The sequence below is a fragment of the Falco peregrinus genome, chromosome 8 (genome assembly GCF_023634155.1).
Source record: "Falco peregrinus isolate bFalPer1 chromosome 8, bFalPer1.pri, whole genome shotgun sequence".
NCBI classification, from domain to species: Eukaryota; Metazoa; Chordata; class Aves; order Falconiformes; family Falconidae; genus Falco; species Falco peregrinus.
The window spans coordinates 61,941,619-62,012,978 of NC_073728.1; the positions used below are offsets into that span (position 1 = coordinate 61,941,619).

General features: G+C 48.1%; 2 protein-coding genes across 2 annotated transcripts; both read left to right on the forward strand.

The window, feature by feature from the left end:
* Positions 1 to 27,143: 27,143 nt before the first annotated feature.
* Positions 27,144 to 36,546, forward strand: CXCL14 (C-X-C motif chemokine ligand 14). The gene is made up of 4 exons (XM_005242749.3): positions 27,144 to 27,433; positions 28,312 to 28,417; positions 33,126 to 33,236; positions 35,416 to 36,546. The coding sequence occupies exons 1-4, from the start codon at positions 27,370 to 27,372 to the stop codon at positions 35,429 to 35,431; spliced, it is 297 nt and encodes a 98-aa protein (XP_005242806.1). The 5' UTR covers positions 27,144 to 27,369; the 3' UTR covers positions 35,432 to 36,546.
* A 17,521-nt stretch (positions 36,547 to 54,067) lies between these two features.
* NEUROG1 (neurogenin 1) lies at positions 54,068 to 54,607 on the forward strand. The gene has a single exon (XM_055813211.1). It carries the CDS (start codon positions 54,068 to 54,070, stop codon positions 54,605 to 54,607), a length of 540 nt encoding a protein of 179 aa, XP_055669186.1.
* The last annotated feature ends 16,753 nt before the right edge of the window (positions 54,608 to 71,360 follow it).

Genomic DNA, 71,360 nt, shown 5'->3' on the forward strand with positions numbered 1-71,360 from the left:
CCATTTTTATTCTCAGCTTTCCTTCTGCTAATGTGTTATTTCACCCTCAATACCTCTGACAATACCAGCTGCTTTGATCCCAAAGGCTTATTTGCTCCCTAAGTCAGCAAGTTTGCAATAGCTTAAATAAACTCCAAAAAGTTCAAAGCCCAACAGAGAGAGATAAAATACACTTTAAAAAGACTTGAAGTCAGGAAGGCATGTGTTCCTTAATGACTTTCCTGGAGGCTAGATCTCATCCCCCCCACACTCCTCCTCCTCATCTACCTCCCTTCTGTTTCCTGGCTTAAATTAGACTGTAAGATCTTCTGGATAGTGAACGCATCCTTCCTGTGCAATGGGCCATGATCTTCACTGGAGCCCCTGGTCAATACTGGGATTAATTTTCCATCTGTTGTCAAGGGTACCTCTTTGGTCCATTAACAAATAGCAAAACAAACAAAGCAAAAAAGGCCAGTTCACACATGATGTATTAACTCTCATCACCACACTGCTCGTTTCTCATCTCCAGAGACTCTTTGCAAAATGCAGCGGGTATTTTGTGTGTGTGCCAATGTAGTGGAGGCTGTGGACAATCATAACAAGCCCAAACAAGTTATGGAAACTGTGAGGACTGCTGTTACACAGTGTAATTTATTACCTGTTGCATTCTGCTAGTGGCAAGATTACGTCTGTCACAGCCTAAGAGGAGGAATAAGGAGGTGCCACACGAGTAGGATAGAGCACACGTTACTGAGTGTCCTAAAGCTGCAGCTGTAAAAAGCAACTTGTCCTGAGTGTAGGTGCAGGGAAGGAGGAACAAATGCAGTGGAATTTATTTTCTTTGAACGCAGTGAGGGTTTTTGTCCATGACAGAGTGAGATCAAGGCCATGTTTTACCCGGAGTTATAGCCCCTTCTCACCCTCCTTTTGGACAGCGATACCATCACTGCCTCTTCCATACGCTGCAGACTTCTGCCCTTCCCAGGACTTTCTCAGAAGTTGAACACTGACATAACCAGATAGCTTTGCCAGGCTCCCTGGCTTCAAATGCCTCAGGTGAAGCCACAGTTTTAAAACATGCCTTCTTCAACATTGCCATCCTTCAAAATGCCCAGGAAGGGTTAATGCTGCGATAAAGCCAGGACTGTGACTTTCCCACCAAAAGGGCTAAAAACAGAAGATTTGAACGTTACGTTTGCTGCCAGTGCTCCAGCCTGGCTTAAGCTGCTGGTCCCACTGTATCTCGTCCCTGGCAGTCAGTCCAGAGGGACTGGCCAGGCTGGGCTGGTGGCACGGCAGTCCTCACACAGTGGTACCCAACAAGCAGCAAGATGCTGACGTGCCATCACCTGTCGGAGCCCCCCCGGCATCCTGTCTGCCACAGAGTCCGCTCTCCCGTCCCCAGAATGTGGGGAATCTGGGTCAGATTAAAATAAATTCCAGAAATTTTCTCACTAACAAATCCAGGAGAACCCTCTGTTTTGCTTACTGGCAGAACATGGATTGTCAGATTATGATTGTGTGCATTTCAAATACATTGGTTTTATGGGGAGAGGTTGCTCATATTCCTGAAGGAAGACAGCATCTTCCCTTCTCCTTCTCCTCGTGGCTCAAGGGGAATGATCTGGGGATTTGCTAAATCACTTAATCTGGCGTTCAGCATTTTGCCATGTAGCTCTGCCCACACACATTGCTGGTTACTGTGACTTTGATTCACTTCACATATAACTTCTGGTCATTCATTCTGCATAAAAGAAAACATGACGCCTGCGGGGCGGGAGGGGAGACAAGTGGGGTCCTGTGTTCACAGCAAGGCTTACAAATGTACAGGAGAAATCAGCAGCCCCAGCTAACACCAACACACACCTGGGAGCAGCTGCACCCACCAGGATCACGCACCGGAGAGCTATAATTGGGAAGCAGGTGGCGATTTACCTGTCCTGCCTGGGTATCTGCTTTAGGAAGACTGGAATAGCACACAGAAGTGTCTGCTTCTGTTCCCCAATTACAAAGCAAGCTTGAAACACCAAGAACAAATGGGAGTGCTGGTTTTTAACCGACTGCCACCCCAGGTCCCAGTTTAGCTGAGAACTGGGCACATAACTGTTCTTTACATCTTTACCTTTCCTTTGGCCTCTGCATACCCTGGTCTGCGCAGGTCAAGGCACAGAGCATCCAGGTCACAGCGACAAAACCCAACCCATTTCTGCACAAACCTTTTCAAAATCTACAGAAAATTCAGTGTGCTTATAGATATATCTATCTATCTATCTCTGTTTACTAAGGGAACAGTCAGAGGTGGATCTGAATGCAGTACAGTCATGCCCCTGTGTGCAGCCTGCCTATTTCCAAGCATCTTTAGCAAAACAGCCGCTGATCAACAACCGCATAAAACCTTCTGTGTGTCTGACTGCCTAATTCTCTTCTTCTAGAAGCAATTCCTGTAGCTGATCTTAATCCAAGGCCTTCCAGCAGTAGAAAGTTACTATGTATTAAAAACACATGTAAATCTTTGGTAGCTTATGTCAAAAAGTACTGAGAACAACAAACATTCACGTTTGACCAGTAGCCACCAACTTTAACTGTAAATATTTATACAGGAAAACGGGCAGAAAATCTCTGTTTACTGCACATCAAAGCACTCACAATTAAGGAATTTTTAAGCGTATATGCAGCATTCATTAGCTGAAAATCTGCACTTGAAGTGACAAATCCTGGGTTTAGTTAGTCAGATGGTTTGATTCTCCTGAATCAAGTTCAAGGACTCTATGTCTTTGCTAGCAGCAAAGAAGAGCTCTCGTGGACCGTTCCCACCAGTGGCCATGTAAATGCACTAAAGGATCACAGCTGTACATATATTAAATCAAAATGTGACTGTACAGCTCCAGCTTTACCCAGCCTCATTCCTTGGGTTTACATTACGTTCACATAACAGATCTTCACAGCAGACCAAAAGTTCTTCATTGGCAGGACCGTACCCTTCTGATATTTTCGTAAGGTACTTACGCATTAAATTAAATGTGGACAAAAGTAATGGTCTGGAATATAAAGGGAGCCAGAGCCGGCATATGCTTCCCGATTTGCTCATTTTCTATGTGCCTTGCATGGCCTGGCTGCTGGAATGAGCTTCTGGGGTGAACAGGGCTCCTCAGGAACCTGTTCCTGTGGTCTTTGCCATGAGCTCTCCCTCAGGCCAGGGCCCCTGCACTTGCCCAAGGTGTTTTCAGAGAAGGTACCAGCCCTGCTTGCCTCTCCCTTACTTCAGAACAGGAGGAAAAAGCCTGAGGACCCAGTTCCTGATTCCAGCTTTGCAAAGGAGTTGGAGATCGGTTGGTGGGATGGCAGGAGATGAGCACCTCCCCAGTGACACAGAATCAAGCATAAATCCATACCGATATCTGAGGGCTTTGTTGGTTTCTCTCCCTTTTTCTTAGTCTGCTGGTAAAACAGAGAACTTTGTGAATTTGTATTGTTCCTCTTCCCAGGATCCTCAAGGAGCAAGAGACTGGGGGGCAGATATAATCTGCTTGCAAGCCATCAACCAAGTAAACACCTAGGGAGTACGAGGATTAGAGATCAACCCACAGATGGGCAATTTTTCCTTGAACCATCAACTTTTTTCTTTTCATTTCTAGGATCTTTCCTACAGCAAGATGCTTTGGCAGATCCCAGCTTTACTTCTCCAAGCAATGGGTATGGGTCCATGCTAAAGCACAGAACACGTCTCTTGGGGATGGGGATGTGCCTACAGTCACAGCTGGGGTGACCTGGGCAATGCCCTGAAGAACCAGCTGAATCAAGAAGTTAGACTTTCATGCATATGAAATTAATGGAGAAGGGAATATTTTTTAACCCTTCATTTATAATTACAGAGTGCCTTTAAATGAACAGGTCTCCCCTGAATACTGTTCCCAGGAAACAGCCAAGTGAACTCAGCCCCTCAGAAAGACAGGGGAGAACACTGATGAACATCCGATCTCACATAGTGACAGGCTAAAACAATTAAATCTTTCTCCAATGGAGCAAACAATGAACTGTAAAGAGCATAAAATAAGCTGCAGATGATCAAACCTGGAATATTTCACATTATATGTAAGGAGACAAGGTTTGTTAAAGGATTTAACCTTTCCTCGGTACCCTGTCCTACCTACTTACTTTCTCTATTTCCTTTGGCTTTCATAATCTAGATAATTTCCTATTTGGGATGCAAAGAAACAAGTAATAGTCACTGAGGGAAAAATGTATCAAACATAGGAGAGGATTTTTTTTCACTTCTGCTGCTTAATAACTTTAGGAATGTGGGTCAAACTATTTCTTTCTCTTCTTCTATTACATTAGTGACACATGTAGATTGCAGAGAGCTCCAGTCCCCAGCATCTTTTTAAATTGCATGAACTTAGGGCAAGCTTTTTTGGGACATCCCCAAACCAGCGTTGTATACTGCCTGGCATGGGATTAGGTCATGCTTGAAAAAGCTCTCTGAAACCCTCAGGCTAGAAGAATCCCACGAATCTGAAGCATTACCAGCCAGTCATTGTTCCTAACCTTGTGGCCAGTGTGGGGTTTGGCCTACTGTAACTGTTCAGACAAAATCCTCGAGCATCCAAACAGCAGCATGCACGAGGGAAAGGGAGAGCAGGAACTCACAGAAAAGCAGCAAAAGAGAAAAAAATTCTGCTGCCTCTTAAAGACAGCAGAAGAGCTCATCTTCAGGGAGGGTGCAGAGGGTATCCCAGAGATGCTAATGCTGGCACACCAGGCACCCAAGGGTGCTGAGCGGGATGGCAGCAAGCCACAGGGGAGGCAGGGCAGAGCTGGATGGAAAGCGAGTCCCTCAAAAGCATGCTTAAAGATTAAGCGCGTGGGATTAAATCCCACCCTTGCAAGAAACAGCCACCTCTCCCTCCTTGTATCGTTCTGTGGGGAGCATTTTCTGTCAGAAATACCTACTAATCCTCAGCACGTGCTAGCCAAAAGGACGATGTTAGGGTAAAGGAAGAGCTCGAATTAAACCCAGCTCCCAGCCTAAGCCGAGCCCTGGTGCAGAGGAGCTATATCCCCCGTATGCTTCTGCTCAGCCTAACCCCTGGGACCCCTCAGAGCAAACCCTGCCACCTGGCACAGGCAGCTCCATCCCCATCCCGCCCCAGATGCTCCTGGAGATGAGAAGGGAACCGCTCTCATGTTCCTCCTCCCCACAAATCTCGATGAGCAGCGGCAGGGTGGGAGCCGCGGGGAGCTGTTCGCTGGCTGCCTTCAAAGCAAAATTTAACAGTTATTGAGTAATTCAGTAACTCATGGTCTGAGCCCTGCGAAATGAGATCTGGCCAAGTCCTTCCATGGTGGCAACAAGATGTTAATGAAAGAATTGTATCAACAGCTCTCGGGTTGTCTCTTGTATTTATACTAGAAGCTGGCGATAGACACAATTACAGCAGATTAACTTTGGCATAGCTTCAGCATGAAAACAATATACCAGGGCCAAATTTTATTCCAAGCATAATATATCTCTTGCCCTGCCTGCTCTTCTATTTATTTTGTTTGGACTGACAAACTTTAATTCAAAGAATGTAATTACAACATAACTTGCCACTAGGTTTTTTCAAGACTGTATTATTCATTTGAAGGGAAAGTAAGTTTATTTCTCATTGAGTTTAAATACAAAGGTTAATTTTCTTTGAGCTAAAGGAGTTTGGTTTTGACTTGATTTCTATGCATTTGGGGCAACCAGCACAGCTGTGAAAACATAATTGCTCTTAGAAATTTAGGGCTGCTCGTCCTCATTTTCAACATTGCTCGCTCTTTTGTGTGCTTTCCTAATTTCAGTGCTCTGAAGCAGCCGCTGATTAGCTGCCACAGGTGCAATCCTTCTGGACTGTTTGCTACCTCCAGCTCCAGCATTTCCAACCACATTCTGCATCGCAGAAAATAGCCTAATTAGAGGCAAAAAGCTGATCCGTTAAAATAGCAGAAAGGCCAGCAAGAGAAGCAGGGAGAGTTATTTGTCCAATCAAAGTCAAGGGGAAATTCGCCCTTAGCATCAGTGGGGAGGGGGCAGGCCCAGGGAGCTGCAGGGGACATGCAGCTCTATGCACCCATGGTGCTAGATGGCAGGAGTGAATGAAGGGCAGAAAGCTCTTATTTATCACCCATGAATATAACTAATAAATGTATAGCAGTGGGGTCCCCAGGACCTCACCTCTCTGCAGCTTCTGGACAGGACAGAGGATTTTCTCTACGAAGGCGCAGAGGTGAAGCAGGGTGCCGAGGCTGTGGGGACACACCAGCAAAGCACAGGGCAGTGTCCGGAGCTGTGGCTGTAACGAGCACATAAATCATCCCTAACGACCCCCTCCACCGGCCAACATGTGTGCAGGGACAGCGAGCCTGGCCCACGCCTGGCGGTGGCTGCGCGAGAAACGCTTCGGGTTGCAGTGAGCACAAATGGCTCTTTCACACGTCTCAGCAGATGTTACTCATTTTCTCCTCATCTGACTTTAAGATTTGGCTCCATTCTTTCCCTGCTCCCGAAGCCCAGCAGTTGTCCTAGAAACCTCTTCTGACTTGTCCGTGGGCAATAGGCTACCCCGGCTATTCAGCAGGAGCCGGTGCGCATCTGCAGGCATCCCACCCCTCCAATTTCTCATCCGGATTGCTTCTGTCCTCCCCACTGCAACTCGCCTCATCTACTGGCCATTTCCGCTGCTCCACTGCACGTGATGCTATTCATCAAGGTGCTTGTCCTCCTGCACAGTGACAAGCACTCCAAAATACTTAAGGACAACTTGCAAAATTTGGATGGGGGATAGTAACAGCAAACAGGACCAGATGTTTGGTGGGAAAGACTAATGATGCACCTCTGTAACACAACAACCAAGGTTCAGCCCTGGACCACAGGAGGCTGAGCAGCCAGCAGCTGGGACAGTGCAGCTCACCCTGGGGTGGAGACGCACGGGGGCAGAAATGACTTCCAAAAATGTAAAAATAATTCACTTGATTTGGGGGGGTTTGCCTGTGTGTGGATGCACAAGCAGGGTTTAGGTTTGCAGAAGGTACCGGCATGTTTTCACCAGAGCACCCGCTAGAGCAGATGACTTCAGGGTGTTTAATCCCATTGGAAAACCTAGTTTTATGAACAAAAACCTACTGTGTTTTGCTTCCAGTTCTATCTACCACTTAGTTCCCTAGCTCTGCATGAAAATCAAAGCATCTTCTGCACAGCCCTGGCAGCGTGTGGGCCATACTGCTTTGGCTGAACAGTCATCTGTGTGAGTGGAAGTCTGTAATTCACATGACACCTTCCTAGAGACTATATTTTAATTTATTCTAAGGATCCCAGAAGAAATGAAGAAACCTTAATAGGTGCTTCAAATTTTTGCCACGTCAATTGTTTCAGCTGTATTGCAATTTGTAAAGGAAAAAGATAATACAACCGAATTCTTAGAAATGGGTCACAGGCAATACGTGTGTATGGGGGTTTGCTCAAATCAATATACCTGTTGTGCATCACAAGACATAGAAGTCACTAACAAATCTATAACTCAAGATAAATAACATTCCCTATGGATTCTGTTTGTTTTATTAAGCACACAGATCACCCAAAGTCACTTGTCAGCACCAGCAGGAATTGACATGAAATAAATCATCAGGGGGAGCTGCAGTGCTGAGACTGGGAGCCCAGGGTGGGTGGGGAAGGGTCCGATTCCCCTGCGGTTTGGGGGACATGCATGTGCCCAGCTTGGTCCTTGGACCCCTCACACTCCTCACCAGCAAAGTGGAGGGAACCTTCCCGGCCCAACAACATCCCCAGCACATTCTCACCAATTCACGCTTTCACCAGAAATCCCAAGATTAAAATAAACTCCACGGTACTGCATGTTCATGGGCAATGCAATTAAAGCATTAACACAGAAAGAAGAAACCCTCCACGCAAAGTACATGGTCTACCTTGGCTCTAAGTTCATCAAAGGCAAGTTTAGAAAAGCCTTGCGCAGTAAAGTAGTAAAATAACAGCGATCACAACCAACAGTTACTCACTACGTAACTCAGGTTTGCAGTACCGTTTTCATAGGGATGAAGCAGCTTACCAAGTCGCTCAGCATTATTTGCTACACACTTGTATAAATAAGAAAAATATAAATCAAGAATAGCTTCAGGTAATCAAACCTCAGCCATTAAGACTGAAAGCTACATCCAACCAGCGATTTGTTTTCCTCTGGGAAGAGATTTGTGGTGATCCTTGACACGAGAAATGTGCCCATCAATTACAGGATTTATGAGCGTGCCTCCACGCCATCAGAAACCCCGCAGCCACCAGCTGAGGGACAGCACGTACAGCTTTCATCCCTGCCATATTTCAACAAGGAAAACACCGAGCAATGCCTTGTGGCCATCATTTAAAGAAAATTTGTGAATATTTTGCAAGCAGTGTAGTAGACGTTAGCCACGCTAACGCTAACGTTGTGATGGGATGGGCTCCCATCACAAGCCCAGCAATTAGGGATGCAGGGAAGGTGAAAGGAGCCGTACACAAGAAAGTTCAAAATATTGCCATGTGTAAATACAACTGCTCTGCTCCAAGAGCACCCGTTTTTGATGACAGCCCCCAGCCTAGCTGTTGCCTATAGAAACTCATCACACCCCACCGCATTATAGCACCAAGGTGCGTTTTGTGGCGAAGGCACTCGCCGCCATCTCACAGGTGCGGTGCAGGCAGCTGCAGCCCCAGCACAGGGAAACACCAGCGGCAGAGCTGGGCTCCGAACAAAATGAATTACAAGGGAATGATTTCCCCAAACAGAGGCTGGGGGGAATCATCAGAAACAAATTAAAATCAAAACAACTTTTCAGCAGGAAACAATGGAACAGATGTAATGATATTTATTACTGGAAACTGCTAAACATGCCAATTAATTTGGAAAGGACTTAAATTAAGCCCTTTTTTACTGGAAAATACGAAAAAGGCATGAATCACAGCAATACCTTCAGCAATGTAAATGTGTTTTCCCGGAAGCCTGATCAGAAATCAAAGAAAATAAAAGAGCTGAGAAGTACCAAACTGGACAATAAACTTTCTGTGGCATTAATTGTGTCAATGCCCCCATTACTACGCCTAGAAATATTAGGGGGAAGCAAAAATCAAACCATTACTTCCATACGTCAAGTCGATCATTTTGGTCTGAAGCAGAAAAGCTCTTGACTGGGGCCAAAGTTAGCCGTGTAAGTATTTTGCAATGCTCTTGGCACAGAAATAGTTTTAAGTTCATGTGGATGCTGAAAGTGGTACAGATGATTAAATGCTTAGCTAGGCTGGGGTGTAACCCACCCCTCCTACTGTGTAGAGGTAGAACATTTAAAAGTATTAAATAAGTAGGCATCTTTATTTGTTCATTTTGACACAAGAACATGGAACTTCTATCCCACAAAAATGTATAAGATTTAAAAAACGTTCATCCTGCATTAGGATATAAAGTAAAACATGAACAAAAAAGCTATAATAAACCAATTCAATTTCAGGAGCACTGAAGGTAAATTTTTTACTATTTTTTACATGCTCACTTTGAAGACCTCTATCCACATTGCTTCCTGCCAGTGTGCAGAAAGAGAATTGAGAAGTGCTTTTCCTGTAGGATTAGGAAATCAATTTAGTTTTTTCCAAAAGGAAATTAAAGGTACTTCACAGCACTGAAATTTGCCCATTGCAAATGTTGATTTTGCAAAGGGACATTTTCCTGCAGAAAACTATCTGGAAACATTCTGCTCAGCTCCACTTATCATCATTGCCTTCCCTTCCTTTCACATTTTATATAGCACTCCATGTTTTCTTATGCAAAATTGTCATGTTCCTCCCAAAATAGTACTACGTTTAGAGAGATTATAAGGAGGTACTAATAAAATTGTGGTTATTTAAAGAGTACAAGATAAATATGACACACACACTCTCACAAACAGAAAGCAGCTGGAAGAATACTAACAATGTCAGGGTTACAAGTAAACACACTTTTCCTATCAAAAACTATGGAAACAGAAAACGAACTGAGAAAAATTCACTGTTTGCTTAAGCTGAGACTTACGGCTGCTGATTCTGGATATGGCTCCTACAAGACACAAATTGCTTCATGTTTCCAGGCTTTGCTATTCTGACCTCAGCAAGAAAGTTTTGCTCTGATTTCCTCCCGAATAGCTTAAATGTATTTTCTTTGGCAGATTCATTGCAATTGTGAAAATATTTTGTCCCTAAATGTGAGCAGATTTTCTTTTCCACAAAGTGACCTAAACCCCTGAGATTTTGACCCATTCATATGTACTGAATAGTTGTGCAGTGGGAGCTTTGGCTTTGCAAGGAGCCTAAGATGAGACTTTTGCACCAAGGGCATGGTGGTATTTGAGCCATCCCTGAAGAGTCCTTCAACAGGCAACAGGGAAACAGAGACACCTCCAAAAAACAATTCACCCTAAAACAGTTATTTGGGAGGAAAGGAGGGAAATGGGCCATAAATTCAGTCCGATCTTGCTCATCCCCATGTAAAGTCAGCCCTAAATGCCAAACATTGCCATCATGCAATGGCCATGGGAGCCATCCTTGTGCAAAGGGTTAAAAAAAAAACCAACAAACCTCCAGTAATGAGAAGCGAGCTGCCTCAGGGCATTTCAGCTGTTGAAGTGCAGGTGTCACTTATGGAAACCTCACAAAATACAATCTTTTTCCTACCACCAATACTAAAGCCCACAAGGAATTACTCTCACACTTACAACCAGATGCTGCAATCAGCCGCGCGCGGAGAGCAGGGGGAAGGACCCACTGCATCTCATCTCGCAGGCTGGCTGTCCTCAGGCGAGAACGCGGAGCCAGATTGCACTCCCTGTGACACTGGCGCAGCCGGCCGTGCTCCAGCGGTACTGAGGATGCCGGAGCAGGAGCCTATAACAGGTGATGGAAGTGGTTTAAATACTGCTCAACATGCGGTATTGCTGGATGTAAAGCCACTGAGTCATCAATCCAGTCAGCACTGTCCCATTGGAAATTCAGCCTCCATGGCCAAAGTCAACCCCTTCAGGTTGCTTTTTTTTCCCCCCGTGGCTTGCATGAAACACACCCACGGGGGAGGCTGGATGCTGCTGGCCTGGCAAGGGAGATGAGCGGGAGATAGAAAACTGCTTAACAGCATCCAGCCATCACTCACTGGCACCTTCTGGAGCTTTAATCTGGACCAACATCGGTGATACCCAGTAATCCCATTCACAGGTCTGTCCATCCCCATTTACAACCCATTCATACCCCTGTGGCCATGACTACTCTCAGTTGTTTGTGCAACAGGTACAAAGTTAAAACAAATCTTTCCATTTAAAGCAAGCTTGTCTGTGTGTTCCTTGTATTACCTTGTATTACCAGCAAGGGGAATAAAGGACTCCTCTCTCTCCCCTCCTCTGCTGCTCCCGGCTCAGCCCTCTCTTCTCCCAGGTGATTTAGGAAGCCTGTGGCATCGCAAGCCGAGAAACCTGACCATGAAACCTTTGAACCTGCTCACCGATTTCTCCCCAGTTCAGAAGAACAGGCATGTATGTGCTGTTCAAAGAAACACCCCAGAAAACCAGCTTTTTTTTCCCATACCAGCATCTCCTCGCTGGATAAAAGTGTAAACCAGCAGACTGTAGAAGAACTAAGGAATTACTCCGGTTAAAAAGGGTAATATTATTTCATCACCATAAGCTAATATTCAAATTGACATTGTGGTAGAGGCAATAAGGCATGAGTTGTTTCCAGCTCACATTTCTTAAACTCAATATGCAGCAAGGTGCGTGGTGAAGAGGCTGAAGGCACCCATCGCCCATGTGGTGCCCACACCTTTCTGCTCACATCATTCCCAGTTTAAAGCAGGGCTGTAAAGAAGAAACCTGTGTGTACATGGGAGAAAAGCAAAGCAATGTGATACTCACTCAGCTCAGTCCCTGGAGAGGTCATGTTTTACTAAATTAATAATCTATTTAGATCTCTTCAGCTTCAGCTTCTTAAGAAACTAATCCAGGCAAACCCAGAAGTACTAATAACGTTTCAGTCTGGGCTTGAAGAGAGATTAGAGAACATTTATTTTGCTTCCAGTATTTTCTGTTTGCTCCCAACCTTTCCTTGCCCAAGCATCTAAATGAGGAAATATGAACAAAAAGACTAAGTAGTAGGGTTTATGTTGAATTAAATTCCACTGAAAAAAAAAAAATCAAGCCAACCTCAGTAAAATTGATCCACTTAACATTCATCAAAACAAATATACAAGTAGATGCTTGGCTGTACATGTAGAAAATTAGGAATTTATAGCTCCATATTTCAAAACTACTGCAATGAACTTCTTCATCCACCACTTAAATCTGAGCTCCCAGCTCACCTGCAACTCGCAGCAAACTGTCATACTTGAAGTTTCCTGCTTTGATTGCTTTTGGGTTTGAGTTTGGGGTTTTTATCCCTTAGCATGAGCACATTGACCCAGGTGATGGAGAGCACCCCCTAATCCAGAAATTTTTTTTAACAATAGAATAAAATTCAACTTTCTCCTAAATTCCCACCTTTAACATGAAATCCAGCATAAATACATCAAGGCAAAGAAAACTGGGAAGGCTCAGAAATTCAGATCTGGAATTCAGATTGCTCTGACCCCTCTGCCCATGCCCAGAGGGCTCAGGGAGAGGGCAGAGTGGTTTATTACCCCCAGAACAATTTATGAAAGGAGAGTGGTTGTACAGGAAATGTCACAAGGTGAAAACAGCAAGTAGTAATGGCTGGAGAATAAAAACAAACCAGGTTCACGGAGCGGTGTGGGGGGAGAAGCAGGGCGAGATGTGTTTGCTTTAAGCATCGCTGCAAAAATACAGTGTTTAGAAACTGCCTTAGTGACACAGCCCAAGATAGTGCCTGGGAAATCAATACCAGGAACCAGGGAATTCACCTTATCCACTATTTGGTCTTGCGCAGATTTATTGGCTGATAAGTGGATCATGCAAGTAGGTATAAAGCCGTAACAAGATTATGTGTGAACGATAAGGAAGTTACAGTCTATAAGGAAGCACAGCGCAGCCCGGCAAAGGGCTGGGGTGATTAATGGCAGCGAGGCACCGCCGTGGTTTACATCGCTCTTGGCAGTGGGACAAAATGCAAAATCTGGATGAGGTTGTGTTAAAGACAGGAAAATAGAGGCGTGGGGCCAGTTTCACTCAACCTGCAATAAAGAGAGATAAATTATGCCTGTCAGCACCCACCAGGCCCCAGGACTAGCATGTCTCCCTGTGCCCCTCATTAGGTTTTCCCCCTGGCTGGTACTTGCCCCACAGCAGAGAGCTGCAGCTGCTGCGTTCCATGGGGGCAGACCCACAGCACACCTAACTCCTGCATGTGAGTGAGAAGGATGTTTATTGGGGCTATTGCATTGATCATGCAGATTTCACCCTGTTCAAATTATTTCAAAGCCTTAAAAATCCACAGTAGGATTTTTAAAAGAACCAGTCATGTGGTTTTGTCCCGATAAGCCCATGGTACAGGATCCAGGAGCACTTCCCAGCCCTGGATGGGGACATGTCACCTTTGCCTCCCTGTGCACCTTGTTTCCTATTGGGAAAGAAACCCAGGCAGGTAGGTCAGAAAGGAGCTGTGATACCTGCGTACATGTATATATATGGTTATTATTATTGTGAGTCTATGACTTGGGAAACAAATGTTTATTTGCTCTAACGCAAGGAAGGTTCATGTTAATTCTGAGAAATTACACTAAACGTTTATATATATATATATACACACATATAAATTAGTTTACAATCATTGTTTGAAGCCACTAACCCTCTGCCTGTATTTGGAAGATAATTGGCACTGCTAATTTACAGATGGGGAGAGCAAGACAAGAGGACAGTGTGTGATTTGCACCCTGAGCAAGCTGGGGGGGGAGCCATGGCCCCGGGCTGTGCCCCAAGCGGGGTCTCTGGCAGGGCGCTGTGCTGCCAGCCCCCAGCCAGGGCTCTGGAGCATCGTGTGGGCTGGAAGAGCCCCAGGGGGCTTTGGGAACCTGGCAGTGACAGGGTGGAGACAAGCAAAGAAAGATGCCATGGACATCACCCTGGGAATAGAAAGAGAAAATCTTTTCTCTAAGGGCAGGAAAGCATAAATGAATGCAGAAGAAGCCTTTAGGGCTTTTTTTGGCCCTTGCAGCCTCCACCTCTCTAAAGGCAGGCTCCAGGCATGACCACAGGCTGCTCTTCAAACTCCTGCGGAGGTGAATACCCGCATGCACAGCACAGCGGTATTAAACAGCTATTTCAGACCTTCCCTGCTTCCCACATGCCACACAAAAAATCAGCCAGCTACAGGTACCAGTGCTGTCACTTGCAACCCATCAGAAATTATCTGTGTGATATCAGCCCTCTGTTAAGCTCAGCTGGAAATAGCTATCAAGTTAAAATATTCATTGTGGGAGAAGAGAGAGACAGTGCAATCACATAACTCCATTTCCGTAAGAACATGGCTAAAAACTGCTCACGTTATCAGGTTACTAAAGCGTTGCCTTGGTGCAGGATGCCTTCATCATGGCTCAGATAATTGCACATTTAACCTGCTCAAGAGAGGCAAAATTTATGGAGGTATTTAACATTGCTGACATCTGTCCTACTCTATTATAAAGCATTTTTTAATAAATCAAATTCTTCACTATAAGACACAAGTCTTAACATGAGAAACAAACAGCCGAGGAAAGGCATCCGCATGGACTCGGGCTGAGCATACATCAAACCCACAGGGTCCTGGGCAACAATAGCCAGAGCTATCAGCAGCCTACCCGTTGTCATAAATAATGTTTTGACAAAAATGAGTACAGAAAGAGATTTGTCAAGTTAGTTTTCCTTCACGGGTCAAAATCAGGGATGATTTATAGCATGCATCTTGAATAAATTAGGGAAAGACTCAAGATTTGGCCACTGAGTTTGTTAAAACTATGCACTGAAAAGAATGAGAATATTCTGTAGCAAAGCTTCAGCTGATGGAGTTATGCTGAATTATACGTCCTGAAGATCTGAAATACGGTTTATGCTGTTCAAGGCATTGCCCAAATGACGTGCAATACTCTGTCAATCCCATCAATCCCACATCCAGCAAGCTCTACCATGGAAATCAGAGAGAGGAAATTGCTTCTGCTTAGTTGGCTTCCACCAGCTTTTGGGCAAGCGGGACTAACCACAGTGACATTAGAGAGTTGAATGTTTAAGTCTAAAGAAGAAATTGGTTTTAATGCATCTTTCTGATTAGCCCTGGTAAGGAGCAGCAGCAAGCCATCTCCATGCCCGCCACAAGCCAGCATAGCTGGCAGTTCAGGTGATGTGGTTTGGATATTGAAATGTTCAACAGCAGAAACTCAGGACATACAAAGCAGGAGCTGACCCTGGAGAGCACCCAGGGGACCCTTCTGAAGCATAAAAGCACATCAGAGCACACGCCTGCCCTGCCCTGCCGTGCCTGGCAGCGAGGGGCTGCATTCCCTGAGTGGCTGCAGGGGTGGGAATTCCCACCCAGTCTGTGCTCGTTTCTACCTCAGTCATTAGGAGCGCTGTAATTTGCACCAAGGTTCTCGTTTTGATTCTCTTCCCGCTCTGACTTGTCTCTATAAATGCTTGAACTATGGCTACCTACAGCCTTGATTTCATTTTTAACGTTACAAATTCTGTACAGGTTTGAACTGCAGCAAGCACTGATGCACTGCAGAAAAAGTTTGCTCTTTTTTCTTTGAGGCTAAAGAAAACAAAGCAAAGTGCGTTACAGTAAAGGCTGCTGTAAACCCCTACCAGTTTCTTCTTTTCTTCCCCACAATGACAGGGAATCCTTTAAACTTGGAGCCTAATGTGCATCGTGGCTGCATCTGCTAGAGAAAGACTACGTGGAATATCCAGCTGCCTCGCCCTGCAAATTATCTCCTAGCAGCACAAAACAGAAGATAAAGAATGCTAAAGATCAACTTGTCTTATCATGCTTTAGCTCTGTCTGGATTTGTGCAGACAGAGGCACAAATCATACCTTAAAACAACAGGTTGTTGACATCGAGACAACAATTACAGCACCTTTTTTCCCTGCTCGGTCTCATCAGCCAGATTCCCACCTCCGCAGCTCCAAGTGTGACACCAAACCAAACTACACACGAGGCCAGGGGCGAACTACAGGGCTGGAATGGAAATCCCTGATGTTAGTGACACTCAGTGGACAAAGCAAGCCCAGAGGTGTGTGAAAGTTAATATAAGAAGATTTAAAGTAACATTGGTGTGCTATAACTTCAGCTGTCTGCTGCGGCTGCATCCAGAGTTTACAAAAGAAAGTTTCTGAGAAACTCAGCGTAACTGCAAATGCCCTTGAACATAATTATGGGGGGGAAGGGAAGGGGGGGGAAATGGTCACTTCGCTTGAACTGAACCACTTTGAGACCTTCTTCAGGAAAACCAACGTCACCCTGTCCTACACATAGGAGTCAAATTAGCAATTACGTTCTTGGCTGATAAAACCCTCCTGCCCAGCTAGCGTGGCTGTGGATATAAGATCAGGCTAGTGTCATGGGAAAGGCAAACCTACCCTGCCTTTGCTCTCCACAGCCAGCCTTACCCAACAGCTTTCTCGGAGCTATTTACGTGCTAAAGGAATTAGCACATTGGGTACAACGTGGGTTTGTTTGGGTACAAACATGTCTAAAGGCTGTGTGGGCTGCTTCTCATACTTAGAAACTGTATTTTGCTATTCAAGAGCATTAAAGAATTCCATTTTCACTTCCGGAGAGCGTTTCCCAGGCGACTTTCTTCCGCTGCCCTGCTCCGGTGAGGAACATCAAGAGCCGCTGCAGATCTTTGAAGCACCAGCCAATAATTTCAATGTCTCCTTGGCAAAAACAGACCCCGCAAGGCAAACGTCCCACCTGACAGCTTCGGAGCGAAGGGGTGGGCTGCACGGGGAGCAGGGGCACAGCTGCGTTCGCAGCAGAACAGCCTTTCCCAAGCCAGGCACTAAATGCAATTAGAGAGAACAGAATACCCGAAGTATAAGATATCAAAACAAAACACATTCAAATGCTGGAAGCCAAGCGTGGGGCAAGGCTGGAATTGTTTGGAGCTGACCTCCTTTCTGCTGGCACCCACTGCTCGCAGACACCGAGAGCAATGCTGTTTAAAAGCTTTTTAGTGTTGTTTGCATTTGTGGAGAGTTTCCGTTTTGGAGCTTTTAACTGCCTGTTGTTGAAGTCAAGGTGTTCTTATAGCTAAAGTGTGGCTCCTATGTCATCAAAGTGCCGTATCTATGGAAATTTCACTATGGCAAGGGGAAGAGATGCTGCATGGCACAGCCAAAGTCATTGCTAGCAGGAAAGAAAAGCCCACTAAGATGCCCGGAAGGGAAACCACGTCTAATCTAGCTGGTATCACCAACAAATAAGTGCAAAGCACCAGAGATAGAAATCCTGGTGAAGAATTTATACAGGTGAAAGAGTTAATTGGAGAGACCTCAGTCCTAAGAAACTCTGACAGTAGCACAAGGATAAATCATTCATTTTGACCTCTGGCAGCACTTGTCTGCTCCCAGCCAGCTGGTCGAGACTTCAGACCAGGGGCTTGTACATCGGGGCAGGAGCGAAACCAGCCTGTGTGTGCTCACACAGAGAGAAGGTGGCTGCGGCAGCAGCATGTGGCTGCGAAAACCTTAGATCTTTGCTCACAGGAGGCCAGCGCTGGCTGGAGCCGACCACTAACCGCTGACTACCAGTGCCAAAAGGACAGGGCAACAACTCCTTTACCCAAAAACATGGAGATTATTTTTTTCAGTCTCCAGTGCAAGACTTTTCTCATTGATTTCCAGCTGGGCAGAGGTTTGGTGGCTGCAGAAGCAGCCGTGGGAGTGTACAACAGATGCACAGCAGTGCCCCGGAGCTATGGGGTAGGCACAGCAATCTGCTTTGAAAGAAGAAGAAACAAAACCAGATCTGGCCTCCAGGGAAATGTGGGGAGCAGAGCTACTGCTGGGGATGAGGCCTCATGGCAAGTATTTATTTCTCGGAGAGCAAGTCGGTTAGGACATGAAATGCCAAAGCCCACAGCAAATCTGAAGTCGCAGAGAGAATCTGTTTAAAGACATGAGGACTGTGAGTCCAGAGGCGTTACAGAAATGTTGAAAGGGAAGGATGGAGATCCTTTTCTCTATCTTGGCTTTGAGCATCTGCAATGCTGCTTTGCTGACAGGCCTAGCAAAGGAAGGTGTCCGTAGCTCAGCCGCTATGAGATGCTGGTACTGTTCACTTGACGTAGCTGTTACGATGTGCCTGGGCTCACAGCTCCGATAACCTGGACCTTGAACCCTGCGGGAAGCCACGCTCTGGCAGATGCCACGGCTCTGCATGGTTTCTGAAGAGCACCAAGGGAGGGGACATCCAGCAGCGTCCCACCACTTGTACCTGAAATGGATCATTTCCTTCTGAATCCCTGCGGGGGATCAGCCTCTATCACGGGTTTCATCTTTGCAGTCATGAGTTATCCAGCTCTGTTAAAAATATACAATAATATTTGATCCCCTGAAGGGAAAATTTCCCAATTCACCGTATGAAATAACCTGTAAAGCAGCATTTCCTTTGATTTCTCATTTCCTTTTATTTTTCCATTGATCTCATCACATTCTCTCATTGTATCATCTTATAGAGCAAGGCAAGAGGACAGCTAATCTGTTTTCCCTCTGCCCTTCTTAATGTCTTCTTGATTGAAATTCTTATTAACTCTTAGGTACCCTAATCTCAGAGAGAATCCATAAAGCCACATCCAGTTCTATAAAATTCATCTGCTCTGAAACTTCTCTTTCAAGCCACAGAGATGTGGGGAGCTCTCAGGAACGGGACAGATACTTGCATAAACTTCAGCATGTATCCAAAGTAGTGCTGGATGCTGAGTTTCTCCAAAATTTTCCTGGGAACAAAGCGATGCTCCAACACAGGGGATGAAGGGAAAGACAGAGAGGTACTGCACAGCCATGAGCTTCCCAGCTTCTCCTTCCAAAGATGAGCTGCTAGCACGAAGCCAGCCCCATCTGCAACAGGGACAACCTCGGGCACTAATCCTCTCCGGCAGCATTAGGACTCCAGCACACCACTTCTGCTTCCAAATCGCTTTAGCAACAACTGCCTGCCTTTTCAGAAACAGCCAACTGCCAGGAGAGGCTGCCAAAGGCCTTTGGAAAGAATCATGAGCCGGACATATTTTTGTCCCCAAGAGTGAAAGCGGCAAAGCCCTGAATTTTGGGGGAGACACCTAAGGCAGCTTGCAGAGGCTGCACCACCAGTTTGCCAGTCCCTGTCCCAGTCCCACTGCTGGTGCACAGCCCCATGACATCTTTCGTGCTTGACATTTATAGATTTTATCAGCCCTGCCTTGCTGTCTAGCTGACTTCTCCTTTAATTTCAACAACAAAACCCAGTGCTTCTTCACCATATCACTTCTCCAATGTGCCACCTTTGTGTGGGTTTTCGGATTATTAATAAATAAAAAAAGCTCACCTCTAGCTCCTCAGGGGTATGACAGCGTGGTAAAGCACAGTGAGTTCTCTGTGCTTCAGCTACTCTTGGTGCAGGCACCCTCAGCACCAGCCAAGCCAGACGGGGTTACCAGGGTGCAGTGAGGAGGGGACGCGGCACAGCGGGACCTGCAGCTCCCCTTCCCAATCTCACCCTGTGATGACCCACAAGCCTGGCCAAACCCCTGTGCTTTTACAGATTAAGGGACTGAAGAGTATTTGCTGGCAAACTGGGCTGTGAATTGCTTGGCCCAGCTTTTTTGCAGCCCACACGCGAAGGAGACACGGGTAGCATTGAAGGAGTCACACTTGACCGTACAAACAGGTGGGAAACCTGTAAGAAGTGGGCAAACCCAGCCTGAGAAGGGCTCAGAGCAGTGAGGCACTCTCCAAGTCCTTTCTGATTATACCACTGCCAGGAGAGGTGCACAGCCAGATTGAATTGGGAAGGGGGATGCTGCAGATCCCTCCGGACAGGGGGAGGTGGTGGAAGATGTAAAGAGCCCCCACTGCAGCCAGGCTCAGGCTGTGCCAGAAGGGGCGTCACATGGTTTATTTGCAGAAATGCCGGTTGTTTTATTTGCAGAATTAACTGATTTTCTTAGAAAAACTGGGCATAACAAGTACGCACCACCACAAGTGCTATGGTAATTACGCTTTTATCTGAGTAGATAAAATAATTAACATATTTATTACTCAGAAGAAAAGCTTAATTTTATGATTGATTGCAGCCTACTAAACTTCCAGAAATATTCCAAGTCTGCATTGTTAGGTCACTCATTTTATTTATTTTTAAAGATATTACGTATATGTTCTCTCCCAAGGGGAGGGGGGGAATCACCATATGAAAAATTCCCATCGTTACTAATGCACAGCTCAGCAGAAAACAAGCAGAGATGGGGAGCACCTAGCCTGTCTACAGGAGACAGGGCTTCATTAAGCTTGCAAGGGATTTTTGCACATTACAGAAAGCACTAACGAGATGGGGAAATCCTGCAGGGCCCCACAGGCACCTACAGATGCTGCAGCTTGGTGCCCAAGCCAGACTGGGTGCCGCCACAATGCTTGGTCCCAGCACCCCTGCGCCTGCATGCGCCCACCTCTGATTGCACCACGGGCACTCCTGCACGTTTCCTCTGCCTGCCATCACAGGACATGCCGTGAGATGATTTACCTCCATGCTTAATCACTCTAAATTATGGGCATTTCTATCTAATGGCTTTAATTCTCAGTTCTGGGGAGTTTTGTTGCTGTGGTTACTGGGCAAGTGTGAACAGCTCACAGTTACCCAAGAGCAAGCTGGAAAAGGAACCTCCCGAAGTCTGCAGAGGAGACCCTCCGGAGTGCTGCATTCACACACCCACAGAGTTTTGGGTTTTTTTCCGTTTTGGAAACATGAAGTCACAAGTCCAAAAAAAGAAGCCAGAAGCCACCAGAGATGGAATAACCATAAAATGCATCGCAGTAGTCATTGGCTCTGCCTGGTGGGGAAGGCAACCCCTTCCTAGTCATTCCCTCATACATGCAGTCCCCAGGGCAGATCCCTGCCTGGATGCCACCAGCCAGGTCATGGATCAGGCTGTGAGGTGCTCCTGGCACGGAGACAGCACAGTGTGGCCTTGCAAAGGGGGGTTGTGCAGGTGTGAACCTGCGGAGAGAGGGGCAGAGCACAGGGGAGACCCAGCCAGGCCCCCAGCAGGGAAAGGAGGGCAGGCAGGAGGGGCACACTGAGGTGGACCTGACCCCACTGCATGGCTCTGCTTCTGCAATTTTGCATGTATCAGACATTTTATGTCTTCATTTTTTTGAGGCACAAGCCCTCGATAGCTGCAAGTGTGTCCCTGCCACCACATATGCCGGCACAGGGCTGTCACCACTGCAGCGGCTCTGCTCCTGCCGCTGCAACTTGTGGTTAACAGCCCCTTACACCACAAACAGCTCACAGCGTCACTGCCTTCTCCCACACAATCTCGGTTTCCTTGAATTAAGGCTCATAAAACCATCGCAACGTGGGCACCTGCAGCAGGCTCATGCTCGCCAGCTCTCCCGAGGGACTCTCATCCCACAGGGACCAGTGCTGAAGGTAGATGTGCTGAGTCCCTGCATCAGGTGCTGAAGCACATTCCTGCCAACCCTGGAAGGGTTTTGAATTATGCCCAGCTCTGCCAAGCTGTGAGAAGGAGAAGGGTCAGGAATGGGTTTTCTCATGCCTGACCATCTTTGGTTCTTGCTGCCATAGCCCTCTATCTCAATAAGAGCACACCTGGGACTGGATTAGAAACTATTCAGGTGCTGATCTCATTTGGTCCTATTCTATTGCAAAAATAAAACACCTTGTGGTTCACTTTTCAGTTTCCCTGGGCTTTGGAATGTGGATGGGTTGGCAGCAGAGCCCCTTCTTTTCAGAGAAGTGGCATTAATAGCAAGAGAGAGGCTGGCTGCAGTTTATTACATACAGTAACACCCTATCCTATCCCAAAAACCTTTCATCTGAAAAGCTGGCACCCATAGGTTACCCAAAACTACCCACACACAAAAAGCAATGTGATGAGAAAATCAGGACAGCACAATATGCTTCCAGTCCTGGGGCAATAGGAGAGGTTTTCCATCCAGTTGCCCTTGTAACGTTCTAACTGCACATCTGGGGAGTAACAAAGCATCCCTGCCCAAGCCCTCTCAATCCAGCACCAAGAAGCAAAAAACAATCAGGAAAGAGAGAACACAATGAGGAAGACGGGGCTAGTGCCATCCCATCCCTGTTCCAGGCAGCTCTCATCCCACCCGACACCATGGAAACCTCTCAGGGCTTTGGCTAGCACCATCAGGAACACGAGTGGGTCAGATCAAACAAGTTCCCTTTCTTTCCTTCGCATTATTCCCTCTACACTATAGCAAGCATGGGGGTGGATAGCAAAAAAGCCATCCAACTCATTGTGTGATTAAGCACAAAATAAATACCTACAACCATCATCAGCTTCCATGCCTATTAAGAAAATTGTATCAAGTGTAATCTGTACTTGCATCTGAAAACCAATGGTAAGTTGTAGCATGCAAGGAAATGAGTCAGTAGGAAACTAAACACAACTTACTATTTTCTCAACATAAAAAGCCACAGGCGGGATTAATCCTTTTGTGCATATCTAAAGGTGATTCTCAGATCACCTACACAAAGAGCTGGTTCTCTGTTTTGCCATGTTATTGCAGCCCTCTTTAATGATTCATGACGGAGAGCTTCAAAGAGCTCCAAGCCATGACAACAGTCCCAGATTCAACCTACTCATTCTCATCTCAGCAAAAAATCCTTCTTGGTGAATAATTTAGGTCTATGAAGAGCGCTGCCTTAAAACTATTCCCAAGAGAAGGAGCAGCGTCTAGAATTTAATCTGTTCATGGAAATAAAAATAAAAAGAAAAAAATCAAAAGAAAGCTGCGACTGCAACAACAATACAAGCCTTATTTTGCAGAATTCATCCGTTGTGAAACTCCGCAGAAGGGAACACAGCTGTTTTCCCTGAAATATGTTTCATGTTTCCAGAAACAAAAGATGAAATCCAAAGCTTTGACTTTCAACTTACGATAGACAAACATATGCAAGGATGACACAACTACTGTTCAGGGCTACTGAGGAAAGAAAAAGGCCACTTAGAGCTAAAGGTGAAATTACACATTTGACCATAGCCCGTAGCACATCCTCTGCTGACTAGGGACGGCACCGCGGGAGTGGGCTTGCGACACCCTCCCAAAATCTGAGGCAATTCTCCCCTCACTTCAAGTTTGGGATTGAGTTTTGTATTTGCTCTGTTGCATGGGCTGAGGGCCCGTGTGCTGCAGGAGGCTCACACCACCTCTCCCATGTAACACATCACATCTGGTGCTCAACGCAAAATGGTTACAACACCAAAAAAGGCATAAAATAATGAAGTGCAGCACCCAGAGGAGAAAAGCTCCATACAACATACACTGCATCTGTGCACCTCCACCTTAATGCTGAATTTTCTAGTGAGCATTTAAGCCTAATTCCTCTCCCAAATTCCTGGCATGATATGCAGGGATTATGTCACGTCACTTCAAATGCTTAATCTTCTCCTCGACGGGCTGATTGGGATATTCTTATACATCAAACTCAGATGAGCCATTCACATCAGCTTGCTTCAACAGCAATAAGTAGCTTCAGTTTCATAGCTGTTTTACAAAGATTTCTCATGATGGCTGGCACCTTCAACTTCCTCATACAAAACGCCAGGACTTTTTGGAGGACAGTTAATCCAAATCATAGCTCACGCTGCACTTGAAATAAATAGCATAACCAAAACCAGCAACACCAAAATATTTCTAATAATGGTAACAATTGTAATAGTGTATCTTCTGGTCCCTGGGATGCAGAGGAATATCTAAGAGACTCTCTCTGTGTGGTGGCTTGGGATGTTGTGCACACCTGCAGCCAGAGGAAAAGCCTCACCTGAGGACAGGTCAGGGCATGGACCCCATCCAAATCTTGTTTTGGCATGGAGACATAAATGCCCTACCTTGGCAGACCCAATGGCTTCTCTGGAACCCTCCCATTTTCACACCAACACTATTTTAGGGGTAAGTCTCTCTGCTCCCCTCGAAGGGCAACGTGTGTTTGGGGGTTGTCACCATCTCTTAAAGTGCAAATGTTTTGCTCCAGCTAAGCTTGAAACATTTCTGCTTCCAGGTGGTCAAAAATGATGAAGATTCCACTTCAAATGATAATCTCATTGCTAAAACTCATCTTTCTTACTTTAGGAGGAGACAACCCCTCATCCCTGCCCTCTGTGCTGCAAACCACGCTCCTGGGGGTGACAAATCACCAGGTCTTACCCTCAGAGGCAAAGCCAGGCTTCACCCTTGGTGTACCAGGGAGCTTTAAGCTGGGGCAGAGACTTGAAAAGAATAGTTAATGAGATGAAATGACAGACCTTTCGCCAGTGACAATGCCCCTCTAATTAGCCGGAGAAAGCAGGTGATACGCTATGTGCACAGGTATGGTTGTGCTCCCCTGGGGATGGGCACAGCTCCCTGAGCACATCCCATCTGCAGAGCTGAGGACCACAGCCAGACCTGGATGACTACGCCTGGTCTGGAAACACTCCTTTTGTGGGGAGCAAAACCCAAGCCCTGATTAATTACGATGCAGTCGCATGGCTTTGTGAGGGCTGAAATGGATGCTTCGAGCGGCGCTCACCCACAGCTCACCCCTCCCCAGCCACGTGAAACACCGGCTGCTTGCCAAAACACATTTGCTGAGGTCTAGCAGATCTGCTGGAGATACCGCAGGCTCACAAAGCACCCGTGTATGCTGAGCAGCTCAGCGTATGCTTGGACAAAGGAAATGTATCTGGATTATTGGGGGGGGCAGACTGTGGTGAATTCCATATATGTTTCCTTTCCCTCAAATCCTTTGTTAAAACTTCTTCCTCTTCTGTGGTCGTCATTTTGAGATAGAGCAGGTGTCAGAGACAGCTGTACACGGCCACCAAAATCTGTCACACCAGGCAAGAGACACCTTTGAGCTCTCAGAAGTAATTACTATCAAAGCCAGCGCTTGGCATAAAGACACCAAACTGCTCAGGCGCATAGTGAGCAGTTACCATATTTACACACACCCCTCAAATACATCCATTTCTACGTGTAAAATGGCACTAAAGCAGCACTTTGCCTATTCAACAGCTAATAAGCTTGGCTCTTGCAACATGAGCAAGAGTCATACAAGAAGAAGGGATTCATTTTTGGAAAGCTCAAGAATTTCCTTCAATTTTTCTCCAGCCCATACACAAGTTTCCTGGTTTGGGGGAAGTTCAAATTGCCGTCAGCTAAAGCTTCACCCAAATTTTTATTAGCAGAGAGGGAGGGAAAACAGCTTTGCCTTCCCACAGTTCCCCCTGAGACTGCTCTGGCACACGGCAGAGGAGGCTACAAGGAGGGAATTACCCCAAGCCACAGCAGGGCAGGATTACAGCCCTGGATGGGATGTGGATCTGTTTAAGCCAACTCTCACCAGTGCTCAGTGAGCATCCTCACCACCCAACCAATAGTGACTCTGAAATGAGCCTTTTGCACTTTCCTGCAGGTTTGTGGGGTTTTTTTCCTTCCTCACGTAAGGAATTGGATAATGACAATTTCTAAGGTTTGAACAGAGATCTGCCATACCTCATACCATTTTTTTTATCACCAAGCTGTGCTGTAGAAAAAAACCCTTTTTTCAGTCCTGTTGACATTTAGTAACACACACCCCTAGCAGGGTGCAATGAGAACCTCAGGAGCTGATTTGCAGCTGTGCAGCACAAATGCCCAAAGACCAACAAAAACCGCCATACCCCCCCTCCTGACCATCGCACCAGTAGCAGCCACACCAGCTCTGCCCAGGAACTGGTCTTTCACCCCAAAAGCCCCCTGCCACGTCAGCCAGCCCCCCCCCCAGCCGTGTCCCCAACGTGCCGCCCACCCCTGCTCCCCCATCCCATGCAGGGCAGCAGAGGCAGGCTGTTCTCGGCGTGTCGGCACGTCTCGCATGAAACCCAGGGCCAGGAACAAGGCAGCTGCCTGCGCGCAACGTGCAGGCTGTGTGTGGTAGGGCTGTACTCGCTGCCTGCCAACACCCGGGCCGGGAACACAGCGGGATGGCCGCTGCCAGTGGGAGCCGGCAGGAACGAAGCCATGTGGGAAACTTAAAATGCAAGCGGAGCCGGGAGTGCGTGGCGTGTCCTTCCCAAGCGCTGCCGGCACTGGAGGGTGGCTGGGTTCGGTCGGTTTTAATAACACCGACGGGTGCGCGAGTGGGGAGCGGGGGCCGGTATGCTGGGGGGGTGAGATGAAGCGGGGCTCGGCAGAGGCATTGATCTGCAATGTGTTTTGAATACAGTCCTGCAAAGGAGATTAGAGACACAACTCTGATCTTCACCCATTTCACTTAGGCAAAAATCTGGAATCTGGGTTTTAAAGATGCTATTTTCGCTGCTGCTGAAATCGGGAACGGGCTCAGCCAGGGAGAGGGAACACGTATTACACCCGCAGAGTCCCTGCGTGTTGCTGCCCTGTTCTTCACGAAGCAGGACATTGCCAGAGCGCTCATTAAAGCAACCCAAATTGATCTTATTTCCTGAAAGCATTCCACATGCCAAATCCACCTAACAATGCACTTAGAAATATTCCGCCGCCCCCCCCCCCTTAATTCGCGAATATTTACTTTATGTTTAGAAGCCTTTTAAAGCTAGAAAATTAATATTAAAGCAATAGGTGACACCCCTTCCTAGGTGACACTTCTCCAAATCTTATTTCCGAGGTGCCTGGGAATTTCTGCGGAGAGTGGGCTTCCCTGGAGCGCTGGCAGGCGGGAGTGGTGGGGGGGGGTGGGGTGCCCCACCTAGCAGCCCCATTCCCACAGATACCCCCCCAGCAACCACCCTCCCGGTGAGGGGTGTCCCAGGGGGCAGGGGCAGCCCCCCACCGCAGCGCTCCCGCCCCCGGGATGCAGGGGGCGGCGGGGGATGGATTCCCCCCCCGGGGGGGCAGCGGCCGCGGGGTGCCGGTCCCCTCCCTCCCCGGCGGGGCTGAGGAAGCGGAGGGAGCCGCGGAGTTGCTCTGCATATTAATGAGCCGGGAGCCAGGGCAGCGGGAGCGGTTTTAAAGGAGGACGAGGGGCAGCAGGCGGCAGAGCGCAGGCAGCGGCAGGCAGCGCCCGCACCGCCGGGAGCCGCTCGCTGCTGTCCGCCCCCCGCCACATCCCGCCCCGGGGACGGGGGCACCGGGGGACCAGCCCAAGGGGCACGCACATTTAAACCCCCGGCGTCTCTTTAGGTACCTGCTGTCTCGCCATGAAGCTCCTGACAGCAGCTTTGCTTCTGCTCTTCATCGCCATGTGCTTAGCCAGCGCGGAAGGTAAATTGGTTTATTCTGCTTATTCCCATGTAAACCTCTTTCCCAGGGGGGTGTTTTCCCAGGAATTCGTGTTTGCCTCTTGATAGCCCTGAGCTGCGTTTGGCTGTCCCCTGCATGTTGGGAAAGAGGGATGTATGGAAGCTGCGGGTCAGGTAGCTGCGAGTTAAGGGTGGAAGCAGAGATAAAACACACCAACAAAGTTGTGTCTTCACTGGCAGGCACCCCAGCCCGCCGTGTGGGAGGTCATGCCATGTTCTCTGTTATTCAGGAATATAGCTCAAATATCTCCTTCGAAACCGAGGGTGGGTTTTGCAGGGCAAATATTACAGAGTTGGATGTGATGCGGTAGCACAAATATGACCGAGCGTGCCAGTGTGCATTCCCTGCCGTGCACAAACACGGTGGTTTAGAAAACGCTCAGCTTTTGTCTGGCTGCGAATGCACCACAGCACCCGTGCAAGGAGAAACGACAAAGTCCTACAAAGTCCAAGAGAGATGTGAGCGAACGTGAAAGTAGCCAAGGTGTGCACTCACTTGCTCAGGTTAAAGCCAATTCTGACTCTTTTCATTTCCTTTTGTTAAATACAATTACATTTAATCACAGCAGGTGCACTTTAAAAAAATCTCTTATATTTACAAAGCCTCAGAACATATATAGTGCTCTCAGCCATTTTTCCCAGAGAGTCAGCTAGCTTTTCCTGTGACATAGCAAAGAAAGTATTGCTCTTTTGAAGTTCAACAGCAGTAACAAAATTCAGCTTTTCCCACCAAGGCTTGAAAGACCCCACTGAAGTTTGTGCGCACACAGGCTGGCGGGGAAGGGACGCTTGGTATGCAGGCAGCTTTGCAGACACATCAGAAAATGCTTTCTCTTGTAGGCGTAAAGTGCAAATGTTCGAGAAAAGGTCCTAAAATAAGATTCTCTAATGTACGGAAGCTGGAAATAAAACCGAGGTACCCGTTTTGTGTGGAAGAGATGATTATGTAAGTTTTCCTTCATTTATTGCTTTGTTTCCCTATCAGCTAAACTGCTTTACCTTATACTGCAACTTCCTGCTTTGTTCTTTGTTTTCCTCATGCCCTGGCATGCTAATTTCTGGCAATAGTCATTTGCTGTATTGGATGCAATAAAATGTGCAATTCTGACCAAAAACCCAGCTATTATTTTTCGACACTATTATTTTCTGCTCAAGGAAATATTTACAGAACAGGTAGTGATAAAAGGACAATTGTTAGTTCAAATGAAGACAGGGACAAATCCTACTCAGAACTGCCTGATGTAAAATCCAGAACTATTTACTGAAGTTATTCTGAGCATGCAGGATAAGAAAATAAGCAGAGTTTGGTCCACAGTGGTGGTTTCTGCAAGGAAGAGTGTTCCCAACCAGAGTCAGATTTTCCCCTGCGTTGTACCAGAGCCATCCCCTTGCATTTAGTGGGATTACCTAGCATGTAAGAAAGCGCTTTCCTCCCAGTTTCCCTGCGAGCCGTGAAATTTCAAAGTGATGTAGTCACTAACCGAACACAGGCAGTTACAGGAATTTTTGACATCTCTGATGACTGGCTTAGAAGGAGAGAGTTTTTGTGATTTTAAATATAGGTGATTGCAGGGGGGTGGGGGGGGTGTCTGTCCTGGTTTGGATATCTTAAGATTCCCCCCAACAAAGCACTGGTCAGCTAGCACATGGGGCTGGGTAAGGACCAGAAGAGCAGATTAGCCAAGAAGACCGTGCCAAGCCCCTCTGCCACCTAAGAGGGGAAAAAGGGTCCCAAGAGCAGCCACAACCCCAAAACACCAAGGACTGATTTACTCCAGTGCTTGTGCTCCTTCATTGAGCACTTGCCATTTGCTTTTCTTAGAAAGGTGCTTTAACAGCAGGATCCGAGTCCTGTCCTGCCAAGCAGCATACCGCCTCCAGCATTCTGTAATGCCCATGGGGCCAAATGCTGCCCATCCGACTGGCACAAACAAGGAGATACCACATGAGCCTGATCCCGCCCGCACAGAAATGGCTCGCCAGACTTGGTGGAGGGTGTATGGAGGAGGAATGGAGAGCTGCGCTCCCTTAGGCTTCCTCCAGGTTTACACTGGCATCACTGTGAGCAATACTTAGCTCAGGGAGCATCAGACCCACCTCTTTGAAACCCAAATCCACTGACGGTGACCTGAACAGAAAAATGCTTGTAGAGCATCACTGCCTGAATCAGTTGCTTGCAGCTTTACTGTTTGCTTTGACCTTTCCATAGTAAAGCAACGGCGTAGAGGAGCACTAACTCTTTGCATCCCGCTCCAGGCATTTGCCCGAAAGCAGCTGGTGGCCGGGGGTTATAAAATAAATCTCATTAATGCAACATTTCACTTCCAATCAGAAAGTCGGGAAAGATGGAATGCTGTGCAGGAGTGGTTCCTTCCCCAGCTGGATAGCTATGCAGTGCCTAGCAATGCTATTCAAGCTGGGAGGGCTGCCCTGCGCTTGCAGCGGCTGCAGGGACGGATCTGTCCCATCACTCTCCTGTCGCTGCTGCTGCCCACGGAGCAGGCAGGGTTAACCCACTGCCATCACTGCCTTCCCAGCTAACCGCCTGCAGTCTGAAGCCAGCATTGAAAGCAAACTGAAATTAATATTCAGAGAACCAATTGATGCAAGAGCCTCTGGACAAGGCACAGAAGAGCTAAATTCCTGCAACTGTGTTTTTGTTGCTGCAGTGATCATCTAAAATGAGTTGTTAAAGCTGGGTCCCTTCCTGCCCTCCTGAAAAGCTCTTGTATCTTTTCATATAGCAGAAATGGGATAGAAATTATGTTTGGCAGAGAAGCAGCAAGTATGGGGGTGCGGTTTAGGAAGGAATTTGTCTTTGGCCATAATCTCCCCCCCCCCCCAGCAGAGCTGTGATACAGAGTAAGGGACAGCTAAACCGAGTCCTCCGTCTAGTCAAAACCTATCAAGATTCACGGTACATCTAGCAGTAATTGTGTGTGTATCTGTCTCCCAGAATGAGGAAAAGCAGCGGAAAATAGCAGGGAGGTTTAGCTCTGCCTGCCTGAAAGGATCCAACCCCCCTCCACATATTGCCACATCCCAAGGAGGGGGGTTGTGTGAGGGTGAGAACAGCTGATGGGAAACAGGCGCTGTGAGGAACCTTTCCCAAGGGACAGCTGAGGATGGCAGTCCCTGCACTGGCCTGGGGTGAAAGGATGAGAGCCAGCATCCTTGTGCCCCTGGGGACAGGGTGTTCGTGGGCAGAGGTGCAGCCCCACCACCCCTGCAGACAAGAAGCATGGGGGCACAAGGTGCTGGAGGTTACAAACTGATCCAGGGTGCTCATTGCAGCCATGGAGTCATGAACATACTGGGGAGGATTTTGGCACAGACAACCATGGGTGAAGGCTCCAGCCACGAAGCCCTGGACCGCTAAGGGACAGCTCAGCACGCACATCCCCCTGGAACCAGCTCATGTCTCTGATCCCACTGGCAGGATCTCACTGGATGTGTAAGTTCTGGTGCTTGAGCCCCTTCTCCATCCCTCAACCTCTACTTGCAGCCCATCCAGACAATTCCTTACTTGGGGTATGAGCTCCTACAGTGCCTCTTCTTAGGCATGTCCCCTCAAATCAGCCAGACCAGCATCCCCAAGAGCAGAGCCAGGTCATGCCCAAAAAATGCCACCCAGCCCTGTGCCCACAGCATCAGGGCTGTGCAGGAACCACAGAGGACCTTGAAGCCGCCTTGGGAATATTTCCTCTGCTGTCCAGCCTCCAGCATTAAAGCAGAAAACCTACATGTGATGCCAAAGCAACACACCTCAGCCTGAGACAAGACCCACTTCACCTCAGAGGCAAACCATGCATCCTCTCCTCCTCAGACTGCAGGCTCTTCTAAATGCAGAATTGTCCATGTCTGCTTCTGGTGCAAATGCAGGGCTTGCTGCTTTTCAGAGGCTCTCGTGCTCCTGCCCTGCAATTCAGCTTGTCTATCACTTTCTGGAAATACCCTCTATGGTCTGACAGAAGAGAAACCCAAGCCAAGGTCTGGCATCAGCCAGTGCAGACAGCATAGCTGAGGAGGTGGCTGCTGGATGGAGAAACTTTACACTGACATCAGGTCCCTTAAAAACTTGCATACCTTCTGCCTTCGGTGAAGGTTTGTTTTCACTCCCATTCAAAGCTACAGGAAAACTCCCCTCACCGTGCACGTACTGATCTCCAGAGGGATTGCCGAGAACACCCTTGGAACACAAGATAGTCCATAGATTTTAGTGGTTACCTTTCCCTTTCTGATGCTTGTGGCCACAGAGGCTCTTTGAGACCTTCCACCACTTTCTCACACACTGGGGGAAAGGGCCACATCCTCCCAGAAAACCACCTGAAAATTACACCTTATCTTTTTGTGACTTTAGCTTACACCTGATACAGGCGGAACAGAAAGGGGAGCAGTGAAGAAAGTCAATCAAATGGAAAGAACTGTTAGAACACCTCTTATAACCTTGAAATGGGAAATGTGGTGACACCCTTAGCTAAGATCATGCAGGCAACATGCAGCGTTTCACTTTGTCAGGCACATCCCCACTGCACAGGGTGGGTGAGCTGGGAAAGTTTTTTGTTTTTTTTTTTTAATTCAAGGCACTTTGTGTTAGAAAACAAACAGCTCCATTCTGAACCAGCCTTAAAAAAAGCCCATCAGTAGGTACAGGTATTTCTGGATTTCTGGTGTCATTTTACTCCTGTCTCTAGCAACATTTAAATAATTCCATTGTAGTATTTTACTTAAATCAAAAAAACTGTTTCCCTGTTAAGGATGTTTTTTCCAGAAAACTAATAATTCCAGTAAAAACCGTGGTTGGTTGTTTTGGGTTCTTTTAAATAGCAAAATTAATTACCAAAACAGAAAACTCTTTGATTTTGAGCTCTGAGAAGTGATGCCGTTTCTGGAAAGCCATTCTCCTTGGGAAGCAGCTCTTGTGTCACCTTGGTTGTGGCAGACCAACCACTGATGGCTGCACTAAGCCCTCTGGGAGGAAACCTAAAGCAACAAGAAATCTTTTGCCATGTTGTGCCTCCCAGCACACTTTGTCCTGACAATAAGGGGACACTGAGCCGCTGCTGCTGGCCAGGAGAGTGGGATCAGAGGAGGCTGAAGCCCCCAGGACTGCATGCTGGGGCTCAGAGCTCATCTGTTGGGCACACAGGTACTCTGCCATATGCAAGTATTTAAAAAATTGTGGACTAAAAAAAAAAAATCAGAAAAAAAAGGAAAAAAGTCATCAATGAAACAGGTCTGATCTTTTCTTTTTGATGCAATATTCTGAAGTCCAAGGAAACCATCTCCTCACGTAAAGACCTTGTGGTTGCCAGAATGAGCCCTAATTAAATCAGCTATTAAGCTCAAAAGACAATATTTAACAGACAGGCAGAGCAAATCCTCTGATTAAAAACAGCTGGTAAGTCTTCATCTGGTACAACCTAGTATAACAGTGGACAATATTGCACTGCACTGATTGATAACAGCTGAAGATCTGCTCCGATATTATTGCAATAAACTCAAGTAACTACCATAAAACACAGAGCACGATAAGCCTCTCACTGCCCACCTGGGTGAGAGCCCCCCCGGGCGATTTTGGCATGTCCCTGGAGGAGCAGCAGAGGACAGGTGTCTCCCACCACCCCTGTAACCTGTGCCCACTTGCCTTGCAGCGTGACTCTGTGGACGCGGGTGAGGGGCGAGCAGCAGCACTGCTTAAACCCCAAACGCCAAAACACAGTGAGGCTGCTGAAGTGGTACCGAGTATGGAAAGAGAAAGGCAGGTAAGTATGAAGCTGCTGAACGGGTGAAGGGGAAAAATTTTAGCGGCAAGTTGAGCAGTTAGTAGCATTCAGACACAGGGAGGCCAGGAAAACGTGCACATACACCCCAAAGGCTCTATCCAGCAGGGAGGATGTATTTCATTACCAAAATTACAGTGATAAATGGATGTTCTTGATGTTATTTCTTTCCTGCCACATGTAGTCCTCACTTCTATTTTAGGGTTAGGCTGTTCTGACTATAAATAGTAATTATTTTCTGTTAAACTATTCATCAGCTGATGTTCTCAGTTATTTACATACACTCACCTCCCTTCTATGGGTAAAAAGCTGAGAAAAGCTATAAATCACTTTCACACGGTCACAAGGAAAGCAGTCAGCAGAGCTGGGGAGAGAATGCCCTGTCACACACTTTAATCACACCACCTCAAAATCATCAATATCTGATGACGCAAATATTTGCCAGTTTTAACTAGCATATCATTCACAGAAAAAACAGTAACTTGCTGCTAGGTCTCTGCTACCTTCTCCCTTGGAAAAAGGATTTTTCTTTATTAATTTTTGGTTTTTGCAAGCCATCATAGATAGAAGAGACACAGCAAAAAACATGCATTCCTGATGGCTGATGGCCAGTAGTGATGTCCCTTATTTGTAATTAGGGGCAGCTGCCCAACTCCCACCACCTCTCCAGCCATGGCCAGGAAAGAGCCTCCACACGCAGTACAGTCCCACCAAACCCCGATTCTCCTCAACCAATGGGGAATTTGCTCTCCAAAATTGAGCTCAAATGAAGCCAGCGAGCCCCATCTCCCAGCAGGTTCCAGGGTACCAGCGAGCTCCAGCATAGCCACGCGGCGCCCGGTGGCACAGGTGATGCGAGTGGCGGTGGGTGCCGAGACCCCCGGCCGTCTGCCATGGCTCCCTGCCAGCTCCCGCAGCTGCTTCATAACCAGAGCACATGGGGAAACCCTGGCCACTGCAAAACCACATATTTACACTCTTCCACTGCTTGGGTTTTTTTCAAGGCCATTATTAAAATGACAAAGGATGCTCAGCCCCAGGCTTGTGCTTTCAGGAAACACCAAGGGCTCCCCTGAGCAGGCAGAGCAGAGGGATGCACTGAGCAAGGCTGAGGGTCAGGGTCCTGCCTGCAGATAACAGCGCTGCCCGCAGTCCCCACCACAGCCCATAATAAGGGTCACTCAAGGCTTCCTCAAAGTGCAACCAGGGGAGGGAGGCTGCCCCTGCTGCCAGGGAGAGGAGGAAGGACAGTGTGAGCAGCATCCCCATGGCTTTGCTGCCAGCCTGGGGTGTGTAGAAGGGATGCAGCGTAACCCCTGGGGTTTTACCTTCGCTTCCACGCCCCGCTGCAACATGCCACCCCTGCATCGCACCCAGCAGGTCCCTGACACTGCTGCCCTGCTTGCCCGGTTAGCCAAGTCACACTGCAGCTACCGCAGCATCAAGTCAATACTGCAGACAAAGAGCCTGGATTGAACCCAGTCGTCATAATAAATAGTCAGCACCAGCTGTCCCAAAACCCCTGTGCTGCTCCCCAGGAAAAGTCAAGGCTACACAGTACAAACATGAACCTCTTCCACAAAATAGCATTGCCCCTGGTTTTCCCCATGCCACAGAAGACAGCTTTCACCCAAAGAGCCTGCACAACTAGGTTTCCAGCAGATAAGCCTGCCAAGCAGTCTTTTTAGGACATCACTAGAAAAACAACATAGGGTGTGATATTATTCCAAACGTAACAGATACTGTGAATTTATTATCTACATCCAGCTTGTGATATACTTCAACATTTGTATACAAGAAGGATTTTACAATGGTTAAAGCATATTAGCAGATGTGGATTTCTCCATCTCATGCATCCTGACAATTGTGGCAGAGCCTGTTCCTCCCCACACACCTACAAGATGCAGCCGTGCCAAAGTCCAGCCCTTGTCACATGTGCTTCATGGAGAGCAATCTGGTGGCTGCTGAAGTCAATAACTTACTTTCCAATTTACTTAAGCAGAGACAAAAAAAAAAAAAATCTGGTTTCTAGGGGGTTTTTGTTGGTTTTGGTTGGGTGTTTGGGGTTTTTTGTGGGATTTTTATTATTTTTATATTATTAGGAAGAGAGTTGTTTCAGTAGTGATTTAAACACCTTGCTCTTGGCTTTCCTTCTGTTTAGGGTTTATGAAGAATAAGAGGAAGCAGCATGAGGAATGGAGAGGACTCCCTTGGCTGGTGAAGGACCAGGCTCCGCAGAAGATTATTTCTCTCACAGACATAAACCACAAATTCTATATTATTATAAAGCACTTTTTACCAAGGGTCAGTTTTTACATTTTATAGCCGTCTGCAAAAGGCTTCCAGATTTCACAAGCATCTGTTGCACTTCAGATTTCATACCCGCCTGCTCTGTACCAAGTCTCATGCTTTTCATTTTAAAGAGGTTGGTTTGGGGTTTGTTGGTTTTTTATTGTTACTCATTCATACTTCACTATGATTGCAATCGAGCTTTATAAGCTCATTAGACAAACAGTAATGCTTGTAAAGGTGTTCTACAGCCATGTCCCTCACCCTTTCGCAGTGGGAAAACTTTGGTGCTGTGGTTGTTTGTCATGTTTGCAGCCCCCACCTTAGTCTGGCAAAGTGGGGACCAAAGATGGGTTTGCTGGGGAAGATGCCACTGCAACATCGTGGCTGTAGCTGCAGAAGCGAGGTCCCTCAGCACATCGTCAGATGAGCGTGAACATCACTTGTGTACCTCTTCTTTAACGGACTTGAGGTCTTGCTGCAAGGTGAAGTGTACCATATCTCCCATTTAACATCTCATGTGTTAGAAAGCATTTCTAGGTCATTTTTATTACTAAGAAAATGTTTATTTTTTTCTCCACCTGAAGCTCTTACAGAAAGTTTGTGGCTTCAGTATTGAGATATTTTAAGCTTCAAGACTATTGTGTATGATTTCCTAGATTTGTAGCAACAAAAAAGCCTTTAAAAAGGTACCTTTTTATGAAAAATATGCTAGGGCAAACAAATACCTATATATGTTTTAGTCACAATACCACATATTCATTATTTTGAATGTAATACTTCGATGTTAAGCAGTGCATTCCTCTTTTTAAAGTAACAAAACTACCTTTTCATTTGTAAATATACTATAGGAAGTCTCCCTATATTATCTTGCTGTATAATGTACTGTATTGCTAAATTATCATATGCTATTTAAATGTTTGAAATATTTAGAAGGTTGCATGCAGATTTCATATTTCTTTCTAAGACAAATGAAAAAAAGTAATAAAAATATATTTAAAAAACCTGAAAATTCCTTTTACATTTCCTTAGGTCATCAGGGAACTCCAGCCTCTTCTAATAACACTTTTTGGGGGATGAATGGATGAATTGGTTTGGGGAAAAACAATGAATCAGAGAAGCCTATTTAGAAATATGGTATCTATATTACAAAACATTATTCTGGTCCAATTTACTTCCCTTTCTCATTTTAGGATTTGGACTTGACCCAAACACTGAGGAACCTTGTTACATGCCATGCACTTACAGCCACTAGTCTAATGTTACACTGAATAAATGTAAATCCACCAGTCAATACAAAAACCCATATAAACCTGTATAAAGACAAGTGAAATGCCATGATTTAGACAAGATCTCGGTTGGGAAGGCTGCACAGTGGAAGTCCAGCACCAAACACCCGTGAGCCACCCCCTTCTCTTTCTGTGCAGTTTCTGTGCTCGCTCAAAGGGACTTTGCACCCAGCAAGGCTCCTATACCACTCCCCAGCTAAAAAGAGAAGCAACAGATGGGAAGGGTAGAGCCAGCAAGAGTCGAAGTGCATTAAAACCTGCTGGGGCTCCCCGAGCAGCACCCCTTCCCTTCCGCGCTGCTCCCAGCTGTGCAAAGACATCTTCGCGCAGGGCTGCTGCTGGGATCGGCACAACTCCTGCAACAGTGACCTTACACTACATAATCAAGGCAATGCCTGGCCTCAGCTCAAGGGTTTCCTCCTATTCAGACAGGAAAAATATATATACACACACTATTTACTGTGATAAGACTCTGGCAGAGCTGAAGGAGAAAGGTGTTAGATTTCAAAGTGTTTTCCTATTCTGCACAAGGATGGAGCTATGAGCTTCAGATGCCTGTTAGTAAAAAGCTTGACAAAGATCCCAGAGTATTTAAGAAATTAAACCTCTGGGGATATTGACCACAAGGCACTGCTTCAGGCTGAGCATCTGCACCCAATCTCCAGGCAAACCCAGACCCGTGGGCTAGCCAAGCTGCCCCTCTCCCCTCGAGTCACATTTTAACAAAACCAGTAGTTTTTCCTTGAGGAGAGTTGATTTCAACATACCAGACTTCAAGAAAAGTTTTATGTTTTTTTAGTGACTACTGGGCAACACATTTCCTGGAAAAGTATTGATACAGTTGCACAAGAGGCGATTTATGCTCCGTTGGGAATGCTGTGCACAGCTCCAGTTGCCCAAACGCAGTGCTCTGACTCACACCTCACAGGGTATAGCCTGTACAAATGCCTCTTTGCTCTGGTTTGTCTGCCAGACCAAAACCACCAGCAAAAACCGAGAACAGAGGAAAGCAATTGTAATTTTTTTCCCCTCACTTGCTAGAATGGGCGACTGAAGAAAAAGAACTATTTGGCTCAGGACCTGTATTCCCTTTAACCTGAAATCTGTGCTCCCAACAAAACAACTCTTGGAAACAGGAATTGAAACCATGAAGGCAAAAATCTGTGACTCTGAGCTGGTTTTCCCAAGCCTGTTAAACTGCGTCTCCAGGCAGGTTTGCCAAGTTCCCAGAAAGAGGAGGAGCATCCCTCACCATCCCTGATACTACAGTTGTAAAGGGAAACAGGGTGCCAGAAGGTAACTGCCACACACAGAACATTAACCACTTCCCTTCAGACTGAAGCTTCTCTGCTAAAATATTTATATGTGTGTACATATCTATAGGTAGGTACCTCCTCCATGTAGATTTGGCAGCAGCCTTAAGGTTTGCTTTTGTTTTCCCCACCAGACTGCAGTTTGCAAAGCCACAGGAGACCATTCAGTCCAACCTCCCTGATGTACAGACCATACATTTGTGCTTTTAGATTGAAAAATTAAGCTGCTGAGGTATGGTCTGAGCACGCAGCAGCCAGTCCCAGCTGCTCACCAGTTACCAATTTACTATCCTAAGGGCTTGAACACTTGCAGGATAAGCTGGAGCCCTGCCTCATCCTGGGGTGCAGGAGCAGCACAAGCAGACCCCACAGCTCCTTTACTCAAGCACTGATGCTACATCGCAGGGACGTAAACCCTCCGTGGAGCCTCCAAGCCCCCCACCCAGCCTGCAAAGCTGCCCCCCAGCACACGGCAGGCAGGAGCACACAGACACACAGCACCAAGCCCTGCACCAGAGACCTCTGCATGCCCCCCAGCATCCCTCCCCCGGGCATTGGGTATCCACAGGCTGCACCCATTCAGAAATGGCACGATCAGATTTTAATAAAAGCATGAGGGTGAACCAAACAGCTGCAGAGAAAGGACACAATAGCAGGGAGACCTGCCTCGCCTTTTCAGTGAGAGCGCTATGTGGGATTAGTAATGTTACGCAGACCCTTTCACCACTTGCCTTTCACTTGTTCATATAAGCTCTAGGTCAGCAATGGCCAAAAAGTTTATTAAGAAGCGATAGGTGCTTGGTGGTCCGTGCGAGGTGGTGTGTTGCTCTCGGCGGGTCCAGCTGCCTGCTGTGCCCCAGCTCCCCCCAGGCTCCCTAAATCAAGACACAAAGCCATGCCGGATTGCTACATGCATGGGGACCTTTCCTGACCACATCCAGGCGGTGGGAGAGCTGACCCCGCGTTAACGAGGTTTTGTCAGGGCTGTGGGAGCAAACATGGCACTCGATGGCAGAGTCATCAGAGAGGCCTGGGGGTTTGCACTGGTCACCCCCGAGCCCTGGGTGGGAAGCTGCAGGCAGTGCTACAGCAACGCAAATGCTCAGAGCTAATTAAACAGTCAGGGACCTTCTGGACCCACATTTGTGGAGAATGGGAACAAATGTGAATAAAAAGGCACTGCTCCCTCAACTCACCATCCCACTGAGACCCACAGCCAGGGAGCTGTGCCTGTCCTAGGGTAAAGCCCCCCCCCCCCTGCAACCTGACATCATTCAGCAGGCTTTATGCAAACCCAGACAGAGCTTCCACACTCCAAAACACACCTCCCAAGAGGTCAAATGAAACACCAGCCGTATTTTGGCTATTTTACCTCCAAAGACAGCATCTAAAAGTGAGGCATCTAAATGCAGTTGTGAACAGCATCTGAAGACCTCACTTACTGCTAGATTCTCAGCACCTTTGGAAAAAGGGAAGCTGGTTTTGGCTGTTGGCTGAGTTTGGGCTTCAGACCCAGGACACCAGCCCAACTTGAAAGCCCTGGCCACGCTGACTGCATGCCAGGGCAGCTCCCCATTTTGGCACCCTGTAGATCTACATGTAGCACTCGTGCCAGGATTTGTTGTTCAGCTTGTTCCCTTCAATGGGTTGGGATGCACAGGGTCACAAATGGAAATCAGTATTTTTGAGGATCACTGTTTGCAGCTCTCACTGACGCTGTGTTTGCTCTATCAGAAACCCTCCATGTCTGTTATTACCCTCTGATCTTAAACCACAAAGATCTGACGGCTTCCAGGAGGGTGCTTGGTTTGCCCTGAAAGGCTGCACCCCGTGAGCCCCCAGATATCCTTAAAGCCAGCACATGTTTCTGGCAGAGTCCCCCAAAGCAGATTTCATCTAATTCCTTTACCTGACATAACCCACCCCAGGATAACAACTGGGATTGCCATTGCCTGAGGAACAGCAGCTGCAGCTGCCTTTACGAGCACAGAGCTCCAGATGCTTACAGGGATTTTTGGTGCCTGTAGGTATAGATATGCACCTTACAGAAATCTTTAATTGTTCGCTGAATTTCAGGCATCCTGGAAAATCCCACAGCACTATTAGTTGTTGCTTTCTGACACCACACACATCGGGAAAGACCGACCCTCCATCTCTGATGGACCATGCCCACAAAGGTACGTGGGCTACCATTTCATAGAAAGCAAGCTAAAACCCTGCACAAATTTGGGCCACTGTTTGTCTCCGTTTCACATGAGAGATGACTACCAGAGTTGTCATTTTTTTTACCCTCCAAGGTTGCCCCCTCTGGCCATCACCCCTACAAACCAGTGGCCCTGGCCAGGCAGCAATGCAGTAACAGTCCCTGAGTCCTACCAGAGATGCTGATGGATTTAACGCTCCGCACAAATCCAGAAGTTGGGGTTTGAGCAACCAAAGCATCCTCATTTCCATTAGCCAGCACTACACGAGACAAAGCTGTGCGAGACCAAAGGGATGTTGGGGAGGCCCCAGCAGCCCAGGATTCAGCCCCGTTGCCCCACAGCACTTTGGTGTTCCATGGCTCTTGGGCCGTGGCCAGCAGATCCCAGCCCGGATGGCTGCTCTGGAGGAAAGCAGGGCTGAAAGGACATCTAGTGGCAACCACAAACCTTCCCAGGCAGCCTGGGGACACCTCTACAGCCCTGTGTCCGGCTGCATTATAAAACAGCCTGGAGACTGCTCACTGCACTGCTGATGTTGGGAACGCTCTTCCCCAGCTCTGCAAGAAAAGCTTCAACTGTTGCATTTCCTTATCTGGGTATGGGAAAAAACCCCCAAGCAAAGAAAATGCAGCTGTGTTTTGGGAAACCTGCCCAGAAGTTTACACAGTCCTATTATCCTGTTAATGTGGAACATGCACGCTGAGGGCAAAGAGGACACGTGGCTGCCACTGTGTCTACAGGAGCCACATCCATCACACCACCATGGGAAACTGCATTGCAACACCAGCATGGGAAGACTCATTCCCAAACCACCTGCCCCAAATCCCTTAAAACCATCAAGAGCTGCTGCCCAGGATACCAAGGCACACGGCTTCCTTACCCAGTGGCTCTCCCTCCTGCCACCAGCAAACCCAGGACCCGCAGGACCCCATGCGGCACCATTCCCCAGGCATCGCATTCAAGTCCTGTCCTCGGACAGGACCATCTGACTTCCCAGCAGCAAAAAAAACCCACACAGAGGCCTGAGGAGGAGAACTTGGTCCCTCTTGCTGAGCACGAGCACAACTTCATTCAACCACCAAAACAAAGCCAAGATCCCTGGAGGAAATGCTTCGTAGAGATGCACCATGCAGGAGCATCTATTTTCTGAACACTGAGTGACAGGTTCTACTTCTGGCCCTTTTGCGAACCTCTGAAGCACTCAAATCCTCTTAGAATTTTTTTCTCTCATCTTTTGGCTGTTTGCATCATCAGCTCTTTGGGCAAAGACCGCCCTGACGACACACATGGAGGGCATCCAGCACAACAGGAGCTGCTTCTCTGCAAGCAGGCACACAGGGCTCGGGAAGGAGGAATGACATGACACGAAGTGACAGGGAGGCAGGCAGCCAAGGCCTGGGAAAAATCACCACGCCTGTGTTTTTGTTTTTCTTCCTGCACAACAAAAGAGGTTAGCAAATTCCTCTTGGATAGGTTTCAGAGCCTCCCCCCAAGGAAAAATAAATAAATAAATAAATCCTGCTGGTGTTCGCTTAAGGCTGATAATTACAGGAATAATTATGATTTGTTCCCATCATAAATCTTGGGGCAAGAAAAGCAGTTTGAGGTTTGCAAGATTTGCTGGATGACAGAAGCAAAACACAGCTCTAATTGCCCTTCTTTGTTGTGTTTAATTAAGGATTCTGAAGCAACTGATCTCAGTGTTTTTTCATGGTTAGAAACCTGCAAGGAAAAGAAAATCTTTCCGCAGAGCCACGAATCGAAGCTTTGTTGGGTTACTAGGCACTAAGCATGCTACCTCTGAACACTCAGGACTCCCAGAAAAAGAAGCTTATTAAAAGGAAAAAAAAAGGAAAAGGAAAAGAAATGCCACAACAGGCTTTTTTTTTTTCCTTCCCCCTTTTCCAGTAGGCTTTGGCAATTTTGAGCTCACTTCTAATCCCGGAAGAAGTGTCTTTTGTCTTCACCCCTCAGCATTTTTGCCTCATTACTGCCCATTCCATTGTGTTGCATAAAAATACTTCTCCATTTCTATTACCTTCATAATTGCACCATTTACATCCTTCCTTGGGGTTTACTTCAGCTTCCTCTCTTAAGTCTAGAGGACTTATCACTTCTGCAACTACATTAAGAAAAAAACAACCTGGAGCTCCTCAGCTCCCTCCTCAGACCAGTAATTCCCAGTCAAGCACCACTCCTTCCCAGCAAAACCAGTTTGCCAAGTGCTACCTCCCAAATTCAAACTGTAAGTGACTGCCAGGGTGTTTCCCTCTCTATTTTTGTGGAACAGCTAAAACAGTTCTGCCAGGAAAATCCATTTCCTCATTACAGCAATCAGTGTTAAATCATCACACCTGCCTCTGAGTGATGCCACCTGCCCACGAGCTACTGCAGCCATTGCTGAGCCCAGGCTGCACAGGCTTTGTGAAGCTAGGGGATAAAAAAGTAAATAAAAGCAAAAAATCCTCAGAATTACTTTGAGTCTGAAGGCACTTGGGACAGGGCTTTTGCAGAAAGCCACCGCACTCGATAAGTGAGGCACACCTTAGGCTGAGAGCAGGACCACCACGCACTGCATCCCCAAGGGGAGCACCTGCAAGGAAGGAGAGGAGGTTTGGCATTGCCCAGAAGGTAAAATCCCAACACTCCAATTGCACAGAGCAACAATACTGGATAACATTGCCTGGAAATGCTGATCTACAAAGGGAAAAAGTCAAATACAGCTTTAAAAGAAAAAAATAATAAAGGACTTCTTGGGTTTGTCAGACCTGGGAAGTGTTTTTTCAAGATCAGGAGGAAAGGATGGAGGACAAAACCTTCACAGTGCCCAGAAGAGAAGACACAAAGTCAGCAGCATTACTGCTCAGAGCAGCCATACCTGACCTCAGCTGCTTGGCTTGGAGCATTGAGCAAGCATGTCGGGGTCCTAGCCCAAAACCCCTTGCTGGCCCTCCTGACCCCACATCAGCAAGAAGGGTCATCGCTTGGGGGTTCGATTGCTTTTATTGTAAAAGTTGATGACAGAAGCTGGAAAGCAGCAAGCTTGAAATCTGGAGTTGAAACACAAACTGAATGACATGGTTTTCTATGGGAAAACCAATCTCCTTCCTGTTTTCCTAGAGTTTCGGCTCTATGCTGCCTGCATCACAACCCAAATAGCTGGCTGGATGCCAGCTGCTCTGTTTTAAGGGCAATTACAGCATCCGGCAACCTGCGGGAGAGGAGCCCTGGGTGCACAGCTCCCGTGGCTGGGCAGGGAACCCCAGTAACTCACTACTCACATATATATATTTAAAAAAAAAAAGAAATATAACATGGAATTGATAATACTCTTTTTCTTCACCCATCTTTGACCTTACCTCTTATGGATAACACACTCTTTCTAAGTCCCATTCCCTTTCCTACACATGGGGACAAGAACGTTGAATTTGGCTACAGCTTGCAGGGGAAAATAACAAAAGAAAACAAATAGAAATAAAGAATAGCGGTAAAAGCAATCAATTTTCCATGTTCTAGGAGATTTTTTCCCACTTACTTGAAGCAGAGGTTTCCAGCAGAGCCTATGTGCAGTGTTATCCATCCCAGCAACAGCCGAGCGCAGACCTGGCTCCGAGCTGCAGCTTGGTGGAGGTTGACATCTTGTGGCTGTCCCCATCACTTACAAGCCGGGGGGGGGGAGGGGATCTCTTTTTCTAGTGTAGGCTGTGGGTGGAGTTACTAGTTAAAGAGCTAAATTCCCAGCACCTGGCATGTGATGTGTGGGTCTGAGGTCATTAGTAGGTTAACAAAGATAAATACCCCTAAACACTATAAAAAACAAAGTCATACTCTTTGGGAGTAGGGAAAAAAAATCACAAAAAAACCCACACCAAAAAACCACCAATTTGTTAGGACAGGTCTATCTGCATATACATAAGGCCTATGAGACAAGCAACAAAAAAGCAATCTTGTGAACAACATTTCTCTGTGATTTTTCAGCCCTGTCACATCCCCTTCTCTGTACAGTGGGGTGAGAGGCTGAGCCCTGCCTCTGCCAGCCGCTTTGGAGAAGTGTACCTGTACCAACTCCAGAGAAATTATCTCTAGTTCCTACCAGAGTAAACAGAAACTGGCTTAAGGCCTGCAGTGCATTAAACCCAAGGTGGAAGAAAAAACAATACTTTTTTATCCAAGAGGGTTAAATACAAAGGATACCTATGGTCTGAAGGAGTACATTCCCTTAATAATTAGCAATTGCACTTATTTTACTATTTGTCTGTGAAAGCAGAATTCATTGCAATTCAGTACACACTTAAGTTGGAAAAGAAAGCAGCACCCCAAGGGCTGCAGAGGCTCAGCAGAGACACATCAGCCAAACCTTCCTCCCTTTGTTAGCCGGAGGTTGTTACTGTGCAAGTGCATACGGCCCCAAGGAAAAAAGAAGCCTCACCTAGGATGACATTTAGTTTCCCTTAATCATGCTACCCCACTGTCTTTCTAATTCCCTGACCGCTAGCACTAGCACTTGGTATTTATTTAGCATTTCACCCCTTCAAGCCATTCTGAAATACGTAGTAGCAGACCGAAAACTTAAAGCTACCCTAGTAGAAAAAAGTTCAGTCTTTACAAGGGCTAATACATACCCTGAAAGCTGTTCCTGCCAGCCAGCCGTGGGGCCAGCTTACCTGCATGCCCTGGTGCCTCCCGGACCCGCTCCAGGCACGAGGCGCAGCACCTTTCCCTTGGTGCTCTGCCCAGTTCAGTTGCATCCTTAGGTACTGGTCCCAGCCAATGCAGCACACGGGACCCATACGCTGCCCAGGAGTTTTCAAGGGCCATTACACCTATAGTTTAACACTATGCTTTTATTTTTCTTTTTATACCCAGAGACATCATCATAAAGAGATGATACTTGGCTGTCAGCGTGGTGAAGAGCAGGACTGAGTCCTTCACCTTCGCTGTAGCTGCTCACACTAACAGGGGGGTGATTCAGACCAGAATTTAAGACATTCATACCTGTGGTTTTGTCCCTGAAGAATGGAAACTGTAAAGGATATATTGCACATATAATACTAAGGTAATGAACTGCAAAGCAGCGCAGTTAAACGGATAGCCAGAGTCAGTGTAAGGTACTCCTTTAAATTCCAGAAAGCAGAGTAGATCTGCAAGATGTTTACTGTTTGCTTTCAATTAAGTTTCCTGAAATTTGTTTGAAAAACAGTGGACGCCCTTCAAAAAGTTGAGTTAGTGCAGGAAAAAAAAAAAAAAAAAGAGTGACTTTAAAAAAAGCTGGGGTACCATCTCAGTGTGTTCTCACTAAGCATCTTAATTCAAAAGCCACCAGATGTTTCATTTTGACATTTCTAAAAATCATAAATCTGTTTAAGCCAAACTAAATTCCTTCTGCCCTGCCCACAGCCCAGCTTCGCTGTTTGGCCTCTGACCTGCAAAGTCCATTTTGACCCAGGTCCCCGCTGCTCGGCCAGCCCTGCCCGCCTCCCCGGGGCCCGACACCGGCTCTGCAGAACTCAGCACCCGCCACAGCCAGGACAGCCCCGAGCCACCAGCCCTCAGCCAGGAAAAGCTCTTTGTGCCACTTTTTCTTGCTCAGAAATCTTTGCAATTGTACTCAAGGTCACCTAACAGCTTTATAGAGCTAATTAAAAGAATATATATTTTACAACGTGTATTGCAGTATATGCAGCTTTATAGAGATAATTAAAAACACATATTTTGCAATATATATTGCAATATATGCAATAACATGACAGCAGAAGCCCAAAGGAAAGCAAGGGGTTTATGTCAGTAGAGCAGGTTTTGCTTTGCTAAATAAGCCTCATTCACAGGAGCTTTTCTGGAGCCCCGGGAGATGCCAGCCCCTCACTCCGCACCGCCGAGGTTGCAGCGCTGTGCCTTGGGGTGTCACCCTCGGCCCTCTCATGGCCAGGGCTGCGGGGTCGGCACCCTAAAGGTGGCCCCCCCGGGGGTCAGGGTGGGGGGCTCTGCCCGGCACAGCCCAGGGCCAGTGGCTGGAGCTGCCCTCTCGCCTTTCCCACCTGCCCTGCTCTTCCCAGGCGCTGGGGCTCCGGCAAACACCGGCGGGTCCCTGCCCAGCTCTTCCATCACTTTTGGGGTGAATCCACCTGTTTTATTTTTTTTATTTTTTATTGAGGAGATAGAAGCTTCTTCCTCACTTCATCGTCTTTTATTATAGATGGCCTCTATTTATACATAATACATCCAGCCTCCTTTGATGTGAAAAGCATCTGGATGGTTTCATACTGATGTCCCTTTACAAAGGGCCAAAACAAAAATTAAGGGCAAACCTTTCCCACCTGCAACAAAAGCCTGCAGGAGGATCCACTTCAGGACAACTCTCTGCTTAAAAACATATGAAGCATCTCATTTTTTCTTTCGTGTAAGTCTACTTTAATTGACAGGGCAAAGCATTGTCTGAGCCATGATACAAAGTTTTTATCAAGACGCCCTGGGAACACCAATGATCCAGCCTTCCTCTCCCATTTTGTGTGCAGATGTATATATACCCCTATGTATGTGTGCAAAAATCGGTACCATCACTGCTGTTAACAATTTGTCTTGGCCTTAGCTGTGGCCAGAGCCAGGCATTGCAAAAACACGACAAACAGGCCAGTATGACCCCAGGTACAACAGCCACAGGCATTACAAATATCCCTGGAAGCTGTCACTGCAGTTCTTAGGACAGTCAAGACACCTTTGGGATCTTAAAGGTCCGTTCCAACCTAAATGATTCTATGATTCCACGACAGCAGTAAAGCTCTGCACAGGAGCTGCATGCATGCATGTGCGTTCACATGTGCTTGCATGTCTGTGCGCACATGTGAGTGTGCATGAGGATGTGGGCACACGGCTGTGTGCACATGTATGCACGTATGCGGTGGACACACGTAGGTGTGCGTGTGTACACACATGGGTCTGTGTGTGCACATCAGCGTGAGGGTTGCTCCCCAGCCTTGCCCTCCCGCCCTGAAGCCCAGGGAAGGAAGCAGGCAATTCCTCTGCGGGTGCAAGCCTTGTACGTACAATGCCAGGGAAGGGATTATACCAGGGATTAACATTTTAAACTCCCCTACCAGACCTACTCACTCAAAAATCCTCAGGCCAGTAATCGTATTACTGTCCCTGGGATTACTGCGTTCCGGAGTTCAAACCTGAATTTCAGAAGCCGATGAGAGCTGCCCCCCAACCCCTGCGCACCCCAAACTCCCCAGGCTGGGGCAGGAGCTGCTGCATTTGGGGTTTTCTCCTTTTCTTTAACTATTCTCTCTGTTTTCCCCTGCCATGGCCGGGAGAAGACTCCACAGGCACTTTTCTTGTCGCCTGCCTCCTTCTAATTCCCAGTAATTTATCCCATATTAAAACTCCCTTAAGGAATAATGGCTCAGGACCCAACACCTGCTATGCAAATGGCAGCAAATCCCCCAGGCCCCTGCGGCGGGGCGGTGGGGACCCACGGGCTGCCAGTGGTCCCCGAGCATCCTCCCCCGGCTGCAAGACTCCATCCCCAAAACCAGGGGGACGACCCCCAGAGCCCCCCCAAGAGCTCAGGCTCAGTTTCATTCCACCATTATGGTGCCGCAATTCTTTCCAGTTATCTTCATTGCAGTTAAAAGAAAATAAAAATAAAAGCCCCTCCGAAGCAGAATTATTGATATGGAAGGTATAAAAGAAAACCTGAGCATCTCAGCATGTAGTTAAGCTTCCCGCTTTGCACGTTGTTGGGGGGATTTCATCCGCAGGGCGGTCAATGAATTTTGTCCTTTTCTTTTAGGATAAGTGTTCTAGCTTCAATTAACAAAATACAAATCAACAAAAGAGGTAGAATTGTGGGCGGGAGAAGGTGGAGGGGGGAAATAAAGAGAAGAAAAACCTCTCGCACAATAAGGTGGGGGGAAAAAAAAGGGCTCGTTTCTCTGAGGTGACATCCTAATCTCATTTTTCCCAGTTAATGTGGTAGCCAGGAGGTGGGGAAGGGCCAGGCAGGGAGCGTGCCCCAGCAGCGTGACTGCACCAGGAGGCTTTGGCCCTTTTCCTTGAATAACTCAGCTTCGGGGTGTTGAAACCTCAGGCAGCCGGTCACATCTCCGGGCACCTGCGCCCCACACCGGGTCCAGGCCAGCTCCCCGGGGGTACTGGGTGCCGGGGAGCCACGCGAGGACCCCGCGCAAACCCCTCCATCTCCACGCTTTCTTCCCGTGGCCCTTTACCATGATCATATATTTCCCAGCCCTCAGCACTTGACTGACATTCGGGCTATTATTCGGGGAGATAGATTGTTTGGCCTGAAGATGCATTGTTTGGGCTCCTCATAAAAGAAACAAGTTAAATGCCGCAGCTACCACACACAAAAATGACTCCTTCTGGCCATAAAACCAGTGGGACAAGGAAGTGGTTGTAGGAGTCAAACATAATTGATGCTCAGAAAGATGTTATAAATAATCTGCGCCGAGTCCTCTCTCATGTGCCTCAAAACCACAGAAAGTGGCGCTTTTTTTTTTTTTTTTTTTTCTTCCCCTCTTTATCTCCCCTTGAATTCAGGAGCATAATACACCGTGAGCACCAATAATTGATGTATGTTATAATTCTTCATTACCCTATCAGTAGTCTGGGAAAACTGGAAGAAAAGAAAATGCCAGAAAGTTATGGTAAAACTTAAGATGCGACAGAAGTAGCTTTCTTTGCTCATGCTGTGAGTGTTTGAATAAGAAGAATGTCCCTGCACTGTAACAAGCTAAAAGAATGAGGAAGACAAAGGATTTCACGAAAAAGGTTTAGATAGAAGACAAGGCAAGTGAAACTGAAAGGAAGGGAAAAAAACCATTTACAATGGAACAATGCGTGTACTAATCGCTTTGATATATTATACAAACCCAAAGACCCAAAACATTGTGTAATTATTTATAAATGACTTCTCCACTCCTGTGTATAATACCGAAGAAAGAATAAAACTGCAGGCTACTCTCTAAACTATTTCTAAATAGACCTAGCTCAAAAGGAAGCAGAAGTGTTTGAAAAAAAATAATTAATGGTTGATTTTATGGTTGTCTCATTAAAACATTTTAATTACAACAAACAAAATACATTTGTGCTTGCATGGAACAATCGTTTACCTACTCGCCACCCCCCCCTCCCATTCCAAAAAGAAGGAAAACGTTACATCACACATTTAAAACCTGAAAATAAAGCATTCCCACTATTTCTGCAGAGCCCCGGGAGGGGCTGAGCCCTGGCTGCGGCTCCCAAGCACTTGTGCAGGATTTTGCAGCAAACTCAGCTCCGCCAGGCCAGGACTCCCCGGTACTCGGGGACCCTCCCTGCGATGCCCCTGTGCTCCCCTCCCGCCGCTGCCCCCAGCACGTGGCCCAAGGCCTCCCGCTGCCTGCAGGCAGGTAGGAGATGAGACTAAATCCTTTAGAGACAAAGCCCTTGAGCTGCTCCCGAGGCGCTTCCCCAGGAGGAGAACCAGCTCCTGCTCCAGAAGGGGTTAATGCTGCCGCCATGCAGGCTCAGATCCCTTTCAAATATTGGACTTACAGGGCTGTCCATTAGTCAGCAGCCAAGGCTTGAACCCCTGAACCCTCTGGCAGCCTCGGGCTGGGAGCTGGGAGCTGACTGGTAGGGTGATGGGTCCCAGGACCGTGCCCCGTACGCCCATGCCCATGCCGCCAGCCCTCGCTGCGCTACTGTCCCCAGCCCAGGCTGGACAAGCAGCCGCCGCACTCCGTATCATGCCCACGTCAGTGGCCCACCAAGCCATCTTCTCGTTTTCTATCTGTTTTTAAAATTCCTGCTGCATCGACCTGGGCATCCCCAGGGGTGAGTGAGCATGATTCTCTCTTCACTCCTGCAAGACGCTGGCTTGAGCTTACTGCTCCTAGGGTGATGGCCTTGCCACCAGCCATGTCACTTCTCCAAATTCAGTTCAAAGCATCTTCCACAGAAAGCTCTGCCTTCTCGCTCTGGCCATGCTTTCAAACAACAAGGGAGCAAAAAAGCAAGATTCTGCCTGACACATCATTTTGACACTCATCCCAACATTAGTTTAAGCCCTCAAGGACCAACATAACAAAACAGAGTTTAGTGAGTTGTTGTATTGATGTGCATCTTTAGCCTTAAAAAAAAATAAAAATGAAGTACCTCTAACTTCTCTGAGACATCTTCCAATTGTGAGAGTAGTTTTACTGAACCACTTATTTCCATGCTTGGGGAGAAGAGTGATGCTAACACCGCTGTAATGACCGTAACTCCGGTAATTTTTGAAATGCAAGGTTCACCTCCAACGTGGAGATTTATTTACCTTCACAAGGTATGATAAACACTTACCAGGGAATAGCATCTTCTCATGGACCCACCTTTCCCTTGCTAGAAACAGTGCACTCAGAGCAGCAGCGAGCACCCACAGCCTTCGCTGCGAGCACTGCCGGCACGTAGGAGCCCTATGGCACCTATCTCAAACAGCCTTTCTTCCACCTTTATTTATTAATTCCCACTTTTTCTGAGTCCAGCCACGAGCAAGACCCAACACAAGACGTCTCAACATGAGGGTGGAGGAGCAAGCTTCATGCCCGAGGCCCCACCAAGTGATAAACGTGCTGCATGGAAACGTGCCCACAATTGTTTTCTCCAGTTTCGGATGGGCAAAGGATGGGTCGATCCAGCTGTGCTTTTATGGCTTCCATAGTAAAAAACACCATTTGAAACTTGTTTTCATCCTTTTTTTTGAAGAGCTGTAAGGTGTCTCAAGGCAAATGGTATTTATGGCAAGCTTCCTTAGAGCTCAGAATATGTAACTAATAACATCCACGAGTCCATCTGACTCACACCAAGGTGAAGTTAATATCAAAGGGTAAAAATCAGAATAAGGCCATTAGCAAGATGCTGGGAACGCACTCTGTGTTCCTTGAAATCAAAGGTCCTGCTTCATTTGGGGACTTTTTTCTTTCCCAGTCCCAGAAAACTTGACAAAACTTCAGCAGCTGACTTCCATAGGAGCAGGCCCATAAGGTGTAAGAGCCATTATCTGTGTCGGCTGAATAATTTATCTGCAAAATTAGTAGACTGCCTGTGATAGAACTGGTTGAATTATTCATCGGGAATAAATTATCCAAGATATTTAGCACTTCTTTCTGTTTGCGAAGGCTTCCTGAAACAATTCTGGTTCTGTGAATGCATTCGTTATTCATAAGTACGCAGTGAATAGATTATGCAAACAAATTTCAGCCTATGGGTTGTTTGTGAAACATTCACTTCAGCTCCGGCTATTCATGGCTGTGACTGATCACAGAGACACATGGTGCTCTCTCCCCTCCTTGATTGGAGCACAAACTTTTAAAACAAGAGAATAACAAATGACAAACTGCAAATGATGGATAAGGACTAATGAATAATGTGCTTTCACTGCAAACTTTCAGACAAGTGATCGGTTGTGCCAAAGTCTGTGAAACTCTAGGGAATCATAAACATTTTAATGAATAAACTATTGACTGCTCAAAGACACCTAAACAAAAGACAGTAAAAGTGCTGCGGACAGCACCGGAGTTTATATCACTATATACAAGGTGCACATTAACAAAAGTTTAACAATTTTTGCCATATGCTTCCGATAACCTTTAAATTTCCATCCCTCTGCCCTTCTCCTGGTTCACGCTGGAAGCTCCAGGGCCGAGCTCTGCCTGACAACGAGGCCTCTAATCGTGCTGTCACTTGAGGACATGAGTAACTCAGTGAAGTGGAACTACTTAGCGCAGAAAGTCACTTACATATGCACGGGCCCTAAAATCATCAGCCTGATGGTAGGTCCGGTGATGGAGAGGGCTCAGTCCCTGTCGGAGCTCCGCTCCCCTGGCCTTGCAGGGTTATAGCGCGCATCCACCGTCTGTAGCCATATGAAGATGTTAAAAAGCCAAAAGTGAGCCGATCCCCGCAAGCTCAGCCACTGGAAAACTATTTCTAGTTTGAGACTCGTTAATATTCATCACCCAGGGCTTTTTGGATTGCTCACTTCTCTGGGTGATCTTTATGGCACAAAGGCGGCTGCTTGTGGCAGCGTGCTAGTGTCGGGATCATCTCAGAGCAAGGAGGGTGGGATGCAGGAGTAACTCTGACGGCAAACCCCTCTCTTGGGTTCAAGCAAGGGATGGTCACTATGAACTTAAAATGGAGAGAGAAAGCCAGCAACTTGCGCTGCCAATTTTCCCTGTTTATCAAAGGAGAAGATCACAGGCGGGGGAATGAATCCATGCTTCATGTAAGGGGAAGTCATGTAAGTCCACACGAGTTTAGGCACAGAAGTCTGAAACTGGCTCTCCATGGACGGTGAAACGGGAAACCTTCCCGAGAGGCAAGTACCTGGGTGCTGGCAATAGGGCTTCCCCGCAGCACCCAGGGCAGGATGCAAAAAGCCAGATGTCAGAATTAAGAAAATTCTTAGCCACATACAAACCTGTGGCTTCCCAAGGTGTTAAATGGGGGATACCTGGGCATTTAATGGGGATTAGCAGCACGGACTTTACCATAAAACCAGCACAGTTCTTTGTTTTTCTACAGGGACAAAGAAGAACCCTATATATACACTCACAGCCACTGAAGTGTACAAAATAAACATAATCTAGAATTTTTAACTTTCTGAACACCTGCAAAACCCTTTTCAAAGTGAAGCACACTAAAACCAAAGTGGATATTCCCCTCTGAAACGCAGGTGGGACCAGACCTGCTTTGCACCCAAGTCCCACTGTTCCAGAGGGTTCCACTTTGCCGGGCAGCATGCCGCAGGCCCACAAGGTGCACAGAAAACCTGCAGCAACCTTCCCCCGGGGTCTGGCAGGGCAAACCCCCACAGCCCACCCCTGCAGGCACCCACTAGCCCCCTGCTTCTGAACCCCGCCGCTGAAACCCACCCGGGAGCCCGGTGACACCCCCACCCCCGCCTCGCTTTGTCCGGCGCTCCCCGCACACGGGGGACAAAAGCGCGGTGGGGGGGGGGTGGGCTCGGCCCCCCCCTCCCCCGCGGGGGCGCGGCAGATGCGCGGCTGCCCGCGGTAATTGCGGGCACGCTCCGGAGGGCGCGGCGCACGGGGCCGACCTGCCGCCTCGGCGCGGCCCCGCGGGGCGGCCACGGGGCCATTGTCCGCCCGCCGCTATAAGTACGGGCGGCCGCGCCGTCGTGTGCCACAGCCGCCGCTCACACGAGCGGATCGCGGCCCGCAGCACTTCAAAGACAAGAGCGGTCGCGTGTCCCCCCGCCCCGCCTTTCCCCGCCGCTCGCTTGGGGTGGTTGGTGGTTTGGTTGGTTTTTTTTTTTTTTTTCTTTCCTTTTTTTTTTTTTAGGTGGCTTTTTTTTTTTCACCCCCCCACCCCCATCCGCGGAGGGCTCTCCGCACCGAAGTCCGCCCTGCCTCCCCCTCCAGCTGCAAGCTTTGCTTTTTCCCGTTATTATTTTTATACCGTTATTGCTTAACCGAGTCCCCGGGAGTGCCTTTCCATGTGAGTACGGGGCAGCCGGCACCTGCGCGGCGCAGCGCCGCCGTGCCAAGCACTCCCACACCTCCACCCCGCTTAGTTATTATTTTTCTTTTCCCCTCTCTCACCCCCCACCCCCCCTACATCCCTTCCCCGGCCGCTTCGCACCTTTCCCCTTCGCCCCCCCCCCCCGCCTTCCCCGCCCGGGCCGCGCAGTGACGGCGGCTCCTTCTCTCCGCAGGATGCCCGCCGAGGCGGCCAGCAGCGGCGGCGGAGCGGAGCCGCCCGGCGCTCCGCGGGAACGGCGCAGGCGGCGCGGCCGTGCGCGGGCGCGCACCGAAGCGCTGCTGCACACGCTGAAGCGCAGCCGGCGGGTGAAGGCCAACGACCGGGAGCGGAACCGCATGCACCACCTCAACGCCGCCCTGGACGAGCTCCGCAGCGTCCTGCCCACCTTCCCCGACGACACCAAGCTCACCAAGATCGAGACCCTGCGCTTCGCTTACAACTACATCTGGGCCCTCTCCGAGACCCTCCGCCTGGCCGAGCAGTGCCTCCCGCCGCCCCCCACCTTCCGCGGCGCCGCCGCGCCCCCCAGCCCGGGCAGCGACGCCGGCTCTTGGCTGTCCAGCGCCTCCCCGTCCGCCCCCTCGCTCTGCGCCTCCGCCTCCGGCCCCAGCAGCCCCGCCACCTCCGAGGACTGCGCTTACGCGCCCGCCGACAGCCTGCGCAGCTTCCGCGGGCTGCCCGCCGCCGCGCCCCCGGGCGCGCCCTGCCGCTAGTGCGCGCCGCTCCGCTCCGCCCCGCCGCCGGTGCGCATCGCTCCGCGCCGCTCCGCGGGGCGCGGGCCGGGGGCGGGGGTGCGGGCTGCCTCCTCTCGTTGCACTTTTCAGCGCTCTCCCCCCCCCCCGCCCCAGCCCCAGCCCCCGACCCCCGCCTCGCCTCCCGTGCGACTCCAAAAACCGGGAAGAAAAGCGACAGATTTGCTGCCGCAGACGAGGTGAAAAGTCAATTTTACAATTTGTAGCTCTCCAGCGAAGAAAAACGAGCATGAAAATTTGGTTTGAACGCCCTGACAATGCCGTGAAAAGGCTTAGGGGGCCGATGCGGCCCGGGGCGCAGCACGGGGCTCAGCGCATCCCTCCTGCCCTGCTCCCGGGGCGGCTCAGCCCCTCCCGGGGTGGCCCCAGCACCGGCCCCGATGGGACCCTGCGCCCGACGGACAAGCGGGAGGCTCATGCATTATAGATGCTGACCCCCAGCGCGGCGGTCTTGCTTTAGAGCAGAAGCAGACACGGGGTATTCAGCCACTGGGCCAGAGAGCGGTTTAATTTATTCAAGATGTTCATTCATATGAAAATTGTATTTTTGTACATAAAGAGCTTTATTCTATTATTATGCCTCTTATCAAAGTGGGTTTGGTTTTTGTTTTTTGTTTTGTTTTTTTTTTTTTAAGAAATGGTACTTTACCCTGTAAATAAAAGTTTTAACGTTTTTACTGAATTTCAGCAGTGCCTCTGGAGTTTTGTTTCTTAAGCTGGGGCGGGTGTCGCACCTCAGAAGGAGTCCGGGATGGAAGGGAAGGGTTTGCCCCAAGGCGACACTCAGCACGGGCCGGGCCGGTGTTTCTGACACCCACACCGGCCATGGCCACGGGCAGCTACCTGCAAACATCAGCTGGTCCCCCAGTCTCACAGAGAAGGGATTAGGAACCCGTGCAGAGATGCTGGAAGAGAGCAGGAGCAGAGCGATGGTCAGGGTTGTCCTTCCATGGGCCGTAAGGGGAGCTTGAAAGTGTTGGGGTATTTGGGGCAAGGAGAGGGTGCTGCACCCCTGAACAGGGTACAGAGCTCATAGCTTTGCCTGAACCTGCACTGTTGGGAGGACTTGGCTGTCATGGGCTATCCCTCTTAGGTCAGGCGGTGGGATGGAGGCCCTCCCTGCTTGGTCCTGTGCAGGAAGAGGAGAAAGGGTGGCCAGAGGTGCACTGCATGGCCTTGGCACCAGCGCTGACACAGCTCGGGCTCTCAGCTAGAGAGTGGGGGTGTCAAAAGGGGCTGTCACCTCCACAAAATGTGCTTCGCTGCTGGGAACCCCCAACCTTTCCTTTCTCCTGCATTTGCATGCGATGGGGGAGCCCTGTGACCCCCCAAACCCTACCTTGCTGAAGGGCTTCTACTCTCCAAGTCTCCATCCTCCCCCTCTTCAGCACCGCTCAACACTCCCATATGGCACTAGGCACACAAACACCCTTTAAAAGCAACACTTTTATTCTCTTTGCCCTGTTTTATGGTGGGAATGAGGCAGCTCAGCCATGTCTCTCCAGCCATCTCCAAAATGTTGGTGAATCAGAGCCATATGGGCAGTTAACGGGGTGTTTGTGGGAAAAGGAGGTGGATTCCTGGATATCTGGTGTCGTACAAGCCCAAATAAGTCAGCTCCTACCCATCTGAGATGGGGTGGCCCAGTGTTAGTGGTATGAATTGGCTTTCAGTTTTATGTGCCTCAGTTTCCCATCTGTACAACTGGGGGGCCACCATCCCCTTACACCATCAGTGAATGTAATGATTTCATGAAGCAGAGCTTTCAGAGCACAGGACTGCTGTAAAAGCCCAAGAAGAAATTCAGTCCTCAGGACACTGATCATATACTGTGTCAGGGAAAAGAGGACAAACACTGAACACATCGGGCAAAACACTGAGAAGCTCTTCACCGGCAAAATCTCTGCCTAAAAGCCAACCCTCTCATGTCATGAGGAAGGTGGAGATATTATCAAAAATATATTTTTTTATTTTTGATATATATCATATAATTGCCACAAAAAATTAGGAGAGGAGCTGAATTAAGTTTGCACAGACACCTCAGTGTCAGCATTTCCTCCTTTTTGAGTTTCCAAGTCTGCAATCTTTGTATTTCTTTAACATAGTTTTCATATGCTTGTCTGCACACGCACACACATCCACCTCTGTTTCTCAGTAAGTATAAATGCTGCAAAGGAAATGTTATTGTTCAGGGATCCTAATAGCAGCATAATACTTATATTAATTAAAGACACCATCAGCCAGTATAGGCCAGTTCCTTAATGATGTCCTGTTAAATAAAAGAGATTTGTGAAATCTAATTCTGGCAGTAACAGGTCTTGATCTGTGACGCAGTGAAGCTTTGCTTGCACCTGCCCTTGAAAGCCAGGAGGTTTTGTATGGAGTAGCCTCCAGGGGCTGAAATTTAGTACAGTCCATGGAGACGGAAGGTCATCTAAAGTCACTGGGTCCCAAGACACTGGACTTCAATCTCGAAGAAAAAAAAAAAAAAAAAAGCTCCACAAAACTTCAAAATATCTTCTATTCTTTTGTGTTTTCTTAGCTGCAAGCAGAGATCTGTGGACATTATGCAGTGTATAAAGAGCGTACATCTACCAGGACACAGTGTATGATGTTAATGTTCCTAATGGGCAATGAAAGCTGCAAACTGCGTGAGGATACAATTAGATTCATACATTAACATGAGTCAGAGAACAGTTTTTCCCCCGAGCGGTGATAGGTTCAGACATAGTTGAACAAATCTGCCGCCGGGACAGATGGAATGCCTATATTCAGAGGCCGCAGGACCAACCTGCACCCCCATTTACAACAAGGGGGTTTGTATTTATTTTTATCAAAAAATGGTTTGGTGAATTGACAGGGAGCTGGAACAGGCTTCCCTGATTACAAACAGGCGCCTTTTCTTAATTGCACTAAAATCATGTCCTTGCACTAGTACGGGGGGTGGGGGGGGGTGGGGGGGGGTGGGGGCGGATGGAGGAGGTGGATTAAATGCTGTCTGATGAAATCAATGGCAAATTCTTTGGAAATATCAGATAGTTACATGGTAAAAAATTCTGTAAACAGGCACTAATCTCCATCCCACTGAAACCAGCGGCAAGACCCTGACTTCAGAAACAACTGAAACAGCTTGATTTTGAATCTTGGCACCACGTCACATGCACGTACATTTTCTCATATGTCTGCTGATAGGTACTGGTAATCCTTTATCCTTGCTGGATCCAAACAGCCACCTCCAGGGCATGCAGGCATTAGAGACCCTCTGCCAGGAGGTTCTGCAAGCCCTTAGATCTCACTTAATTCCCCTTTAGTTAGGAAAGAAAGTCTGAGATGGCCCCATAGATAGGGCATCCCTGCTAGCTGGGAAATGTCCTTCCAGCACAGACTTTCTCAAAAGACAACTGAGATTATCCCACTTTCTCTCTGCTGAGATTTACCGTGGGGAAACAGTCCATTACCTACTACAAAATGCTCGTGTGCTTTGTTGACGGAGCGCACAACAGCCTCACAGCGCTGGCGCTACTCTGTTCCAGCCTTTTCCTACTGCTCTGAAGTTCTAGAGAGTCTCTGTGAATTACCTGTGCTCAAAAAGTGAGCAAATAGCTGCAAACCCAAAATTCTGTACATGTTTTAGATAACAAGTATTTTCTGTGATTTCCGTGCCATGTGGTGCCCTACTTACTGTCATCCCTGCTGGGGTGAGGCTCAAACAATGCTTGGGGTTTAGTTATTAACAAGAGCATCCTCAGAAGGATTTTCATTACTGGGTGTCAATCTGGTGTAGATTTTGATTTAACTCTGTGCATGATCTGTAAAATACAGTCTGAGCTACTACCTGTGAGCACATGAAACTTAATACTATAATTACAGATCTCTGGAGCTCAAATGCTCCATTAAGACTGATTTGTATAGTACGTAGAGATTATCAGAACAGCGGCAGGTGAGAACTAATTTTCAGGAGCTTTTTTATTGGTGGCATATGCAATTAAAAGAAATCAGCTGGAGGAGCAGAGCTGCTAAGGACCAAGCAGATTTACTAACCATAATGTATGTGAATACTGCAGAATGGAGATGCCAAAATACTGCATAAAATACTCCCAGCTGATGCTTTGCCGAACTTTTACTTTTATAGTCTTCAAAGAACATTACTGAAGCATTTGTTAATCTAGATTAACAAATTAACTGACTTGTTAAAATTAGTTTTATACCTAGCAGCCCAGCAATAGCGCTCATGATCAACTAATCCCTTTTCTTTCTTCCTCCTCAACCAAAAGGTGCAATGGCCAATTTGAAAAAATACTGAAGATATCACAGATGCCATAGAGCCACGGTGAAGTAGCAGATCCTTTTAAAAGACCTGTGGGACCAGCCCTGTTATTAATCACCAGGGCAATGAGTGTAAGGCTGAGGGTGAAATAGCTGTGCCCCCTGGAAATAGGGTTTTCCTCCCCGTTGCCTCTCTGCGGAGGTTGCTGTCCCCTCGGGAGAGATGGCAAAGGGTTCACGTGAGGCATTGCTGGTGCCGGATCAAGGCTCCGCAGGTCGAGCAACGCTCCGCTATTATCATTACTATTATTTTTCAGTTGTCAATCTTCCAGTTTAAGATCCACTGGACAAGAGTGAATAGACTTCCCAATGGATAACGCTCTTCTCTGCCAGCGTGGAAATGCTGATGGCACAGCACTCTTTGTTATTCAGGTCTCCCACTTCTGCATCTATTTGACTGTCCCTGCAGCAGCATCTGTTAGTACCTCCCATCTTGCTGTTCAAAAACCTTATGAAACTCTGATGGTTCAAAAAGGAAAGAGAAATATCACATTAGAGAGGCTGGGACAGGGATGTCACCCTTTCCTGTGCCATGTGCCTGACACTGCAGGTGCAAGAAACAGTCCTCGCTCAGCTCCCACCCCATTTGTCTGACTTGTTGACGGACAGTAGGACTTGGCAAAGGTCAATGGGATGGAGCACGCGGTGTACTTGTTCACAGAGTAAAAACTTGCTGAAGCCAGACTTTTAGAGAAGAGATTAGCTTTATTCTTTGGGTAATAGTGAATAAGGGTCCACATATGGGTTCTTGCATGCACTGTGCCAATGGAAGCGCATGCACTGTGCCAATGGAAGCATTGACATCAAGTTCAGAAAGTGAGTTTTCTAATGCTGTAACTGGAAAGAAAACGCTTGGAACATCTCACTGACATCCCTGCTCTGAGCTCATTCCTTGCTTTCCGCCCAGGAGCTGCATTGTGCTTCAATGAAAGACCAGCCTGTGTCAGCACACGGTCTCCTTTCCCCTCTTGCTTCATGCCCATGAGATGTGCTTAATTACAAATTGAAGCATGTGAGGGGACTGATGCCTCTATTTCCTAAACAGGGATTTGGAAGAGTCCTCAGGACTTCACTGTCTCTTTCTTGGATTATTACATTCTGCACATTCCAGGATAATCTTTTTTTAACCTGAAGATTTCACAAAATTGCCTTCTAGGAAGGCACTTAAAGCTGTCTAATGGCAGCCCAAGGTGATTAGGGACCATAATGGTTTGTTGCACAAATAATGGATTAAGTTCCATCTGTAGGAGTTAATAGGACTTATTTCTACAAACAAACAATTTGTAGTGCTCCTCTCTGTATGGCAGATGTCAGCAATCCTTACAAAACCGTACCCAGGAGTACCTGCAGCAGGACTGCCTACAGCATCTGGCATCTGCAGCCCTGTGCAAACCCAACAGGTCATCGCGCTTCTCCAGCTTGCAGGTTCCCATTGAGATGAGAAGCCTGAAGAAACATTTTCAAATATGAAAAATGCGAACACAAAATCCCATACCTAAGAAGGTGTTAGTCCACTTCTGATGGTGGCAGGGGAGGGGACATATACAGCCCAAGGGACGCCATGGACTCAGTAGGTTGTCCCTGAGCTTGGTCCCTGTCTTGGTCCCGTGGGGACCAAGAGATTAAGGAGTCCTTGATGAAAGCTTTGGTTTAGGTAAATGAGGCCAAACAGAGAAGGCAAATGTTAAAAAGCAAAGGAAGGAAGACAAAATTCCCAGCTTTCATATTCATGTTGGATTCCCCATGCTGGCCTTCAGGATAACGTACTGAAAAGAGTCTCAAAGGCAGGATCAGAAAGAATGGACTAGTGGCAGGTAAAAGTTGAACAAACTGCACTAAACAGTCCTTTCCCACCTGAATTTCTCCTTAGAAATATTCACTTTTGAGAAAGCAAATGTCTCCTTGGCAAGGCTGCTCTACTTGTGGAAAAACAGCACGTGGCCTTAGGATGTAATCTTAACATGGACCAGAAAAAGCATCTCTTCTTCACCCGTGATTTTCCAGTTTGATCTCTGGGATTCATAAGAAATAGGCAATATTTCTAGATTATTTTGCCCAGAACATAGGAAAGCTAGAGACCTTACCAGTAAAGACCAGCATCTATATGCAGCTGAGTCAGTCCCTCCCTCCAAAGCCTAAGTAACGTGATTCAATTTTTAATTTTTTTACTTGGCTGTCCCTAGCTATAAATGCACAAGTTGTTTCTCTAGTTCACTGGTAGGAGTATTCAAACCGAGAGGATTTAACTCCTGAGATAAAAGAATATGGCTTTTTTTTTTCCTTCCTATTTGAGTACCATCTCTCCTGCAGCAAGTCTTTTGTAATCTGAAAGGAGAACCTTTCCTGTCACAACATCAGTAATGGATATTGCTCTCTCAATTACCCCTTGCTTCGCCAGGAGAGCAACTGATGCGCATCGTGTTTATCCAGCTCACTGAAGTGTTTTCATTATCTAAGAAAAGAGCTTAATTAGTATTTAATCAATCTTTTCACAGGGTACAGTTTCCTCCTCTCCTATTTGCAATCCAAAAAGATGTCAGCTTCCAAAGCCATAATGCTCTCTTGATAAATCAAGTGGCAGCTAATGAGGTCTGTGGTCCCAGGGAAGAAGGGTCTGGGCTACCTGACCTGTCGTGGCTGTCACCGGCATGGCTGTCACCTGCGCCACTCTCCTGGGAAGCACTTGTTGGGATGCCGGGAGATGCACGGAGCCATATGGGATGCAGGGAAGGGAACTGTCAGCTGAGGGAAGGTGGTGGCAGCTGTGCACAGCCCAGATTGGGGTGTGGGTGTGTGCGTGTGTCCAGTGCATGCTTCACCCTAACCAAGCTCGGAGGAGCCACGAGATAAATCTCACAGAAACTCTACCCTCCGGGAAGAAACAGATGGGATTTCTTTCTTTCTTTTTTTTTTTTTTTTAAAGTGTATTTAAAGATAACTTAGCAGCCACCCTTGCACCTGTACAGGGCTGAACTTCAGAGGTAAGAGACCCTAACAACGCTTGGTGCCGAAAGTTATGGATAATAAAAGCATTATCCTGTTTCAGAGAAACGTATGTAGAAGAATGGAGTTTCCTTCATTAGGCAGTAGGCGAGTTTTTTGTTCTTCCCTGAAAAATGCCAGGAGCAAAACCAGACCTCTTTCTCTCACTGTTTCCACTACATTGGTCCTGCCGGCTGCAGCTCCGCAGAGCTCTGCTGAAGCTAAACTGTGGCTGAGACAAACACCCATCAAAGCAAAAGAAACTTAATTTTGGCCACTCTCAGAGAGGACCTTGGGTGAGATACCGGTCCAGGACAGCTGTTCCAGCCACTCAACCTTCCCATCTTAAAAAGGGCCCGGCAGCACTCGTAGTATTATTTTTTCTGAGATATTTAAGCAAAGTGGTCTGTGCATCCATATGCTCAACCCATTTGGGCTACTGGGCTATTCTCTCCGTAGCCTCTGCTGCTGACAATGAGGGGCTGAGCCACACGCCCTGTGGTAGCCATGCTCTGGATTTCTTTCCCTGACTTTGGGAAATTCATTGTCTTTAGCATCGTCTGTAGGTTCAAAGTCCGCTTTCACTCCACAGGGCGCCCTTTCTAGGTTCATAAAGCTACGTTCAGAAATCTTTGGGCAGACCCAAAGCTGACAAAAGTGTCATTAAATAATGCTGCCAATGAATGAAGCTACCAAAGAAGACATAGTCCAGTTTGCATCTCAGTTACAAGAAGAAAGTGCAATGACAGAGTGAGTAATTGGCTAATTGTCTATACGAGCTCTATTTTAACAGTGCAGTCGTGCGATCGCACCATCTGGGGGGAGCTTGGGGAGGGAGCCCCAGCACACACAAAGCCAGCGTGCGTTTCTCGACACGCAGGCCAGGCAACTGCCTCCTTCCCAGGCAGGCAGTGGGAGCAGCAGCCCCCCGAGACCCCCAAATACAGGCTGAGATGCTGAACCTCTGCGGACAATGAAAGGAGGGGGGGTTTGCCAAGCAATTGCTGTATTTTTTGGAGTGCACGCTGAAGCCCACCTGAGTTGCACAGCACAGTAACCTGAGCGGCAGCGAACGGTGGTATCTGGTTGATTGCACGGCTCTTAATAAGCACAATTAGGTGGGAGATGTTGGATGGGTGGTAGGTGCAAGAGCCAGCATCCCTGGCCCAGGCTTGCGCGAGGTGGTGAGGGTGCTGGCTGCGGTCGGGGAGCTTGGCGCAGGGGTGTGCTTTCTGGGACGCTCAGAAATGATGGCATTTCCCCCTCCTCGTCTTGAAAAAGCTGAATTACTGCCTTTGAGTCCCGTCTATTTTCCTCCAAAGTTACCATGAAGCAAAAAAGTATAAATCACACTTTTAAGTGGGCCTGGCACTCGGCTCACAAGAAGAAGAAGAAGGGGGGGGAGAAAAAAAAAAAAAAAAAGGGGTAATGCCATAATGTAAAATAGTTAAAAGCTTATTAGAGCCGTTCAGGGCAGTATGATTTCCACTTTGTTTCAGAACACCCCAAGCCCATCCTTTCATGCTATTGTGAAGGCAGCAATTCAAATCTCCCTTTGTCAGTATGAATGGCCCCTCTTAAAGCTCTTTTATGCCAACATATTCCCTACAGGCATATGCCCTTTAGCTCTATTACTGATTTACCCAAGTATTCAGCCCATACCTTCTGCTTTTCTTTTTCACTTACTGAAGTTCCACATGACACGAGCTGCAGCCTCTGCTTTGGTGCCTGCCCCGCACCCCGGCCCCAGCCGGGATGCTGCTGTCTGCCACTATCTCTCTCACCGGGAAAAGCCAGGCAAAAAAACTGAGAGGAGACTTTTCAAATGATTGATTTTTCCTCCCCCACCCCACCCCTCCTTCTACCTCTTCCCCTTCTTTCCATCCCCCCACCCCAGCCACAGGGGAAAAAGAGCCTTGCAGGCTTTGAGGGGGGAAAATGCGAGTGTAAAAAACGCAAGTGGGCCTATTACCTCTACTTACCCTAATTAGACTTGCTTTGAAGGGCTATTCAGAGATTTTGAAAGGCTGTCCTCTCCCTGTATCTCATTGTGCAATGTTTGCAGAGACATTTGCATCTGTTTGTGCTTCTGAAAATAGCAATGGATGCTTTCAAGAAAGCAAAGCCACCTCCAAGCCCCTTGCACCAAGCCAAGGGCCGCAGCAGCCGAGGTATGTGCGGCCAGTGCCGGGCGGGGGGACACCCCAGTTTCAAGGGTTTCAGGGTTCTCCACCGCTCCCCATTTAAACAATTCCCTTTAACAATGCAATTTTAGGCAGAAAATCTGCTAACTAGATTAAATGCAGATGACACAAGAGGCAGAAACGGGGGAAACAAAAAAATCAACGCTAAAATAAATGGTAGGCATCCTAACAGGATAGAAAGTGTGAAATCCATGCAGAGCTAGAGAGAATAGCTGGCAGCACAGCCCGGGCTTTCATACGCATATGGCCTTGACCATTTGACTCTGGGCCCATTGAGGTGATCAGCTGGAGACGTGAAGGGGCATCTCTGGCAACACACACGTCCCGCTCGCTCCTTGAAGAAAGCCCCCCGAAAGAAAGCTGCGTAAAGGTGATTGATAGTAAACATTTTGTAATTTGGAGGGATTAAATTTGCGGGATGATCTTGATCAGGTTCTCAAGGCATTGCCAGAATGCAATTACATTAGAATAGCCGCTGCTGGATCGCTGCTGGCAAAGCCACAATATCCGCCAAAGAAAGGGGGTGTGAATGGGACAAAAGGGTTAATTTGAATACGTGCTGAAAAGACTGGAGGTGGACAAGGAGCTCTGCAAGGACTTCATCAGGAGCCATGGGCAGAAGGAGACGGTTTTGCAAATACAGAGGGCGAGCGGAGAGGATGTTTGTAAAGCACACTTGGAAAGGGACGGGGAGGGGGGGAGAAAAAAAGAGCCCCACAAAGCTCAAACCGCTCCTTTCTTACATTGCCCTTGGCTACGCTCAGAGGAGCACTTTAGATGGATTAATCACAGGGAAAAACAATGGGATAAAAGTCGTCTTCCCCTCCGTCTGTCCTGCGCCGCAGAGGGCTGCGCTGCGCACCCCGGCCGCCTGCGGCCAGCGCCGGGTTCTGCCCCGGCGGGGACCCAGCCGGCCGCGGCCACCGGCGGGTCCCCGTGTCCCGGGGCTGCCGGTCCCCCGCTCCTCAGGAGGGACACCCGGTTGAGTTTGTGCTATCAGCAGGTTGAAGATTTTATCAGGTTACTCCTCCAAAAATGCTTAGCAGGAATTAAGCATGCAAATCCACTCGCAGCTCTGGGGACAATACTCTCCCTCAAGCCGGTGGAATTCTCCTGCTAGCTCAGGCACCCATGACATGGGCTTTTCCACTCATCTTTTTAACCTTCAAACACACACTGGCATCTGGAAAATGCTTCCATGCGTGGGCCAGGCTTGGATGCACTGGGTGGGCTACCATCTCTCCAAGGTAATGGGGAAGATGCTGTGCTGTCACCTCCTCCCCATCCCTGCCCAGGTCGGTCCCACGGCTGCACCCACCCCACTACAGCACCTATTTAAAGAGGGAGGGCATGTCCTGTGCCCTCCCAGACGTGCTGCAAAGTGCAGGGTCTGAGCCCAAAGCAAAGCAGCAAGGCCTGAAGCCAAGTGGGGATGGAGGACACAGGCGGGGGAAGCCCAGGTTTCAAAAGAGGAGATGGGAACATGATGCCATCACCGCCGGCCTGTGATTTGTGGCAGATCCCCCACTCTTTGGGGCTCTGTGCAGTAGCCAGAGGCTGTATGAAGACGTTGCTGTCTCTGTTAGGCCGAAAGCAGCAGCTGGGCACGGGTTTGGGGCCAGGCAGGATGCTGACCTTCAACACCCCCAAATCAGCCCACAATCCCTGGGAGGGATGTAGCGGTTCGCAGAAGCACCCCTCCCCGCAGGGAGCCACTGCTTGGGACAGGGTGGTCTCTCTTGGGCATTAGAATCTGTTCTGAGCCAGGCACTGGCTGTGCATAACAACGATGGCAGCAACCCCGCTGGCTTACAGACCCTGCCCTGTCTACCTGCCCCCAACACCACTCCCTGCCCCAGGGACGGTGCCAGCCCCAGGGATGGTGCCAGCCTGGCCGTCTGACCCATGTGTGGGTGGCTGCACCCCCTGTGGGGGACAGGTCAGGGCCTGGCATCCTCCACGACACAGGGGCTTGGGCCGCTCCACCCGCTTTTTGACATTTGACATTCTGAATGAAGTTTCAGCATTTTCTGCAGACACAAGTGGGGTTTCGCTCTGCTTCTTTTCCTTTGGGACGCACGGATGCAGCAGGTGACCTCCCCAGTGTAACTCTCCCCCACATTCACCAAGCGCTCCCCAAAAGCAAAACAAGCCTATTTTCTTTTTATATTTAGAAATGCAGAACCCACGGGGAAACCCACTTTCCACACACACACCCTACCTTGCTCAGCCACACCTAAAGCCAGCAGAGACCCCACAGCAGAAGGAGCCCAAAGAGCTCCAGAACCCCCCCAGCAGCGAGCCTTCCTGGGCGGCTTTGCCCGGCAGAGCGTGTGCCTGCTCTTTCTCCCTGGCTGCCCCTCGCTGCCAATTTGGGGAGGATTTTTTTCCACTGGGTTTTTGTTTCCTTTGAGAACACCCCGTGTTTGTGTTGCTCTTTCTCCGCGGCACAATGCACCTCTCCATTTCCTCGGCCGGGGGCTCGCGCGAGCGTCAGATCTCGGCGGAGCGAAGTCGCAGGGGTCGCGGGTCACCCGAGGGCATCGGGGACAGACAAAGTCTCTTCAGCCGCTAATGTAAGCCGGGGTAACGGCGCACTGAAAGCGCATCCACTTGAGACTATCTACAAGGCACTCAGCCCTCTCTAAGGGCTTATAATGTTGACTCTCCTGTCATTGGATCCAACCTTACTATAAGCCCTGGAGGTATGGGGGGCTTAGAGACATTCATTCAGAAAAATAAATCCCCCTGCTACCATTCTCTTCATGAAGATAAATATACCACAAACAGAACAAGGAAAGAGGCTGAACTCCTGATCTCTGCTCCAGCCGCTTAAAAATTGCCATTAAAAAACCCCAACAGTTTATTAGACTCCTTTATTATTTGCCATTAAAAAAAACCCCACAGCTTATGAGACTCCAACGCAGTTTATTAGCATCTTTTACTAGCAAAACTTACTTTCAGCTCAACATCACTTCTAGTCCACTGAAAAGAGACATTTTTTTAAGGAAAAGCAGGGTTTTTTTGTATTTGAACTGGGCATTTCTTGGGGTGTTGCAACCCAAGCTGCTCCAGCCTGAGGGAGGGTTTGTGTTCCCTGCTGGAGGCTTTCTTGCTCAGCTCCAAACTGTTGTTCTTCTGCATTGGTATTAAACCCAGGAAGCCTTCTTGGTGAGCAGGACCATGACTTGGCCGGGGCTGTGCAGGTGCCGGGGAGCCCTGAGCACCAATTTCCAGCCTGGAAAGGCTTTCCAGGCACTGTGGCACACGGTGTAAGTCTGTCAGGCACTGCACAGTGTCACCCCTCTTCTAACTGCTTCATGACCTGTTTTGCCTCTGTAATTCTTGTCTGAAGCTGTGTTGAACTGGAATGAGGGTCTGGGGTAAACTCTGCATAGGATGGATGTGTTCAGCTGGTACTGAGCTGGGAGGAAAACCAGCTGCCTGGGGGTTGTGCCTCCATCTCTCAGCTGAGTCAACCTCCTTTCCCCATCCCTTCTCTTACATCAAATCTTTGCACCTGGCTGTGCAGATAGAGCTTTTGATGGTTATGGATCTTTGGAGATCTACAGATTTTTCCTGAGAAAGGTGCCTTAGTGTCCCCTGGAATTGCAAAAAGCACAGCAGGTTGCTTCTGAGTCCCTGTCTTTAAGTGCATCCACCTTGGCATGATCCCATTAGATCCATGTCCCAGTGAGCTGGCTTCTCCAGTGTCTCAGCTGCAAGGGTGGAGTCCTGTGGCCAGAACTCCTTGCTTAGTCCTGCTGAGCACCAGTTAGGGCTGCCCATGAACTGCTCTGAATGTCAGTGAACCTGGGAAGGGGGACATGTGGAAGGTCTCCAACAGAGGCAAAGCGCAGCAAGGTCTCCGATTAACAGATCTGGGCTGCTGTCAGCATTTCTTCTTCCACTCCTGTGTGGTGGGCTCATTCAAAAAATCACCCAAACCACTGATTTTTAGGTGAATTTTACCTTCCGCTGTAGCTAGACCTAGCTCTGGATGAAGACGTGAGTTTTAGACCATCATGTTTTGCCTCCAACTGTCAGGTGCTAAAGCCTCACTGGCATATTGAAAGCAAAGCCTGAGAGCATCAGCAAGCTTTGAAATGCAACAAATCAGTTCTTCTCAAATTAAGAAAAATAGCCTGGTGAATGTTGGTTTGCAAAGTCTGTAAACAGACTTCCCTCCTCTACCTCAACCCGTTCATTTTCTGTCACCCTTGCTGCTGTGGTGGGGACAGCAGGTGGCTGCCACTTGCAAGGGTCCAAGGGAGAAGGGGACCAGGCTCTACAGCATCACACGGTGCACAGTGAGGCGCTGGGGGGAAAAGATGCACAAAGGGGGAAAGTTGTTGCCTTGGGGAGGGAAAAGGCTGAACTGATCAAACTGCTGATCTAAAGGGGGAATAATGGGATTTTGTGGGATTCACATTGATGTTCAGATGAGAGGAGCCTCTAGTTGCCTTTTTTCTTTCAAGCCACTGAACAAGAATTTTAAAGCCCCTTTAAAATCTGCCTTGGCTGAGCTAATTATTATCACAGGAGTTATTAGACAAAAGCTCAATGGCTTTTCCAGTGGCTTTTCAACAGTTTCTGGGCTGCTTCAACACCAAGAACTAGAGCTCCCTTTTTCGATTGCCATATTCTTCTAAAATTTTTCAACTGCTGATCCTTATTTTTATCCCTACAGGAAACACAGGCAGCCGAGATGGGTACCCACAACTCTCCTCTCACCCCACAGCCTGCAGCATCGCTGTTCCCCATCGGCCCTGCTGGCCTGCACACAGCCGTTTTCTTTTCTGAAGTCCAACGGAGGAAAAATAAATGTCACAACAGGGTATCTGTTTTTTAAGTAGTGAGACAGAGACCTAGGGGAAGCAGCAGCCAGCCTGCCCTGGCCAAGGCTATCCAGTGACTTATTCAAGGAAGCCATTCACACCTTCTCCCCAAGGAGAGGGCTGCCCTGGGAAGTAACCGGCCCCAGCACAGAGACGTGCTTGTGGGCTTTCCATCTGAGCAGGTCACCGGAGTGCTCCCGGGACACAGTCCAGACTGTGAAGCCCGAGTCCTGCAGCCTTTGTTCTCCACCAACACTTTTGAGATCTTCCCAATTTGGTAAACTGGCTTTTTTCTTGCTCTCCCCCCCCCACCCCCCCACCCCCCCCACCCCCCTCCGGAGAAGTAATAATTACATGGTTTTTAACCAGGAGTACACAAGGAAAAGCAAAAAGTAATATGCAAAGCAGTAAGTGATAATCAAAGCAATAAGTGAAAAAATAAAGGCTGTTTGTGGTGGGTATTTCTCCAAAACCTCCTCAGCCCTGGAGGGGACCTGGGACCTCATTTAGCCCCTCTGAGCCTGACCAACCTTCAGTATTCCCAGGAGGGAGAATTTCCCCGCTCCCAAGCAGAATGGCAGTGCATGAAATGTGGAAACCAGCTGTTAGTGCCCTTGTGGGTTTCACCATCTCCACCCAGCCCAGGGGTGCGTGTCTGCGGGGCGTGCACCTTGTCCCACGCCTCCACCTCGGCTGGCAGAGGTGCAAGCCTAGCGCTCTTTTCCCTTCTTTTTAGGAAGCCTTTGCTAAGAAGCAGCTGCTGATGGTGCACGCAAGCTGGGAATGGGTGGTGATGGCTGGAAGTTGTCCCACAGCAGATGCGGGAGCCACCAGCTCAGTCCCGCAGGTCCCAAGCCCCCAGACTGGTCCTTGCAGGACTCCCAGCAGTAGCACTAAATTACTGCGGTGATTCCTTTCGTATTGTTTTGAGAGGCTCCTCCAAGATAAATGGACATCTTTTTTCTCTGTAACTGAACATCTAAACAAAACCTTTCCGAGGACTCAGGGAGAGATGCCTGATGGACAGCCAGGAAATGGGAATGATCGATCAAGCGCTGACCGCCACGGCACTGGCACCGGGGCTCAGGTTTCAGGACAGAGCCTGGTAATGAGGCACCTCTCATCTGTGCTGCCTGAGCAGCTGCCGGACAGTGTGCTGCCTGCACGGGCAGCTGCCTGCCTTCCTCGGCAGTGGGTCGCCAAAACCTTCCTGCCACTGCACAGCATCCACCCCTGGCAAGGCAGGAGCTGGGGCAGCTGGCACAGGTACTGGCTGGGTGGTGGGAGGATGCCGGGGGCTTTCTCCATCACTTGAGCTCCCTTGTCTTTTAGCATAAAGGAGTGCAAATGACCTGCCCGCCACACTCCCTTTGACTCACTGCAACAAACACGATTATTTTAAGGCAAAAGAAGGAAGTAGGGGAAAATCTTGAATGTCCAGATGGGCTGAAGTGGGCTGTTTCCTTGGGCCCAGGCAGCCGTTGTCAGAAGATGTCCCTGTGGCTACACCACAGGGCTGGGACTAGGAGATTTTCATTCCCATCTTACAGCTTCCAAAGTGGGCTCAAGCAGACTGTGGGCTGCATGGGAAGGAGTCATATCTATTCTCTCCCAGATGGGCTGTGAGCACATGCACTGCTTTTTGCAGGGGCACAGAGCAAGCACGCACACCGGGTCAGGGATGGCTGGTGCCTTCACCACGTCCCCCCACAGCACCAGCGCCAAATTTGCCATAAGGAAATGCCACTTCTATTCGTGTTAAACAGTGTGGGGGTTTATGACCCTCTCCCCAGCTGTGCATACTGAGGCTGGGCTGTGGTGGGGATTTGGAACAAAGATGAAGCATATTTTCCCCCACAACCTTCCCAATTAATATTTTAAGAGATTTTTTGGGCTTGCCCTCTCTTTCTGCCCAGAGTTGAGTTTGAGTTGAAGCGGTATTAACCTGAAGTTGACACACAAGGAAAAGCCTGTGGGTGATGCAGCTCCTTTACACACTCTGGAGTCAAAACACTGATCTAGCAAGGAGAAAGCAACACCTTCTCCTGATTTCTCGTGTATGGGTAGATGCAGAGCAGCACCCCCAGTCCAAGCCCTAAATATATAGTCCAAGCCAACTCTGGGCCAAGACAACCTCCCAGCCCTACAGGAGGGTAAAGGCTCATCTCCTCTCTCTTCCCGTTCCCTCCTTCCGACCCCTCTCCATCTCCCTCATCCCTGGAGGTGTGTTGCTGGGAAGTCATGGACCGCCGGGCAGTGCCTGCTCCCCCCGCCAGCCACACCAGGATGCAGAGATTGGCAGCCCCCGGCCGCCCCGCGGCTCCTCTCCTTTCCCTCCTCCAGAAGTCATCTATTTTGTTGTGT

Excerpts from the sequence above, each read along its gene's own strand:
- CXCL14 (XM_005242749.3), top strand. The coding sequence starts at position 27,370 with ATGAAGCTCCTGACAGCAGCTTTGCTTCTGCTCTTCATCGCCATGTGC. Across the intron at positions 27,434-28,311 it reads GTGCTTAGCCAGCGCGGAAG|GCGTAAAGTGCAAATGTTCG; the intron begins GTAAATTGGTTT and ends TTTCTCTTGTAG. Across the intron at positions 28,418-33,125 it reads TGTGTGGAAGAGATGATTAT|CGTGACTCTGTGGACGCGGG; the intron begins GTAAGTTTTCCT and ends CTTGCCTTGCAG.
- NEUROG1 (XM_055813211.1), top strand. The coding sequence starts at position 54,068 with ATGCCCGCCGAGGCGGCCAGCAGCGGCGGCGGAGCGGAGCCGCCCGGC.